At 39.8% G+C, this 53,075-nt stretch overlaps 6 protein-coding genes across 11 annotated transcripts in view; 2 read left to right on the forward strand and 4 right to left on the reverse strand.

Annotated features, from left to right (window-relative positions):
• Positions 1–1,223, forward strand: part of LOC115684195 (calmodulin-binding receptor-like cytoplasmic kinase 3) — a 4,206-nt gene extending 2,983 nt beyond the window's left edge. The window contains exons 4-7 of the mRNA XM_056306403.1: positions 1–74; positions 154–243; positions 469–767; positions 855–1,223. The exon at positions 1–74 is cut by the window's left edge and continues 92 nt beyond it. Of these exons, the coding sequence (XP_056162378.1) occupies positions 1–74; positions 154–243; positions 469–767; positions 855–1,064 (673 nt within the window). The 3' untranslated portion in view covers positions 1,065–1,223. The remainder of the gene's footprint in view (positions 75–153; positions 244–468; positions 768–854) is intronic.
• Positions 1,224–1,887: 664 nt separating this feature from the next.
• On the reverse strand, positions 1,888–6,591 carry LOC115684194 (putative chloride channel-like protein CLC-g). 3 transcript variants are annotated; one of them, XM_030608898.2, is made up of 7 exons: positions 6,208–6,591; positions 5,815–6,015; positions 5,196–5,373; positions 4,357–4,619; positions 3,872–4,141; positions 2,637–3,765; positions 1,888–2,207 (listed from the first exon to the last, which is right to left on the reverse strand). In XM_030608898.2, exons 1-7 carry the CDS (start codon positions 6,345–6,347, stop codon positions 2,073–2,075), a joined length of 2,316 nt encoding a protein of 771 aa, XP_030464758.1. In that variant the 5' UTR covers positions 6,348–6,591; the 3' UTR covers positions 1,888–2,072. The 3 variants fall into 3 exon arrangements, with proteins under 3 accessions (XP_030464758.1, XP_030464760.1, XP_056162377.1); XM_030608900.2 differs by having other exon boundaries at positions 5,815–6,029; positions 6,208–6,348; XM_056306402.1 differs by lacking the exon at positions 6,208–6,591 and adding an exon at positions 5,519–5,600 and having other exon boundaries at positions 5,815–5,932.
• A 12,403-nt stretch (positions 6,592–18,994) lies between these two features.
• LOC115684232 (synaptotagmin-5) lies at positions 18,995–26,139 on the forward strand. 2 transcript variants are annotated; one of them, XM_056306513.1, is made up of 13 exons: positions 18,995–19,505; positions 19,618–19,720; positions 19,837–19,889; positions 19,986–20,106; positions 20,799–20,923; positions 21,357–21,458; positions 21,935–22,009; positions 22,096–22,175; positions 22,976–23,126; positions 23,203–23,433; positions 23,952–24,248; positions 24,579–24,692; positions 25,617–26,139. In XM_056306513.1, the coding sequence occupies exons 1-13, from the start codon at positions 19,401–19,403 to the stop codon at positions 25,761–25,763; spliced, it is 1,704 nt and encodes a 567-aa protein (XP_056162488.1). In that variant the 5' UTR covers positions 18,995–19,400; the 3' UTR covers positions 25,764–26,139. The 2 variants fall into 2 exon arrangements, with proteins under 2 accessions (XP_056162488.1, XP_056162489.1); XM_056306514.1 differs by lacking the exon at positions 18,995–19,505 and adding an exon at positions 19,522–19,540.
• A 3,016-nt stretch (positions 26,140–29,155) lies between these two features.
• On the reverse strand, positions 29,156–33,713 carry LOC115684218 (uncharacterized). Its single transcript, XM_056306469.1, has 6 exons — positions 32,978–33,713; positions 32,369–32,440; positions 31,294–31,503; positions 31,104–31,180; positions 29,357–29,465; positions 29,156–29,247 (listed from the first exon to the last, which is right to left on the reverse strand). The coding sequence occupies exons 1-6, from the start codon at positions 33,711–33,713 to the stop codon at positions 29,156–29,158; spliced, it is 1,296 nt and encodes a 431-aa protein (XP_056162444.1).
• Positions 33,714–35,510: 1,797 nt separating this feature from the next.
• On the reverse strand, positions 35,511–38,295 carry LOC115684217 (proline-rich receptor-like protein kinase PERK12). The gene is made up of 4 exons (XM_056306540.1): positions 37,495–38,295; positions 36,914–36,985; positions 36,080–36,289; positions 35,511–35,917 (listed from the first exon to the last, which is right to left on the reverse strand). The coding sequence occupies exons 1-4, from the start codon at positions 38,216–38,218 to the stop codon at positions 35,826–35,828; spliced, it is 1,098 nt and encodes a 365-aa protein (XP_056162515.1). The 5' UTR covers positions 38,219–38,295; the 3' UTR covers positions 35,511–35,825.
• Positions 38,296–40,678: 2,383 nt separating this feature from the next.
• Positions 40,679–47,524, reverse strand: LOC115684253 (protein EMBRYONIC FLOWER 1-like). 3 transcript variants are annotated; one of them, XM_056306525.1, is made up of 8 exons: positions 47,261–47,524; positions 46,820–46,897; positions 46,216–46,357; positions 45,278–45,708; positions 45,080–45,202; positions 43,516–44,969; positions 41,220–42,967; positions 40,679–41,116 (listed from the first exon to the last, which is right to left on the reverse strand). In XM_056306525.1, the coding sequence occupies exons 3-7, from the start codon at positions 46,338–46,340 to the stop codon at positions 41,258–41,260; spliced, it is 3,843 nt and encodes a 1,280-aa protein (XP_056162500.1). In that variant the 5' UTR covers positions 46,341–46,357; positions 46,820–46,897; positions 47,261–47,524; the 3' UTR covers positions 40,679–41,116; positions 41,220–41,257. The 3 variants fall into 3 exon arrangements, with proteins under 3 accessions (XP_056162500.1, XP_056162501.1, XP_056162499.1); XM_056306526.1 differs by lacking the exon at positions 46,820–46,897 and having other exon boundaries at positions 45,080–45,190; XM_056306524.1 differs by lacking the exon at positions 46,820–46,897.
• Between the last annotated feature and the right edge of the window lie 5,551 nt (positions 47,525–53,075).

A 53,075-nucleotide genomic window follows, 5' to 3' on the forward strand; every position in this document is an offset into this window, starting at 1 on the left:
TATCGAGAAAGGAAATGAGCGTCTTATTATTACAGAGTATGTGCCAAATGGTACTCTTAGAGAACATTTGGATGGTGAGATTACTAACTGTGAAAGCCATCTCTTTCTCTGGGCAGAATAACATTGCGGGCATCTCACTTGACTTTCTTGCAGGTCTACACGGGAGAATCCTCGATTTTAATCAAAGGCTCGAAGTTGCAATTGATGTTGCTCATGGCCTGACTTATCTGCACTTATACTCAGGTGAAGAAATTTCCCCTTCTTGCACCAGTTGCTGAAACCCTCATCAGCAAATTACTCCATTTGTTTCATGAAGCATGTTGAATTAATACATCATGCTGTGAACAAAAACCTGTTTGTACCGTGTACTGATGCATCGTCCCGAAAGCTTCGCAGCGAGTTGAAAACTTCTTATACCCACATTTAACAGCCTTCCTTTTCCTCGTTTCCTTTTATCGTGCTCTGCAGAGAAGCAAATTATCCACCGAGACGTGAAGTCATCCAACATTCTTTTGACTGATAGCATGAGGGCTAAGGTGGCGGATTTTGGATTTGCAAGGCTAGGTGCCGGCGACACCGATAAAACTCACGTCTCCACCAAAGTGAAAGGCACAGTGGGTTATCTCGACCCAGAGTACATGAGAACCTATCAGCTCACCCCCAAAAGCGATGTGTACTCTTTTGGGATCCTGCTCATAGAGATCCTAACTGGACGTCGTCCTGTTGATGCAAAGAAGCCAGTCAATGAACGGGTGACACTTAGATGGGTAAGCTAAAACTTGCTCCTGTTGGTGGAAAATAAATTCATTCTCTCAAGATTTGGTCATTTAGCCAATGTTTCATTATGTGTACAGGCCTTCAGGAAGTTCAACGAAGGAAATGTCGTGGACCTCATGGACCCGATAATGGAGGAAAGAGTGGATAGAGATATTCTGATGAGGATTTTTAATTTGGCTTTTCAGTGTGCTGCGCCCGGACGATCGGATCGGCCCGATATGAATGTTGTGGGTGAAGAGTTGTGGGGGATAAGGGTGGACTATCTCAATAGTGTGAGGAGAGGGTAGTGAGAGTCAGTTCTCAAATATGTGCGTGTAGCAGAATGCGTTCAGATAAATTGTTCATTGTCTAGACACATGGAATGGTTATGCTTGTCTCTCCAGTTTGTTACCCCAAGAAAGCTTCATTTGGAGTTTAAGACTCATGACAAATTCATTTCTTCCTTAGCCTTGGGTATCACAGTTCTCTCTCTCTCTCTCTCTCTCTCTCTTCATACATCATATGCAGTTGTCTGTATGGTGGTATGTAAGTTTGGGGATCTTGTTCTATTGAAGTGTTCTGGCAGGATCTGTCGTTAGTAAAATACAGCTGACAGTTTTAGCAGTCTCATTAGTTTGTTCTTGTTTGCTCTACCTGATCTTCACAATAACTGGAATGGTCTTTCCTTCTCTTTTTATGTCACCAATCGGTTTTTATTTGTGAAGATCGATAGTGAAACTTCGGATAGAAGGCATTGGCCCTTCATTTATGGGAAGACTTTGGACTATAGCTCTTGGCACTTTAAGAATTGACAATTTTTATCTGTTTCTGTCTCTACTTGGTGTCATCCAAAGCATGAATCTTCCTAATCACTCTGTTTCACCAGCTAGTTCCAACATGAATTATGTTCTCAAATGCTATCTGCTCATTGAGACATCTGAGTGCCCCTTCTAATTTGTGATTATGCTCGTGAAATTACAAGGTTAAAACCGCACTCGAATGACAATGCTAGGCCTCGTCTTTTAGGCAACTAATGTGATAATTTGACCAGATAATGAGTAAGTGTAACAACTGAACTTACTGGTACAGCTTTCATCGCCTTTTAAGCGGCAATTTTTCCAGCAACACAAGTTAGAGGGATATCAAAATTTCATTATGGTGGTATGCAGTGAAACACTTTGTTCGGACATATCCAGTACAGCAGGACTCGGGCCAATTTTTATCTGCTTGAAGCTGAGTTGCATAAGCAACGTGATTAGTCCCCTCCTCAACGGGTGATCAAGTGATTTTCTATCTTCAAATGCAAGATTGTCGTACTAACATGGACTTAGCCAACGAGGAACCGTCAATCTCCATCTTTTCCATCCGCTCCTTGTCAATGCCGGGTGCAAGCTTATTATGTCTTCTGGCATGAAATCGTGTCTCGTCAATATCCCCACCACAGGTGATATCTGAAATACGACTTTAAATGAGTTCACGGATGCTATACGAGCAGCAAGAAAACCAGTTTCATTCATATTTTAATCCAACTAGAACAGGCACCGCGGAAACAGAATTTGACATTCAGAGAGAAATTTGGAGGAGGAAATGATAGAGGGTATTATTGTTCAGAGAAATTCTTAACAATGCAGATATAGTCGAAGAGCATTCCACCAGACTAGTCCACAAAAAGTACACAGAAAAAATTGTTCCAAACTAAAAGAAGATCTGTCTCAGAAGCTAGATAAGCTAACTCAGGAGGTCAATAATGAAAACATGGTCAAACGAGTTTCGAACTATGTGGTTGTATCATCGTATTCGAGTGAAAAGAGTTATGGAGTTATAAAGATAGTCCTAGTATTATGAGTGCTTAAAAAATTGTTAACGCATAAAGAACTTACCCTGTGGATCTTTGGAATCACTAGCAGGTGTCTCAAACCAACTTCACGGAAAAGTATGCGAGCTTTTGCTAATGACATCGTTTCCACGACTGTGTAAGGCGAAGTGTTAGTGAATGGATGCAAATCCAAGAACATGTTCTCCTCCTCTTCGGTAACAACTATGTCCTCTATTTGGTCGGCATTTCCCGATCCCTTCTTTGCAAAATCGACTACTGAAAACTGCTCGGAGACATCGATGCCTGTTGGCTCTGGAGAGGACAGGAAGGCCTTCTTCTTTAGTAGTTCTATGAGATGCGCTCGCAGTATCACACCATACAAAACGGGGGATTCTGAAAGCGGAGGCTCATCAATCACCGGGAACCCATTATTTATTGTAGTTCTGAGCACGTGTACAACATTTCCAACCTTCTCAACGCCGTGAAATAGCTGGAGCGGGCCTTTTACCACATCACCGACAGTTAGCTGTCTCATGAATGGTTCGGCATGAGCTTCGAGATATGGGAACCCTTTTGCCTTCATCATTAGGTCAAAGATGTTGCTATCAAAGGCATCTCCGACCGTCTTCGAAACTAGAAGAACCAGCATCATTAGTGGTAACAATAACAGGTTATCCGTCAATTCCAGGAGGATTACGCATGAAGAAACCGTCGTTCTCATTGTTCCACCGAGAAAGGAAGCAGCACCAAGCACGGCGAAAAGACCATGATCAAGAGTTGAGTGAGGACCGATTAACATTCCAATGAAACGTCCATAAGATGCGCCCGTCACAATTGCTGGTACAAAGAGGCCAGTGGGAGCCACGATGCCGTAGCTAAATATGCCGAGGAAAAAGCAGGCGCCAAAAAAAATGAGTATAGACGAATACTGGAATTCGTTATCGGTGCCTTTGCTAAAGAGATTTCTGATTGCATCGTCATTTGTGTTAAAGATGAGGCTGGCGAGATCGTTGTATTGCCCGGAAGGACATTGAAACTTCTTGTAGTTCCCAGACTGTCCGATTGTAGGACAGGTCTCCTCGGTATTGGCTGGACACGGTAGACAAGATGCAAGCCACGGTAATCCGAATAACAGACACGATGTGAAGATGGAAATGGAGCAAGCAAGTAAAATCTTGTACCGACTACATTTCCTGGAAAGAGAAATCATAAGAAAATAAAGTGAGCTCTTCGACTGTACTGTCTCCGATGAATTCCTTAAAAGGTTAACAGTGAAAAGCATCATTTGAAGGATCTTACCCATTGATGACATTGTAGACTCGGAGAACCTTATCCAGCAAGAAATTATGCAAGCTGCCGAATAAGCCCCCTAGAACACCAAGGAGGAGAACTGGGGGGACATCCCGGAGGTGAGACGAGATATTTGTCGAAGTGACATCGTACATTATTAACCCGCCCTTACCAAATGGCCCACATTTTCCACTGTTGCAGAACTCAATCAGCGCTCCTAGTACAATCGCTACTATAGCTGTCGTATAGAAGGCCCTCCACAGAAGGGCACTCCTCCACCTGCAAATTCACATTCATGGTTAGTACGAATGACCCACGCATATTCACGTTCACCAGTAAACTCAAATTATTAGACATTAATGGTTAGTAATGACGAAGCTATCAATGATTATATGATAGATTCCTTAGTTAATTATCAGGTAAATTGTTCGTCAAATCTCTAAAACGCTGTCTTAAGGAGGCATACTCAAGTACAGCGAGACGGATTAATATACCAAGATGCCATCTCTTCGAGGGCAAACAGCAACCCACCAACCGGGGCACGAAAAGCAGAGGCGATTCCAGCAGCTGATCCGCATGTGACGAGATCTCTTCTATCCCTGTCGTTTTTGAAAAACTGTAACCACGACCAAGTCAAGCCATATTTCATTGACCCGCCCTGACCAAGCAGCGAAGCAACACACGCACCGATATGCACCATAGGTCCAGCCTTTCCCACAAGAAGAGATGAGGACACAGCAGAGATGCTTCCAATTATCTGTCAGTTAGGACCAACATGTGATGAGACTATTGTTTACTTAAGAACTCCCATACAAAAATACTCTGTGCTTTGTGATGTTATAGATGAAGTTTAAAGTTCCAGACTGTCCAAACGGAGAAAAAGTACAGGCAAAGAACGGAAAACTGCTTTCCCCTATATGACCGTAGCTGGGGAATTAATTAACACTGAACATCACAAAATGGCAAACACGGCAAGTTAGATGGGCTAAACATTGGATGAAATCAGTCCAAACCATCACATTCCAACAATTTGAAGAAGGTTCATAGAGGCAAAAAAAACAAAAGCTAAAAGAAAAACACCAAAAATCACAATCTGAGTTGGAGGCAGAGCCGATGCAGCAACCACAGCTCAAAATCGCTCATGGCCTTCCTACAAAACCAGAATCAACAGCTTTACACAGTGCTAGTGCAATTATCGAGCACTGCAATTCATATATCACGTGAATGCTTGATGCATTGCAGACTTAAACAAGAAGATAGGACAAAAAGATAATCGAGTGATGAATGTGCAACTTTGCAATCACAGACACATAACTAAGTACCATTGTATCACCTTAACGAACAATGTCTTCAGTGAAAAAATTCCTGGCGCATCCACGCCATTCAGATAAGCCTTTACTTCTGGTATACCCGATCCGGCAGCTGCTGGCGATACAAAAGCCGTGATGAGCGCCGCAGACAAGGTGAGCATAAGGTTGGATACAGAAAAGACGACAAAAGCCATCACAAACCTGCAAAAGCCATTACACAGTTTCACCATAAGATTCTCCTTGCCGTCACAAGGTAGAAGAAAAATTTTCAACCCACTTAAATTACTCAGATCCCTTTCTTTCATTGGGTAGTTAGATTCTATAAAACCAAACAAAAAAACTGAACCTTTTTTCAATCATGTCTTCCAATTAATTAAAGAGCATCTCTGTTTGGCTTCTCGGAACTATTCCTAAAAGCTCCATTGTGCCTATATTAACCACAAAAACAATGTGATGATATAGTCGACCAAAGCTTCGCATAACCTTTATCTTATCAAGCCTCTCCAGCTAGGTACACCATTCGACTATACTAGAAACCAAGAATTGACATACTATTAGTCTGATTAACATTGATGTTGAGAAGGCTACCAGACTAGCATGCAATTGTGAATAGGCACAGAGCAGAATTGACAGAATCAATACCTCTGAGCCAACATCATATTCGAAGTGACCACGAACTTAATGCCTGCAACATTTTCTACTGCGAGATTGTTGCAAAACCCAACAAGGCTAACAATCCCACCAATCAAGAAACACAACAGCCACTTCATGAGCACATACTGAAATATCTGGACTGTACTTCTAGTCCTCCAATCTTGCTTAAAGAACTCATTCTCTGAGATCCTGCATTCAAAGCCCTTTTGCCAAATTCAGCATTAACCGCTTCAATCCCCTCAAATCTGATCACTCACTTTTCTTTTGGCAAAAAGAAAAAAAGAAAATGGCTACTTTTTCCCTCCTATTTTGCAAGAAAAGGGAATGGAAGCTTACTACTTTTTCCCTCCTATTTTGCAAGAAAAGGGAATGGAAGCTTACTCATAATCAAGACTCTCAATTGGGCACAAGTTGGCTCCAACAATGGCCACTTGGGACGCGGACTCTGCAAGGGATGGTATTCCCGAGGAAAGTAAAGGGTGAGTCGGGGATTCACCGTCTCCATTGGCATCAGTAGACATTTTCTCTTTCTCTAGGCTTCTCAACTTCAATCCTGTCGTGAAGAGTACGTCTTCAGGTTTTGGATAATGAAAGGTGGGGAAGATGTGTAAGTGCTCAGATGATTTTGTCTGTGACAGAGTACAGACGAGGACGAAGACGGCGATGTAGATTGAAGCGAAGAAACTGTGGTACTTGGAGAAACACTGGTTGTTTGACTTAGAGGGTAGAGAGAGAGAGCGAGACAGATTCTGTAGGACATCAAACAAGCGGTAGTTAGCCTGATAATTTCTTTTTTATGTTCGGTGCACTTAGTGAACTGTACATGTGCAAACAATTATTTGGACACCAGCTTCAGGCATACGTTGAAAAATAAATGTCCACTTCTTATTTTATTTACATTCAGATCTCTCGTTTTCAGAATCATGTCAGCAATATCTATGGGCTAAACCAAAGAAAAACGAACCCCATAAGAGAAAATCCAAAATAAGTGCTTCTTTCTTTGGCCAGAATCCTGAAGAAGTTGAATGGCTGGTTTATGAGTCGATTGGTTTCACATAGCTACGTCGCTAGAGACCTAGCGTTTCGTGGGGCTAGTAAATCTACGGAGTCGGATATAAATCGTTAGATTGGTCGAGTCCCGTCATGCGGGCTCTCTCGAATTCCCTCAAATTGGACGGTTCGAATTCAATCTGTACATACGAATCCTATTGTACTCACAGAATCGAACTTGTTGTGGCTAGCAGGTGTACTTTGGTGGGGAGATTGATGACACGGTACTTAAGGAAGCTCGGGACTGTAGTTCTAATTTGTTTGGGACTCTTTTGCATGAAAACCAGATAAAGTAAAGCGTCGGGACCTTCCCCAAGCTATGAGCCCCATGCACAGACGAAAAAACTTCACTTCGTTTCATCTGCAACGTGAGTCCTCTCTTTGTCGTAAAGACCAAAAAACTTCACCTCCTTTCATGCGAAGGTCATCCGTCATTGTCGTACGTTGCAGTGTACTTTTAGATACTCTTCAAGCAGCACATGATGCGCTATGGAACAATCACTGAGTATTAAATTTATGGGATAATGACACAAACAGTCCCTGAACTTTGGCTCAATGTGCAATTTGATCCCTGAACTTTTAATTTGTTCAATGTAGTCCCTGAACTTTAACCTAATGTTCAATGTGGTCCATGAACTTTCAATTTGTTCAACTTGGTCCCTGAACTTTTAGTAAATGTTCAATTTAATCCCTGAACTATATGAAAATATACAATATAGTCCTTGAACTTGAATTAATGTAAGGACTATATTGAACATTTTTATAAAATTCAGGGACTATATTGAACATGTACCAAAAGTTCAGGGATCACATTGAACCAATTGAAAGTTCAGGGACTATATTGAACATTGGGTAAAAGTTCAGGGACTACATTAAATAAATTAAAAGTTTAGGGACCAAATTGCACATTGAGTCAAAATTCAAGGATTATTTGTGTCATTTTCCCTAAATTTATCAGAACTTTTTCTTTGATCGTAGCACTCAATTTTCTAAGAAGATACTACTTTTGTGAATTTTCGAAGAACGCTCGACTTTCTCGTCACGATGGAACCTTCTTTACATTTTTCAATGATTTCTATTTTATTCATTTCACGTTATGCTTTATTGTCGTCCTTCAAATAAGCGAGGCCTAACAATTCTTCCCACTAGCCCCGACGAAATTAGAAATGTTTTGTTTAATTGCAATACCACGCGTTTCCATCCATCCAAATCAAAATGTCAAGTGATATGACTTTTATTTATATAGATATTATTGATATATATATTAGGTATATATAATTTCACGAGTTGTCGGATAAATGAGTTTTTGGATGATTTTAATATGAATAAACTTTACTTACAACTTTTGTTCATTACTTTCTTTTTAGCTTTGAGATTTTTTTTTGTTTAGTATCAATACCTTAAACGTTTTTTTTTTTTGGTCGAATACCTTAAACGTTTAAAAGTGCATGAATATCAGCATTGTGAATTTTTTTTAGTTTCCAAAATTTAAAATTCATTTTGATTCGAAAGCCATTAATTACATTTAACTCAACATCGAGATTACTTCATAATAAATAATTTTTAAATTAATTAAATGAGGTGTACTAACAAATCCATTTGAAATTCGAGGTCATTTTTTAAACTTTTCTGGAGTTGTATATTCCGTGCAAAATCAGGGGACTTTTTACAGTATCGTTTTGAAACTTACTAATTAAAGAGATTGCACCTTAATTTAATTTCCTCATCTTCAACTTTATTATCGTCTAATTAAAAATAGGGGTTATTGTTGTATAATGAAATGCGGAAGCGCTAATCGAATCTTGCAATCATGCGAGAGAGCCAGAGAAATAAATGAAGAATAATAAAGGATACCAAAGATTTAAGCGGTTTGGTCAGAGTATTGATACTTACATTTGCGGGAATAGCCGGTAGCAAATAATTCATTATAGTTGAATAATCAAAGTTACAATCACACATACGCTTGAGTGTTTCCCACGCCTAAATTATATCTAACCCCAAAGTCTTTACAAATAAACAACTCAAATTGGGATATAGAACTCACGGCACAAATTCACCGGGTGTTCAAAGTCTCATGCGGCCAAAACACCAAGAACGACCGGCGGCTACGGTGCACACTCGGGAACCCACGCCCTATTTCTTTTTCTTTTGTAGGAGTCAACAACTTTTCTTTTGACCTGGACTCATCCCAAGTGAAATAGATATATAAAATAAGTGTGCCTCTTCTTTAATCTTGTGGTGGATACATAGAAGTAACAAACAACCACACGTCCAAGTCCTTTGAACAATCCTATATATATGAGCCAATAATCGCGAGCCCCTTCGTCCGAAACCAGTCGAGGAGATTACTTCATCAGATGAATTTTAATCCGAATAGGAAAATGGATTCCTTGAGATTATTCACACGGGCTCAAATTCGAGACACAATTTAACAATTATAATATCTACCTGTCTAATGTTTACCTGATTAGGAAACTAAGTTCACCGAATACACTGAATTATATACCGGCGTTATTGCTTCTCTTTAGTGAGCTTTGATTATGGATTGATATTGAGATTATTGAGTTACTGCCAAGATTTGGCGTTTCTTCCAATTTCCTCTGTCGTTTCTCTTATTTTTCTTTCCTTTCTTGTTGTCCTATTTTTCTTCCAATTCTGTGATTTTCGTCGTTCTTTTGTTTCAACAGAATGTATCGATGAAATACCTTTCAAAATATTGATGGATGGATGCGTGAATCAGCAGGTTGCGAAGAGTCATTTGTTGACTTTGGACAGGAAAGTAAATGGCAAGGACTATAAAGGTACGAACATGCAATAGCGGCGGCCATTTAAAATTCAGGAAAGCAAAGATAAAAGTTAAATTACAGGAGCCATGAGTTCTTTGAATGATTGGGGATAATTTACAAAAAAGTACAATGTAGCTATTTATAACCCATAACCTATGGTTACAAATGTTTATAATTTGAAAAGATAACTTTCTAGTATTATCTTTTAAAAAAATAACAATCTAATCTTATTTGTGGTGATAAGAAGTGACGACAATACTTATCCACTTCAAACTCGCCCATCGGTGATTTAAGTGGGGGGTCGTGGCGGTGGAATGCTGCGCTAGCCCCCCAAGAGGACTAGTCGGACATCATCGCTAGTTTGAGCCCTAGCTCGCCGGCCGCGCGGACACCTCGATTATCAAAAAAAAAAACAATACTTATCCATAATAAGTTACAATAATCCTAAAATAGCGGTAATAAACATAATCGCCCATCAATTACGTTTTTGTATCTATTGCTTGCAAGTCATCGATGACTTTTGTTGTTCACCAAACTCTACTACTATCAATTAAGTCGGTCACTTGTCGATTATAATCAAAAGTTCATCATTTTTTGGTGTCAACATAGCCCCTTTTAAAAGAATGGAATTTATCACCAATTATTCGATTCTTTTAAATTAAATAATTAAGGATCAATCATATGCCCTTGGTTCAGGCTTTTCATCGAACACATGGCGAGCAAGGATAGAGGAGGAGGTGGTGGCCGATCTAAGAGCCAAACTCACACATAGACCCAACAGGAATCACCAAGAAATGTTCGACGTCAAATGGAAACGACTTAGTAGACACCAACAAGCATACGAACTAGAAATAGGAAGCCTTGGTCTCACGGTTCGGCCAAAACAGGACCGAAGCAACAGGGGTTCACGGCAATGAGTTTTGACCGCGAAAATCCCTACCCCCACTCGGAGACGGTGGCCAGAGGGCGAGTTCGAGACGAGTCGAACTATGGCCGACCGCATCACGATGTCTCCGAGTCGAGATCCTCGGGAAGAGGGACTCGAATCAAACGGTTAAATGGGCTCACTGGAAATGTCCGGATCCGGGAGTGAGAAGCCTTGAGATAACTTGGCCTTTCGTAAATTTTATCACAATCATCTTTTAATAGCGAATCGAAGATTTCGTCCAACTTATAAATGCAAACAAGTAAACTTAAGTGTCTTTAACCGTGGCCATTCTTTTTTCTGTATATTTCGGCAAGCTTTAAGGATCAACGAATGTAAGGCTTGTTGAGTATCACATATGCTGCATTTATTTCAATATTTTCGTTTGGATCAAATTCATATTTTGACTCATAATTTTTCATTAAAGTCTTGTTTTATATAAAGTTTTCAGGTTGCCCTTTAACTCTATGTTTAAAAAGTTGCTCATACTTTGACACTTTATTTGCCAATTGAAATAAATCGGCAAAATCTCGGCTTCCAAATTTTTCTATTAAATTGATTTTGAATTCACCAAAAGCCAAATTCTTGAACCCTTTTTCTAAGAGTAAGTAAATCATTTATTCCTAGTCTTCTAACACCGAGCAACAAACTAATTGATCGACTAATTATTGTATTGATAAAATCTATCCAAATCAACAATTGATATTTCGGATGTCGTTCGGTAAAATTGAGAAGAGAATTGTCTTTCTATCTCTGCCCAATTACACACCGTATTATGTGGTAAATTAGTGTACCGGGGGTAAAAGTAGTTTTTGACAAAGATAAAGAAACTAACCGAAGTCTTAAAAACTCATTTGTCCCTGCTTTCCCACTCTGGGCTTATCGAACAATGTGTTTGATGGTCGATTGTTCATCTTCGCCAATAAAAACGACAAATTCAGGCATTTTGAAACCTTTTGGAAAAGTCTGATTATCGACCCAATCAGTCTAATCCTTTACCCTCGCTAATCCCAATTGTTGTTGAACTTCTTCGACAAATTGTTCCGGGTTCAATTGTGGATTTGCTTGGCCATTTTGGCCCCCGGTGATACTGGTCTTGCCGAATTATCTACGTTAATCAGCATGTTAGGCCTAACACGAATATTCACATTGGACAATACCAATGGAGCCACTAGCCATACACTTTCAACATTTGGCAATTAATCGGTCTGTCGATCGATATGATTTGCCAAATTATTATTACTAATTTGGTTATTTTGACCAACAATAGTCTAAAAAAATGGAGAGGGATTAGGAATGTACCATGATATTGCTGTATTTGTTTGTAGTGGTTGGTCGAACGATCCTGGCCTCAATAGGGTATCATTCACAACATTGATGACGATTGGCTTAATCACGTCCGGCGTGTGACTTACAATATAGTCTACCATATCATTTCACCGCTCTTAAAATATTCTTCTCAATATAGTTGCACCATGTTGGGATTTGGTGCAATTTATGTCAATTGCTCTTTGGAAAGATGCCTTGAATGATCAACTTCTTCATGTTGATTTTCTTCTCCCGCTCTCCCAGCGGCTGAAGATTAAGAATGCGCAACAACCTCTTACCAGTTTGTGGCACAAGATCGTTGTTGCCAACGGTATTGTTGGATTCTTATTGATTTTTTGGTTCTTGCCAATCTCCTTAAATCAACAAAATGTGTCTTGCTAGGTTTGCGAAGATGTTTCACCGAAAAGTACCGTTGATATACATTTCAAATTATTGATGGATCGATAAGTGAATCGACAAAGGTTTCGAAGTGTCCTTTGTTGATTTTGGACAGGAAAGGAAATGACAAGAAATTTAAAGGTACGAACGCTGGAGGCATTGCGCCTGGCCATTTGCAGGAAAGTATTAATAAAAGATGAATTATGAGAACGTTGAGTTGTTTGATTGATTGGGGATAATTTACAAAGAGGACTGGCTATGTTTAGCCACAATCCACGATTACAAGTGGTTATTGAATTTGAAAAGGTAACTTTTTAATCCTATTTCAAAATAAATAACTAATTAATCCTATTTGCGGTTATAAGAAGTTACAACAACACTTATCCACAACAAAAAGTTACAAAATTCTAAAATAGCAGTAATAAATATAACCACCAAACGGTTACGTTTTTGTGTGGATTGTCCGCTGTCGATGACTTTCTTGGCAAGTTGTCGATACTCTTTAAATTGCTGACTGTTTTTTTCATCAATGACTTCTGTTGTTCACAAAAACTCTGCTATTATCAAATAAGTTCGTCACTTGTCGATTTAAACTAAAAGTTGGTCACTTTTTAATGTCAACACTTGCTCTGCACGCCTTCGTTCAAATTAGTTTGGTATGAGAGCAAAAGTCCTAAAGTTTGAGATTTCTCTCGGTGGTTAGAACTTTGCCAACGTTCAATTGCAAGGTGAAACCCATCCACACCGTCTGATTTAGAGCTTTGAAGAAAAAGGCTATCTAATCCGGGTAGTGAACGGCATACTCGATTCCAGTTAAACTCGGCGAAACTCATCGCTACCGGAGCAGGCGCAGCCGTCAATATGCCGGATTCGATTCCGAGCACCGCTAGCTATCGCTGTCCTTTCTCAAAGCAGCATTCATCACCGATCAAGCCTAGCTTTATTTTGCTCAGTTCCTCCTTTGCGTCAAAAGAAGAAAGTCTTAATTGCTTGAAGAAATCCAAACTAAGTACGGATCCAATACAATCCAAATTATGCATGGTAGAATAATTTCTTTAATTGTTGGACGGAAAGGTGGTTTTGTCTTTGGTAAGTCAAGTTACATGTTACCTGTCAAAATAATGTCAAAATGCTCATAAGTAGATGAAAAATGACTGAGGAAGAACTGTTGTTTCCATACTTTTGAAGTACCAATCGGACGTGTAAAATCTTCATTCAAAATGTTCGTCGTTCAAATCTCATTATAAGTTTGCTTATTATTTTTTTTTAAACTCGCTCCTCCAGAGTAGCATCCAAATCAAAATGAGATTTCATGTGATGGTAGTTACAGAATTATTTTCGAGAGGTGTCAAGTGCCCATTGAGTTGGAAAAATTGTCTAAAAAGTCTTAAACCTATTACACTTTTGCCAATTCAATCCTAAACTTTTTAATTATGCCAATTAATTTCTGAACCTTTTCACATTTTACCAATTGAGTCCATCCGACCAATTTTGGTCGAAAATCGCTAAAGTGAACGCCGGCTGTTCTACGTGGCATTGTTGACGTGGACAATTTTTGATAATATTTTAATTTTTATCGAATTTTTATTATTATTTTCTTTTCTTCTCTTTTCCTTCTTTACTTTTACTTTTTCTTTTTCCCTATTCTCTTCTTTTCTTTTTTCTTTCTTTGTTTGTCCTTTTTCCCTATCCCGGCCATCGCCAGGCCTTGTATACACCGGCCTCCTCTCACCTGAGGCTGGCGAGGGTGGCCCTCGCTAGGCTAGCGTAACCTTTGCCAAATTGGGCGGCCCTCGCCGAGGCGCGACAGAGGGAAAAAGAAAAAGGAAACAAGAAAAGAAAAAAAAAAGAAGAGAAAAGGAAAAAAAAATAAAAAAATTAATGAAGGAAAAGAGAAGAAAAGAAAAAAAATCAAAAAAAATATTAAAATATTATTAAAATTTATCTTCGTTAGCATCGTTTGTGTCATATATGATAGTTGGTATCCGTGTCAGTGATTTCTAGGCAAAATTGGCCGGATGAACTCAATTGACAAAATGTGAAAATGTTTAGTATTCAATTAGCACAATTAAAGGGTTTAAGACTGAATTAGCAAAAGTGCAGTAAGTTTAGGACTCAATTGACATAATTAAAAGGTTTAGTACTGAATTGGAAAAAGTGCAATAGGTTTAGAACTTTTTGGACAATTTTCCCCCATTGAGTTTGCTCATTATTCTGAATTTGTTTGGTGTGGCATTATTACTGATAAAAGGTGCTTATATTGCTCTTGGTCGACCATGGTTATATAATTAGGTAATAGTTCATTGCATGAGGATATACGTACATGTTGGGGAAATTGTCAAAAAAGTTCTAAACCTATTGTACAGTGGCCAATTTAGTCATAAACCTTTGAATGTGCCAATTTAATTCTAAACCTTTTGGCAATTTGCCAATTTAGTTTTAAATCTTTTACCAATTTATCGATGTAGTTATTCCAGCTAATTTTGATCGGAAATCATTGATATGGCAGTCCAGTTAGCGTTGGCCGTCCTACATGACGTGACCGACGTTAGCGTGGACAATAATTGCAAATTTTTTTTAATAAAAAACCTTTTGAATTTTTTATTGATTTTTTATTCTTTTCTTTTCTTTTCTTCTTTTTACACAGGGCTGGCAGCCCCTCTAGGCCTCAGCCCCTGTCAACCCTTTGTAAAACAAAGGGAAAATAAGAAAAAAATTCGTAAAGTTTTAAAAAATTACAAAAATCGTCCACTTTAGCCTCAGTCATGTCATGTAGGATGGCCGACATTGATTAAACTATCACGTTAACGATTTCCGGCCAAAATTAACCGGAAGCACTACATTGGTAATACGTTAAAAATGTTTAGAATTAAATTGGCAAATTGTCAAAAAGTTTAAGATGACATAATTGAATGGTTATTGACCGCCATATAATAAATTTAGGACTTTCTGGACAATCTTCCCCTAATATGTACCTATCCTTAAAAAGTTAGAATTCAATGAAATTGAAAATTCGGTTGTTAAAGTTTCTTTGTTGCTTGGTTTGTAAATTAGTCATGATCAATCACCTAATGAAAATTCTCCGGGTCAACTATCCTCTTGTGAATTGAGTCGCTTGACATACATTATGACAAAAATAAGTGTGCAATATTCAAAGTTGAGAAAGTTATACCTAAGGAAAAGTATACTGGAGGATTTTGTCCTTGGAATCGTTTTTCTCAGGAAATTCAAAGAAAGACAAATTCGCTTCCGAAGCTACATGAATTTTTTTAAGGGGATTTAGAAATATAAAAAAATTAATGCATAAAAGAAAGTTTAGAGAAGATATTACACAAATCTAAAAAAAATTTCAAAGGTCTCTCATGCCCTAATAACTTCATAAAGAGCTACTGATTAAAATTTTTTTTCCCTCTTGCCTAAAATAATGTGTTTGAAGCTTTTTTAGTCACCTGATTAATTTCCATTAAGAACAACAGTCCCTTACCCTTTATAGTTTATACATCGGGTAATTAATGAAGCTCACGTAGATTTGTGCTCTTGAAGGTGGTCTTAAGAGAATACACGAGGATGATGATTCGAACTCAAACCTTGAGTAAGGAAAACAAACAAATAATCACGTTCATCACTTGAATAATTCCTTGGGATGGAGCTACTCAGTCACTTTGAACAAGGGATAAGTATATTAGAAATTTTAAAACTTGTCACGAAAGTGTAATTGAGTTATAAAACTTTCAAAAAAGTGCAATTAAAACCTAAAATTGTTACAAAAGTGCAATCGAGTCCTAAAACTTTCAAAAAAATACAATCACGTCCTATAATTTGTTAGATCGATCTAATTAAATCATTTTGTTGATTACACTTTTTGAAAGTTTTAGGATTCGATTGTACTTTCGTGACAAGTTTTAATACTTGATAAAGAAAACTTCAAGCGCTAGGGCTCCGCCACTCAATTATATCTAAGAGAATTAGGACACAGAGCAATCAATGAGGAAAAACAAGACATCTTTCGGAATTCAAAAATCAAGAGCTAAGAAAAATCGGTTGTTAAAATCCAGAAACACACGCAAGACCCTTTTCCTTTTCACCAATCAATGGATTAACAAGCCTGCATACCCTCACAGGCATTGAAAGACCAGATTCGATTTGTGTTAACAAGCCACAAGCGTAACCTCACAGGCATAATCTAATTTCGGAGTGCATAACCTAATTTGGATGAACAAGCTTACAGGTATAATAACCTCGCAAGTAGAAAACAGACCGGATTCAATGCTAAAATATCCGAGATGCACAAAACGACTAGAATTAAAGGCCTGATCAGCAAACGGAACTAGGGCTCATGTTTCCACTACTCTTGAACACCAGATAGGGATGATCGATCACACAATTCCAATTGATGCGAAAAATTGATTACAATCAAAGGGAACAAGATCCAATCAACCATCCGCACAAGCACAACTAACGCATGCGAAATCTAAAAAGACAGAACCTACACAGAAAGAAATTTTGGTTATTACCTTGAGGCAAAGAGAGAAGAACCTCCAGAGGTCGAACGGAGAGCACCTAGGGTTTGAGTTTTTTTTGCAATCAGTATTTTTTGAAATTTTTAGGGCTCAATTGTACTTTCGCGATAAGTTTTACGACTTTCAATGCACTTATTCCTTTTGAACAATTATCGTTATCCACTTTACCTCCTTTTTTTTATCTGTCCTACTCTAACTCTCAACTCACTCTTAGACTTTTACCATACTTCTTTTCAGAGCATGGGAGTCGAAATTCACTTCTGAAACTAAATATCCCTACCTCAGTTCGCTGAGAAGGTGGGGAATCGAACTCTCTACTTATTCCTTCTCAAATAGAAAGAGTGGCCTTCTTGTTTAACCCTATTTGACGATGCATTTAAAGCTATTTATCCCAACATATATGGCACAAAGATAAAGAAGATTAAAGAAAACGACAATAGAATCTATGCTATTAACAAGAATTGACAACTTAGTTGCTTTAACTATTCTGCGGGACCCAGGATTTTTGTATTTTCAGCAATCGGACTCCTGACTATCTATCTGTTCACATTGGCCCTTTTGTCAAACACTTGGACGTACATGCCGACATGGCAAACTCTTTTACCTGAAAGCCATTCTTCAGTTTCAGTTTACTTTTTTGTGGAAAATATTTATAAGGGTTAAAGTACAGTTTTTGTCATCTAAAATTTAGCGTTTTTTCAATTTGATACTCTAACTTTTATTTTGTATAATTAAGTCCTCTAACTATCTGGATTGAAGCAATTTGGTCCTCTAACTTTTGTTTATGCAATTGAATCATCCAACTCTCTTGATTAGTTGGCAATTAACATCCATAGCAGCCGAAAAGTTTTTTTTCTCTTCCTCCGTCTTCTCTTTCCATCGACTTTTTCAAGCTTCAATCATGGGTTAGGGTTTGAGTTAGTCGCACCCCCCCTTCCGTTGATTTTGTTTGAATCTTTTTGTTCTTTTCTCTCGATCTAGATTTGGAAGCTCACTTTTCCTAATCTGATTCTAGATTTGAGAGTTTGAACTCTTCTGATTTAATTCTAGATCTGAGAGTTTAAAGCTTTTTTCTCCCGATTTAAATCCGGGAGTTTAACAATATTTTCAGGGATTCGATATTCCCATGCTCTATCTCCTATGAATGATCATCGTAGGAGTCTTAGCGTCTTGCCGAAATATAAAGATTTGATCTTCCAAAAGTTAGATCTATGTTTTTTTATCCCGTTTTGGTTGTCTCCATACGGCAATGGTGTAGAGGAAGCCGAACCTAGGAATGCACCTCAACTGGCAACACCGTAGTTATTGGAGAATGAATTTTCAGCATGTCCTCATCACTGATAATGATACAAGATCTAATGATCGGCCGCTGATTATTTTTCTTGACAGTTCCGTTTATATGAAACGAGTATGTGCTTAACCCTGCTAGTGCTATGTTGATCCTTCTTCTTTTGTTTTATTTGGTTTTGTTTTGTTGTATTCTAGCTTTACTCTACTTTGATTTGCTTTGCCACGAAAATCTATGTACTTTTCATGTATTCTTTTGAGCAATGAATACAATTTTTCTTTCGACAAAAAAAATACTCTCTCGATTAGTCCAATTAAATTCTTTAATTACCTAATGCAACTAATACCGTCAAATCAAGATTTCTTTTCATTTCTAGTTTTTCAGGTCCGTTTTCTGCTCGTCGGCTACCAAACTATCATCGCCTATTGCTATCTCTCACCGAATGATTTGATTGCAAGAACTAAAAAAGTCGGAGAACTCGTTGCACAAAATAAAACCTAGAGAATCGAATCGCACACATACGTACAGTTAGACAACCTGAGTGGATAAAACGAAAGTTAAACTGAAATCTGTACCTAATCCAATGTATACAATCTTCTTAGGTGATGATGTAAAACGAAATCTGAAAGGAAAAAAAAAGGAAACTTAAAACAGCTGCAAGCACAACGTTTATCCCTTTGAAGGCAGGCTTCGTAGATATCCACGCGTTGGGGTCCCCACACGCGAGCGAGAAATCTTACCTGGGACCTGGCAAGTGAAATCCCCACCTGTCGACTGTCGGCAACCTGGGTCCCACGTTCTGGTCCCAGGTTTATCAACGGTCAGCAGCTGGGTCCGGCACACCGTGCCTCTGGCCGACCTCAACGGCGAATCATCTGTGAATCTCGCAGGTCAAACTATTTCCCCTGGCGTCGGCAAGAGGAGACCGTGTTGCTCTCGCGTCGCTTCCAGTTGTTGGTCCCTCAGGGATTGCCGCAAACGACGAGTGTCTCCGCCCCCACACCCATCCCCATCTTCCCACATCTTCTTGATTTCAACGCCCCACCAAGAACCCAAAAGGAGTTCGAAACTTAAAACCCCACTGAGTCGTTCTGCAATCTTCTGCTGATCACGTGTTTAATGCCAGATTTGCCCAGACAACATCAATCCGACCCCAAAGCGAACTTTTTGGCAACAGTCCCTTTTTGGGTGTGGCCAACGGAGAAAGGAAGGGAGGTAAAGGGAAGTCTTTTCGCTTGGGAAGAGCCAAATCTGGGACAGTGAGGCCGTGCCTTGCTCGTTTTGGCGAATTTGGTTCAATGGGTTTCGTTCTTGGACTCGTGCTGGGGATCACTCTGGGGCTCGCTCTCATCATCGGGTTCGTGAAATCGGAGAATGCCCGATCCAAGCGTCGCTCCCAGCTCGTCAGTAGTTGCAGTTCTTTCCTGATCTGAGTGCCGTTGATTTCTTGCATATATCTTCTGATTTTTGAAGTGGGCTTGTACGTTACTTGGTTTTTTTTCTTTTTATTATCAGGCGACTGCGATTGCGGCTTTTTCCAGGATGACAGTGGAGGATACAAGGAAGATCTTGCCAGCTGAATTTTACCCTCCTTGGGTCGTCTTCTCTCAGAGGCAGAAGTTGAGTTTCTCCCTCTTAACTTTTCCTACATTTAGCTCCTTGATCATGCGCCCTTCGTATGGTCAGTGGTTTGCTTGAGTTAGGTTTACTGATTCGACCGTATCGTGCTTCTACAGTTGACCTGGCTCAATTCTCACCTGACCAAGATCTGGCCTTATGTTGATGAGGTAGCATTTCAAGGTCTCGCTGTTTATTCCCCTAAGATGTATATTTTCTTGGGCAACAGTTGTTTCTTATGAGGTGGTGGGGTTCTGCTGTTGTAGGCAGCATCTGAGCTGATAAAGGCTAGTGTTGAGCCCATTTTGGAACAATACACGCCTGTTATATTATCGTCCCTCAAGTTCTCCAAGTTTACTCTGGGTACCGTGGCTCCACAGTTTACAGGTGGGTTAATCCGACTTTCTCTTTAGAAATTGGCGTTGCATACTCTGTTTTAGTTGTGCCTTATTCGATCTGTGTGGCCTATTTACCTTTAATATGACATGCGATCAAGCAAGAATTTGTCTTATTTGAAATGAATGCTTCCGTCTTCCAGCAGCCAATTGCTCCTTATTTACAACTTTGGAACTTGCAATCCTATACTTTATCCGAAGGCATCATGCTTAACTTCGTCTTAGTCATCCAAAAACACCATAATCAAGAGTTACATATTTTTTTTCTTGATTCCTCAGCATCAAAATTCTTTTGGACAGTCTTAGAGTTGGACCATAATGTTACATACATTTGATTATGAGGCCTGACGATTTGATAGAGAAAGATGTCTTTTTGGGACAAGTTATGCATCCTATTCAATGCTCGAGATATGTTATTTTCACTTACATCTACATTGGCTTCTGCAATGATGGCGATATTGTTCCGCTTGTTGGTAATGCTATTCATAACAACGGACGAAAAACACTGTCTCATCCTCCCACTACTTATTCTCCAATAGGAAGGGGCTTCTTTGATGGTTTTTGTCTATAAGCAGATAAGATAAAGACCACTGGTGATGAGTGAAATGTAGACACAGAAATATATCTCAAATCTGTTGGTAAGAGTTGCGAATCACATATCTGATCATGGATGCTTACTTTCAGGAGTTTCAATTATTGAAGATGGGGGTGGTGGTGGTGTGACTATGGAGTTGGAGATGAATTGGGATGGAAATCCGAGCATTATACTGGACATAAACACTAGACTTGGAGTAGCACTACCTGTGCAGGTAATTTTCATGTGTTTGCTGGAAATTGTTTTTCAAGTGGTTCACTTTTAAATTTTTTTGCTGATCATGCATATTCGTAACATCCCCACCATCCTAAGAAATGTTAAGGCTTACCCTTTAGGTTCATTTCCTGAGAAATTTCCATTTGGCAGTGTTAGATCTTCTGCATTTAACAATTACAAGAAAATAGACAACTCATAACGAGTTGCTTCTTTACTATGACAAATGATTATACAGATGTTTCAATGTAAGATTTGGTTAATGATTTGGACTTCTTTTCTCATCACATCAAATATGACAAGATTATGCATATGACATGATTTATGAATGTCTAGAAGTTGCGAATTGTCTTTTTGGTGTCTTTTCGTTTGGGAGATTAAGATTCATGATTTGAGTGTTGTTGGAAAATGATCAAATTTTTTCTTTTGAGTAGGTAAAGAACATTGGATTTACTGGGGTTTTCAGGTTGATCTTTAAGCCGCTTGTGGATGAGTTTCCTTGCTTCGGAGCTGTCTGTTTTTCTCTCAGAGAAAAGGTGCAGCATCTTCCTTTTTATCCTTGTTTCTGCTGATGGTAGGATCATTGCAAGTTCACGGATCTTTTAAAACTTCATCCATCCATCTGCAGAGTTAGAGATTAAATTGGTTGAGATGAATTTTGCCAGACCAAGATAATCTAGTTTTCGTTATCCAGTAAGATAACCTGCTTCTTCTTTTTTTCTGGCCAAAATTATAATCTAGTCCAGTCTATAATCTAGTTCATCTGGACTTTGTGCTATTTTTGTCTTCTTTTGATGAGTGGTCGTGCATATTCTATTGAGTACTGCCTTGGATGTGTGCCAGTTAGTTACACAACTTCCTGCTACTAGTAAATCTCTCTCTCTCTCTCTCTCTCTCTCTCTCTCTCTCATATATGCAAGCACAAATTTAATTGTGCTATTCACATGTTGGACATTTTCCCATATGAAGGGTAATGTGCATGATCCCACTCATTCTAATCCTCAACTTGCAGAAGAAGCTGGATTTGACATTAAAAGTCGTGGGCGGAGACATATCTACAATTCCAGGAATCTCCTCTGCGATTGAGGTGAGTCAAATTGTCTCCTTTCTCATCTGTAAGTACCTCCTGAGCCATTGGGATTGGTAAAGTTATGATTGATGATGTTTTCCCAGGACACAATACGTGATGCTGTTGAAGATTCAATTACATGGCCTGTTAGGAAGGTTATTCCTATACTGCCAGGGGATTATAGGTATGTAAACACACAGAGAAGCACAGTTGAACATCTGATTAGACAAATTCTCTGCTGCCAGCACGTTGTGCTTATTTCACATTCATGTTGGAGAGAAATGCTGTGTGCAAGTAAAATGATGAGAAAAAATGGGTCATTTGCCACCTGTTATCATGCATGATGGACCAGATTAAGAAAGAGGTGAATATGGGAAATCCCAGTAAATGTGAAGCAAATTGAGATGTAGAAGAAATTTGCTGAACTACAAGTTTTGTTCATTGACTCATTTTTCTTCGTTAGAATGATGAACCTCATGAGGGCTTGCCAAGATATGAAGTGGATTTGGTGTAGGTAGAAGTGCGTTTAAATAGCAGGTAACAGAATAATCTCCTTATGAGAGGAATGGTTAGAATAGCAGTTGGGACATCGCTTACCAGCCATTGGTGATTGGATATGAGCCTCCTCATTCTTCTTTAGCTTTAATGAAGGATGGAAAAATGAAGAAGGTATTCTGGGATCAACATCGACATATCTAGGCCTAATGTCGGAAAGTCCTAATTATGATATCGCAGATGTGGATTGTACCATTTCTAGTGCTTCAAGTGGTATCTTCTTGTAGGGAGCTTGCACATGCGATCTAGGAGAAGATAGTGCTTGAAAGTGATTTGATTAAGAGGGATGCTGGATTACAACTTGTGTAGTATAGCTGTTATTGTAATTTTATTATCATCTTAATAGCATATTGGTTCTTTGGAAACGAGCTTGCAAATTCTCAATGTTTTGTCCTTATGCTAGGAGGGTTAATACTTTTTCTTGTTCAGTGACCTAGAGTTAAAGCCTGTTGGGATGTTGGAAGTGAAACTTGTTCAAGCAAAGGAGTTAACAAACAAGGACTTCGTTGGGAAATCAGATCCTTACGCTGTGTTGTATGTCAGGCCTCTTCGTGATAGAATGAAAAAGAGCAAAACAATTGTGAGTTCCTTAGCAGTTTCTTGGTCCCTGAACTCTTTAATTTTCAAAACTAACAATGGAAGAACTATTTTTTCAGAACAATGAGTTGAATCCAGTCTGGAATGAACACTTTGAATTTATAATTGAGGATGCATCCACTCAGCACTTGGTGGTAAAAATATATGATGACGAGGGATTTCAGGCGGCTGAGTTGATTGGGTGTGCTCAAGTAAAGCTAAATGACCTTGAACCAGGTAAAGTGAAGGATGTGTGGTTGAAGCTGGTCAAAGACTTGGAAATCCAAAGAGATAATAAATACAGGGGGGAGGTGAGAATACGGGTTTTTTGGTAAACTTTGCATAGTCCTTTCTATTTTCTGTAGTCTACTCTTCGAGCTTTATAGACCCACATCTAATTTTTGTCCCTTCTGCCTTTTCTACCCCCTGACCATAATATAAGGAGAAAATGGTATAGTGTAAATGAAGGAACTTCCTCTGTCTCTACAGAACCCAAATAGAATTGCATTTAGTTTGGCTGCCTGGCACACGTCTTGGTTTCTTCATTGTTGTCTCTCGAATCGGCCTGGCTGTTTTCTGAATTTCATAGTGCTGGAAAACTCGTATAGATGCCCATCCTCTCAAGCAATTTTCTAGATGTTGAAGAAATAGCAATTCCACTGGCTACAAAATCAATGTGACACTACTTGTGGGAAGTGCAGTCCATGTCATTATGACTAACTTTCATGTATTGCCATCATGACATTCCTCCTCTTTTCTATATCATGGGTTGAACATGTTTCTTGCAGAAATGAATTATATATCCCCTTCTGTTATGCTAAAAACTCAGGTGCATTTGGAGTTGCTGTACTGTCCCAACGGGATGGAGAGTGGTTTTACCAATCCGTTCAAGCGCGATGTTTCGATGACCTCTTTGGAGAGGGTTCTAAAAGGTGGAGCGAATGGTTTTGAAGTTACTGAAAATGGAAACGGTGTTATGCCGAAAAAGAGGGATGTTATTGTCAGAGGAGTACTTTCTATCACTGTGATATCCGCCGAAGATTTACCACCCACAGATCTGATGGGCAAAGCGGATCCGTATATCGTAGTGAGCATGAAAAAGTCCGGAATGAGAAATAAAACCAGGGTCAGACTTTCCTCATGCTTGCCTTTAATTGTATAAAATTCCTGTTTGTTTTTAACCTTCAATAAATACCTTTGGCTTGTCGCTTAAAAAAGTCATTTACTATTCTACTTGTATATGGAATCCCTTATTCTTTTGATGAATTGATAAGATCTGGTTCTGTGAAGAATTTATGCTTTAATCTTCATGTTCTGCCGTGTAAATACAAATAAACAGTATGACCTTCATCAAGTTAGAAAATCCAGGCCGATAGGGTAATTTCGGACATAAGATATTTTTCTTGTTTTTCTTTCTATTATTTTCAAGCTTTTAACGAGGACTCTTGCTTTTCAGGTTGTGAATGACAGTTTAAACCCTGTTTGGAATCAGACATTTGACTTTGTTGTAGAAGATGGCTTACATGATATGCTGATTATAGAAATCTGGGATCACGACACATTTGGGAAGGTAACACTGCTCTCTTTTATTGTTTTCTTTTTTATTATAAGGATCAAATTAGGGCAATTTTTTTATTTCGGAGCAACAACCAGAAAAGGAGAATTACCTGTTTAAGGACCAGCTTTCACGTGCGCTTTATTTGGTCAAAGCTTTGGATTTGCTAGCTCTTTGTCTTGTCATTTATCTAAATTTCCAGATTATATTTGACCAGGAGGAAGTACTTCACATAGATTTGATAGCGGAGGATTCTAGTTTTCAGCTTCGTATTTTCAAATTATGTTTAAAAATGGGCCATAGGGTAGATGGAGGCAATTGGAGATCTACGAATTGATACATATATATCTTCATTTGCTTCACTGTTAAACCAAACGTGATTTCTCAGTTTGTTTCATTGTTGGTGCCCCTTATCCCAAATCTGCACAGGTAATTGACGCCTTCCATTATAAGTTACTTCAAGAAGATGGGTATCCGTTCCCTTTGTCAACTTATACACGGCAAAACAATCTGCATGTGTGAAACTGTGAATTCCAAAACATTGCTGTAATAATTGGCAGATATCTTATGGCGTTTCTATTCTCCCTGCCTTGAAGAGTCTCAAAGCATTCTACCATGAAGGGAACCGAGTCATGTTTTCTGGTTTTTACGTGCTTTGGTTGGTAGATTCTTGCACGTATATGGATATTCTATATTTTGTGGACTATGTAGGTTCTATCGTTGAAAATTGATTCATATCTGGTTGTTTTCATGTTGCATTGTTCTGCTTGGGAGGTGATGTCAATTCGCTGACTGGCTGGTTCTGAGACTATGATATGCATTGTAGTTTTGATGGTGTTTGTCACTACCTAGTAGCTTTGTCAGAACAATTTCCGGTCTTAGTTCGTTGAGCGCACGGTTCGAGGCATTCACTGTTTCGTCTTCTTATCGATCTTGTAGGACTACATGGGAAGATGCATATTGACACTGACTCGAGTCATATTGGAAGGGGAATACAAAGACAGCTTCCCCCTGGACGGAGCCAAATCTGGAAAACTGAATTTGCACCTTAAGTGGATGGCACAGCCGATTTACCGGGACTCATGATAAATTTCTCCGTCCTGCCCAAGGGATCGAAAATTTTTGGCCTGTGAAGACTGGGACGATGAGCTTCCCAGATACGTTAAAGAAGAAAATAGCGGCAATCATTTAGTGGTAAGCTGATCAATAAAGGGTGTGGTTGGGGGGGCTGATGGAGCTAATGAACGGTATACTGGTGTAAATAATCTCTTTAGAAAGGACTGGTATGTTGTAGATTGCTGGGGTTTCATCGGAAATACATAGACAGTTCGGAGAAAAATAATGAGATTTTGAGACCCCATACCACGCCCGACCGTCTTTCATTTTTTTTTTTAATCTCCATTATAAGTTTGACATCGTATTGCTGTTTTATTCTGGTAACTATGCATGCCCTTTTGGGTCATTACTTTTGCCACACCTTTCATTGCAAGTTAGGAGATCCAAATCGTATACCAAAAGGTAAGAAGCTTGTGAGCCTGTGATACCATTTTCTTTCCCCTTTCCCACCAAACACTCGTGTACACACTTTTTCATTCTACTTTGAAAGTGTGTTGGATTGTGGTTCACAGGCTATGGACAATAGTCTCTTCATCATGCTGTTTTCGTCTTTCTAATGCAATTAGTATCCCGAAATTTCCCTCGTCTTGCTGTGCTGTCTCTTCCAAGAGAGCAGGGGAATAAGAGACGGGAATAATGAAACGCGACGCACCTAGCGTCTGCTGATTATTTTCGACATAAAACATTTGCTCGCTTCGGTATTTGATTGTGTCTGCGAAGTCGGTATAGACTAGCATCACAGAGAGTTCAGAAGCAGCTCTACCGGAACTCCTCGGCTCTGCAAGTAAATTCCGTATCCCCTCTCGTTAGGTAATAGTTGGCGGCCCCCTAAAGTAAAGTAGGAGGATTTATAACCCAACAAATTCCTTTCTCTTAGCAGTAGCTACCCAATTAGTACATCTCTACAGGTTATGATGTGCAAACAGATGCGCACTAATAGATGGCGCATCTTTTCGAATCTTGTACTCACGTGTCGTACATCTAGGACATCGGTATCTTTATATCGTATTACGTCACCATATGTCACATTATCGTCCATATTCATAGAGGTTGACATGGACAAGAATTGCATCTAATTCAAATTATGGGGTGTCATCTCATTCTTAGGGAAACTGTTGGTTTTTCTACGAAACATGCATAGTTAAAAATATAAACGCAACGGAAAGATATAACCACATATGTATCTCCAAAGGCGTTGTTCGTGCGTTTCAATAAAAAATCGAAAGATCATAGGGGGTTAAACGGATTACCTCTCGTAGCGTGCCCAAAACGATTTCGGTTAGGATGTTCTTTAGATCGAGCCCCACAACCGTCGGACCTCTAGTTCAGACACACCACCAATCGCACGATGAACGGAAGGAAGAACTTGTGGAGAATCACCAATAGAATTGTGCTAGCAATCTTGTGGCGATAATTCTTCGCACTCTCGATATTTCAGTCACGGCGTCGAAAGAGAGGAAACGTATTTTTCTTAACTCTCACGAACACATGACAATTGCATATGCATTTTTTTTTTCATTGTCTTGCAACTGTTGCTGATCGCGCCATTAATATGTGCGATTAGCAACAGTTGCTGATCGCGCCATTAATATGTGCGATCAGCAACAGTTGCTGATCGTGTGTGTCATGCACACGGTCAGCAACCGTTTGCTGACCGTGTGCCATGCACATTGCACACGATCAGCAACGGTTGCTGATCGTGTGTGTCATGCACACGGTCAGCAACCGTTTGTTGACCGTGTGCCATGCACATGGTCAGCACTTGCTGGCCATGTGCATGCGACAATTTATATATATATATAAATATAAACGTGTATATACAAATATAGAAGTGCATGATCAGCATATGTGTATTTTGTGAGCATCATATGCACACACGCCCATGACAAAAATTGAATTCAATTAAATCCCATTTAATTTAATTTCAGTCCAACTTAATTCGATTGCAAACATATTTGCAATATCGTCTCTTCCGTACAACGTCATCCAAAATTAGTTATGGTGTGTGACATCCATATGTTCATCACTGATCTAGTAGTAGGACTTGCACTAACACGTTAGTACTCCCAAGAGAATTGATTGTCCCGATCAACCTCTAGGTCCTACAAGCCATGATTGACATCTAGCAATATGTCATGGCTACCTAGACAGTGTGAATGTTTTAAGAACATAATGAACCTGTCAGCTTTGGTTACAGTATAATTCAATCCCTCTGCCTTACTATGTCCCGATCGAACAAAGACCATGGAATATTTGTCAAGTCACCAATTCGATCATATGCACAAATCTAATTGACATGCATTTTATACGAGACACGAACAGTTCATTCTCGGTTACAACCCCGGCCGAGGATTTTAATGCAATGTCAAGATTAGATTGCATAGGACATCATTATTGTACCTTGCGTACAACAAGGAGACAGATTCCATTTTGCGCACACGTGTAACTTCGTATGTGAACGAACTATGGCCATCAAGTACAGAGACGGATCAACGAACCAGCAATATGTGCACCTATGAACCATAGCCATTCAACACACAAGTCAACACTATGCCTCAGGTCTAAGGATTATTTACACAAGACCAGAGCATGAACGATTAGGCATTGATCACGCTAAAAGCTTCCATGTTGCTAATCGATATATGCGTGTCACGTTCAGTGAACTTGTCTGGTACAAGCACCTGTGTTCTAACTCGAGCATCACAATACCCAATGACTCGTGACTCGTCATTCTCTTAAATATCCAATACTTAACAGTGGAGCTAAGAACACACCGGTCTCAACAGGATTATTGATATCCACTCAATGATCCATCGACCGGGAACAATTTAAAGATTCAGTCTAACTGTGAACCTGTCACACATATTCTTAACGTCTCAAGAATAGGTCCAGTCACAACTGATCTTATGGAATCATTCATATATTTAAATAATTGGACAAATGAATGAATACGTCATTGTCATTAAATAAATAATGAAATTGAAAATACAACTTAAATCCCTAATATGTAACTATTACATGATGACTTTAGGGCATACATCTAACAGAAACATCATTAGAATCCTCTCACGATTCTCGATTGACATACAAGCTACATGAAGAACATAAAATGAGTGTTAGAAGAACCCTTGGATCAAGTGAATTTTACGTGAAATCAATCGGATCGGCTTAAGAATCCAACTATGGTAGCCTCACACCAACTGTGTTCATGTAAAAGAGCATATTCAGGGTATATGCATTCCACAACAGACACAAATAGCACTTGGACAATTACATAATCATCTAAAGTATATGGGGATTAGATACTACAGTTAATTTTTTTTTAACACAAGCCTCTCTGCCCCTCTCTCTCTCTCACATGATCATCTCATCATCACTTGGTTCGGGGGAGGGATGTTTCCCTCTCCTTGTTGCCTCTGCTCGTGTAGAATGCCTGCGATCACGCCTTGGTAACCTGCTCAAACACCAAACACACGCACACAATTAGTCATCGTTTGATCCTTTCTACGACCAAGATATTTTTTTTTCCTTACGGAGAAAAATGTTTGAGTTTTGGTACTAACCTAGAAAAGGGTCTAGGCCGCGGTATTTAAGCTCCCGGAACTCTTGGCAAAGTGAGCAAAGCGGGCACAGGATGTGAGCGAGCCGGTCGGTGACCAGCGTTTCTGATATCTGAAACACATTCCGAAGCCGTTTTCTGTACCGGACTCCAATGTATCAATGGCATATCACCAGGAACAAGAAGTACAGAAATGCACCCGTCAAGCAACATGTGTATACGTGCACACTGTGAAGGTCCTAAATGAGAACAATAAAATTTTTCTATGGCCCTACCTATCAGAAAAAAAAGAATAGTTTGGCATGAACTTAAGAGAGCATCATGAACTCATTGAGGGCCATGATGCATTGAACAAGAAAATGCTCTTAAGTCATAATATATGTAGCTATGAAATGACACAAAAGAAGGAAACTTTGTGGGCGTCATTGCATGATTTAAGTAGCGGATGGTGAAGCTTTTGGGCGACTTTGTGTGGAGGCACCTTTGCCATCCAAATATATATAGTTGGGACGATAAGCTTCCCAGATACGCCAATGAAGAAAACAGCGGCAATCATTTAGTGGTAAGCTGATCAATACGGAGCTAATGAATGGTATACTGGTGTACATATTCTCTTTAGAAAGGACTGGTATGTTGTAGTTTGCTGGGGTTTTGTCGGAAATACATAGACCATCTTCCATTTTTCATCCCTATCTTAAGTTGACATCATAATGTTGTTTTGTTCTGGTAACTATACCTTCCTTTGTGTCATTTTTTCTTTGCACACCCTTCATTTCAAGTTAGGAGATCCAGATTTTATACCAAAAGGTAAGAGGGTTGGGAGCCTGTGACACATTTTCTTTCCCCTTCCCACCAAAAACCCTGGGTACTTCAGTTTCATTCAACTTTGAGAGTTTGCTGGATTGTGTGGTTCACAGGCTATGGACATAGTCTCTTCTTCATTCTGTTTTCGTCCTCCCGATGCAATTAGTATCCGCGAATTTTCCCCCCTGCTTGCTCCGTCGTCTCTTCCGAAAGAGCAGGGGAAAAACGGAACCGGACGCACTGAGCACCTCCCAATTTCACCCAGCAAATTCCCTTGTCTTAGCAGTAGTTATGACGTGCAAACAGAGGCGCAGTAATTGATGGCGCATCTCTTCGAATCTTGCATTCACGTGTCGTATATCTGCGACACGATATCTTTACGTCGTATTGCGTCGGCACATGTCACCTCGTCGTCCATGTTCGTAGAGGTTTGAAACGGACAAGAATTAGATCCGACTCAAATCACGGGGCGTCATCTCATCTCCTAAGGGAACATCTTCGGAATCCTCTCATGACTCTCAATGGACATATACAAGGTATAAAGTAAAAGACAATTTCAATGCATGAGGAGCATAAATAATAGACGTTAGAAAGAACCTTCGGATCAAGTGAAAATTTCACGTGAAACCACCCGATCAATCTAAAGATCCAACTAACGATAGCCTCACACCATGCCATGTTCATATAAAAGAACGTATTCAAGGTATATGCATTCCATAAACAGACACGAACATCACTTGGACAATTAGAAAAAAATTGGTCAGATGGGGATTCTGTAATCATTCGACAACAATGGAGACCCGCTTCATGTCGCGCTCTACCACGAGAGGAACATACAACAGCTATTTTCTTTTGTTAAATTTGAAGTAGCGACGGGTCAAGAAGAAGCCCGACACAAGCCTCTCTCTCTCTCTCTCTCTCTCTCTCAAGGATCATCTCATCATCACTTGGTTCGGGGGAGGGATGTTTCCCTCTCCTTGTTGCCTCTGCTCGTGCAGAATGTCTGCGATCACGCCTTGGTAACCTGCTCAAACACCAAACACACGCACACAATTAGTCATCGTTTGATCCTTTCTACGATCAAGAAGTTTTTTCTTTTTTTCCTTGTGGAGAAAAATGATGAGTTTTGGCACTAACCTAGAAAAGGGTCTAGGCCGCGGTATTTAAGCTCCCGGAACTCCTGGCAAAGTGAGCAAAGTGGGCACAGAGTGTGGGCGATTCGGTCGGTGACCGGCGTGTCTGCTATCTGAAATGCGTCCCGAATCCTCTTCCTGTACCGGACTCCGACGTTCCAATGGCATAACACCAGGAACAAGAAGAAGTACAGAAATGCGCCCGTCAAGCAACCTGTGTATATGCACACGTTGTCAAGGTCATGAATGCGAACACCAAATTTTTTATATGGCCCCACCTATCACGAGAAGAAAAGAATAGCATGACATGAACTTTAAGAGAACATCATCAACTCATTGAAGGATATGATGCGATGATCAAGAAATTAACCTTATACGTAGCTGTGAAATGACATAAAGGAAAGAAACTTTGTTGGTGCATTGCATGATTTAAGTAGTGGAGAGACGGGAGAAGATACTGATGTACTCGGATTACGTATTAGACAAAAAAAAAATTAAACTGTTTCGAAATGTGGGAACAATATGTATAGAAGCATTAATACCACAAAAAATCTCAAATCAGTACACCGATGCTACATTTAACCCAAACTAATTTTCATGTCACAAAAAATCTCAAATTGATACACTCTTGTCACATTTATCTCAAACTAATTTTCGCATTACAAAAAAACCTAAACAAGTATATCCGTGCCACATTTATCCCAAATCAATTTCCAGATTTGTCATGAGTGTACCGATTTAAGGTAAATATTATACCAGTTTGAGATTTTTTGTGACACAAATTATTTGGGCTAAATATGACATGATATACCAGTTGCAATATATCTTAACATCTGTAATGACTTAAATAAAAAGCTATTGATGTTAGTGACAATCAATTACCATTGAACAAGTTTGAAGTATCTAAATATATCGAACCACGCATTTACCAGACACTTTGAATTTTTATAATAGTAGGTATTGAAAACCACAAAATTTCACGAATGGCTGAATAATTTCTTAATATATATTATTACAATATGTATTACATACATCATAGGTCCATCTAAATATACAACATAGGAAGAGAAACAACTTACTGGTGCTGCCGTTGTCCAATATCTCAGCAATTTGGCCGAATGTCACACATGGTGCTACTGTTGTCATTATTGCTGCAAAAGTACATGTATTCGTTTTTATGTTATTAGGCACATAATCGGAGAGTGAGAAAATATATTAAATGCTTTTGTAAGTGAATTATCGTGCAAAAATAATGTGGAAATACTTTACTAATCTAAATGCAATATGCACATAACTTTCCTAGGTGACTGTGGACAAATATTGGCATTGCTTTTTCTTTGTATTTGATCCACCTTTGCATTTTCCTGTATTTATTTGTCCGACATTGTTGTCTGACGCAAGTATAAAGTCTATGAACGAAATAGCCATTTAATTAATTTAATTAAAGTATAGTCAATTCATTTCTAGGATTTCCCTTTCCCTAGTTCTCCTATAAACTTTAAATGGATAAATGAAATTGTACACTCGGTGAGCATCACACATTATAAATCCAAGTGATCTATCTAATTGGACAATCAACGAGAGTTCTTCTTGAACAACACTATTTGAAAGAAGAGTGTCAATCTTAACTTTATCATAATTTCCGCTAAGTGAGAATGTCATCCAAAAAGTAAGAAGAGAGAATTTACCATTAGTGGGGTGTTGACAGCAATCAAAGATCCCACTCTTCCATGGAACCCCAACGAACGGAACCAGAATCACCGTCGGTCCTTCCGGCTGAAGCCTACTCGACCTAGCCACCAGAGCCAGCGGTGCAGCTGCTGCCGGCACATTATCGTTGTTATTGACTTCTGGGGCCGGCCGGAATGCCGCCTTATTATCCGCCTCGTGCGGCGGAAACATGACCCCCGGCCATGACGCCGCCTCGTGGCTATTAACTTGGGCCCCGGGCGCTCCATGTGGCCTGGTAGCTGCCGGACCAAGCCCAAACCCAGGCCCGTGTTGGCCCGTTTCTTGTTTGTTGCTAAAATTTTCAGGAGGCACGTAAGGCACAATCTCGTTGCCCGGGGCGGTTGCCACTGCCACCAGGGGCGCCGGAGGGAAAAACACCGCTTGCATGGACTCTATGTCGTCCGGGTGGTGCAGCGTCATTGGCGGCAGCGGCATTGATGGCTCCGGCTTGGCCTGGGAAGGGAGAGGAGGAGGAGGAGGAATAGTGGGTTTTGGTGATGGTAGTGGAGAAGTGGAGGTTTTCTCGTCATCGTTGCTGTTGGCGTCGCGATTTTGCGGCTGGTGGGTGGGGAGAGAATCCGGCAGCGGGGGATCGTTAGTTGCATTGGCGGGCGGTGGAGAAGAGGGATCGGCGTCCCATGAGGGCGCAGGTTCGAGTTTGGCGTTGGATGAGGTTGGTTGCAGCTTTCCCATAATGTATCGCCCTACTCACAAGAAGGAACTAGTGATTTTGCATGCACCGTTGGTGAGTAACGTTCTTGTTCGTGCTGATGTATATATTTGCGTTTCGGCAAACTCATCGATGTCCCAATTTACCAGTTAGCTAGTCTGTATTATAAAAATTTTCGTATGAAGTAGGACCCATCCAATGTTCTAGGTAACCTAGATCGATAATTACAGTGCGCTTTTTAATATTTTATTTTCCCAAAAAAAAATTGTAGTTAATCAAATTTAACTCTATCACAGGAAAGGAGACGGTGGAACTTGAGAAGAAAGATGAAAAAGAATGAAAATGGTGGAATCATGCCAGCACGAGAGCATCGATTGCAATGCATTGCATCGTGTGGAGATGTTCACAAAGAGGTACAATCACCAGAAACTTATATAATATGATTTCATGTGATGGTTTGTACCAGCTGAGGCGGTCAAGCCAAAGACGGTATCGAAAGTGTGTATCAAATGCTTGTTCGAACTTCTCAATGAAATGTATAATCATCTCATTCCAAGCCAAAGACTGTTTCTATGTTTTCAATGATCAAACCTCGGCCAAAAAAACATGTAGAACGTCTCAAAGTTGATGGAATTAACGGAGGGATTTAATTGCATCAGTTATACAAGTTTTAGGAATTGATTGCATTTTTTAAAAATTTTACTACTCAATTGTACTTGACAAATTTTATTAACTTTCGGTATACTTATCCCCATGAATATGCAGGTCATTGTAATGACAAAATATTTCTAAAAATTCTTTCATATGTTTGTAATCTTATTTATCCAGTCAATATTTCTAATCCTTGTGCAAGGAGGGTTTTGAAGGAGGAGGATTAATGTTAGGGGCACGGAGCAGAAATATGATACCTTCACTTGAGGAGATCACCAAGAGGAAGCTCAAGTCTTAGCCCGTCAACATATTCATTTAGACCCACTTTCACTCAAAAGCTTAAGTCCGTGTGCTATCGGCCAACTTGGATATATTAACTACTTTACACCATACCACTTATCTAATGTGGGACTTTCTTAACACAACTCACACGTGCACGCTTCAACAATTTCCTCCTCACATGTGAGCTAGGTGTTAGGTCTGTATCCCCTTAATTCAGATATCATTTTGTATTAACATATCTCAACTTGAATTTCCAAGTCATTTCAATGCACCCACAATTATGCTCAACAACTATCATCAACTACTAACTTGGGATTGCATCACCCATGGTCTCTATCTTGAGCCACCAGACCAACTATCCATGGTCACTTCTTGCCAGACCAACCGAGATGACAATTTCCACCCGAAACAAGCGTGGATCATAAGATTTCTTTGTTGAGATATTTACTAAACACCGGAATAGATTGAAAGCCCACCAATCTCACCATCGACTCTGATACCATTTGTTGGGAGCAAGCAGCCGAAATCTAATACCTTCACCTGACGAGATCACCAAGAGGGAGCTCAAGTTTCACTCAAAAGCTTAAGTCTGTGAGTTATGGGCCAACTTGGATATGTTAACTACTCCACACCACTCCACTTATCCAATATGGAACTTTACTAACACAACTCACAAGTGCACATTTCAACAATTAGTCACCCAACAAGTTTTTCTCTCTTAGCAGTAGCCACCCAATTAGCATATCAGTCTACATGTGATGTGAAAACAAAATTAACAATTAACTGATGGTGCATCCCTTGAAATCTTGCACTCACAGTATCATACATATTTTTTTGGTCGGAACAGTATCGCACATTATGACGTGATATCTTTACACCGTGTTAAGTCAGCGTATGTCATGTTGTCGTCCATTTTCATAGAGGTCGAAATGAACAAGAATTACATCTAATTCAAATGATGCGGTGCCATCTAATCTCGTAGGGAAACATCTTCAGAAACTCCTCACGACTCTCAATTGACATATTGAAGTTATAGATGTTAGAAGAACCCTCCCATCAAGTGAATTTTACGTGAAAGTCAACAAGATCGATCTAAAGATCCAACTTGTCACTCGGGACAATTATGTAAAGTCAATCATCTAAGATAGAGACGGGTCGAGAAGAAGCTCAACACAATCCTCTCTTTCTTTCTCACACACAGATCATCTCATCATCGCTTGGCTCGTAGGAGGGATGATTGCCGCTCCTTGTTGCCTCTGCTCGTGTAGAATACCTGCGATCACGCCTTGGTAACCTGCTCAAACACCACACAGGCACACAAACACAATTAGTCGTCCTTTGATCCTTTTTACGACCAAGAACCCAGTTTTTTCTTAGTTCATGTAGACGGAGAACTTCTCTTTTTTTGTTTGTTTTCGGACGAAATATGGGGAAGATGATGAGTTCTGATACTAACCTTGAAAAGGGTCTAGGCCACGGTATTTGAGCTCCCGGAACTCCTGGCAGAGTGAGCAAAGTGGGCACAGAACGTGGGCGAGTTGGTCGGTGACTGGCGTCTCTGCTATCTGAAACGCGTTCCGGAGCCTCCTTCTATACCGGACTCCGATGTTCCAATGGCATATCACCAGGAACAGGAAGAAGTACAGAAGTGCACCCGTCAAGCAACCTATGTATATATCCACACATAGTAAAGTTCGTTAATGCGAACACCAAATTTCTATATGGCCCCACCTATCACGAGACAAAAGGAAAAGTAGGGCATGAACTTGAGGGAGCATCATCAACTCATTGAAGACCAAGATGCATCGGTTAAGGATATATTGTAAGCCATTGTATACGTAGCTATGAAACGACACAAAACAAAACAAACTTCGGTGGATGCCATTGCATGATTGAAGTAGTGGCGAGACGGCTGAAGATACTGATGATCTCTAATAACATGTTAGACAAAGCAATCTTACCAAAAATCTAAGCTGTTTGGTAACGCATCAACAATATATTTATGGCATATTTCTTAACATCCAAAAACACACAATTAAAAAGCCACTGTCACGGCGTTTCCCACATTTCACCTATGTATGTACTATTTTCCTTTGATGTTACTAACAACCACTTACCACAGAACAAGCTCAAGTTCTAATGTATACCGCACCATGCATTCAGCTGACAGTTTGACAATTGTAGGTAGTGAAAAACATGAATCTTACTAATACCATATTGTTTCTTAATATACATATGCACACATCATAGTTGCATCCAAATATACGGCATAGAAAAAGCAACAACTTACTGGTGCTTCCATTATCCAATATCTCAGCAATCTGGCCGAATGTTACGCATGGTGCTACTGTTGTTATTATTGCTGCAAGAAATACATGTAATATTTTTTTGTGTGTTATTAGACACAAAATAGGAGTGTGGAAAAATATTTTATGTGCTTTCGTATGTAGATTATTGTGTGAAAAATAATGTCCAAATACTTTACGAATCTAAATGCAATATGCACATAAACTTTCCCAGGTCAGAGTGTGGACAAAGATTTACCATTACTTTTTCTTTGTATGGGATCCACCTTTGCACATTTTCTTGCCTCTGGTAGTCCCTCTTATACATAGAATGAAAAGTGAAGTCTTCTTGAGGGCACAAAGAAGTAAGTATAGTGTCTATTAACGAAATGATCATTTAGTTAATTAAATTAAACTATAGTCACTTTATCACTAGGATTTCTCTTTTCTAAGTGATCTATCTAATTGGACGATCAACGAGAATGCTTCTTGAACTACACCAGTCAAAAGAAGAATGTTCGTTTTGACTTTATAATAATTTCCCGCTAAGTGAAATTATTCACCAAAACATCAAAAAAGAATTTACCATTGGTGGGATGTTGATAGCAATCAAAGAGCCCACTCCTCCACGGAACCCCAACGAACGGAACCAGAATCACCTGCGGCCCTTCTGGCTGCAGCCTACTCGACCCACCCACTGGACCCACCGATGCTGCCGCCGCCGGTGCAAAATTGTTGTCATGCACCGGAACCGATCCGTTGTTTGCTGATGGTAGCGGCACCTGATGATCCACCTTCTGCGGCGGAAACATGACCGCCGGCCGTGCGGCGGCCGTGTGGCTATTGACATGGGCTCCCGGCGCTCCATATGGCCCGGTAGCTGCATTATTAGGCCCAAAGTTTCGGCCCGTTTCTTGTTTGTTGCTATTATTTTGAAGAGGCACGTAAGGCACAATCTGGTTGTCCGAGACGGTTGCAGCCACCAACGGGGGTGCTGGTGGGAAAACCACCGCTTGCATGGACTCTATGTTGTCGGGGTGGCACAGAGGCGGCGCTGATGGCTCTAGGTCGACCTGGGAAGTGAGAGAAAGTGGAGGAATTGTGGGTTTTGGCGATGGTAGTGGTGAAGTTGAGGTTTTCTCGTGGTCATCGCTGTTGGTGTTGCGAGTTTGCGGCGGGTCGGTGGTGAGAGAGTCCGGTGGCGGGGGGTCAGTAGTTGCAGAGGCGGGCGGCGGAGAAGTAGGGTCGGCGTCCCATAAGGGTGAGGGTTCGAGGTTGGTGTTGGATGCGGTTGGTTGCAGCTTTCCCATAATGTATCGCCTGTTCTTGCTTTTCACAAGAGAGGACTAATGATTTTGCATGCAACGTGGGTGAGTAATGTTCTTGCTTGTGCTGGTGTTTATATATGCAAATGTTCACAAAGAGGTGGAATCACCAGAGATTTATATATTATGATTTCATGCAGTGGTCTGTACCACGCGAGGCCGTCAAGCCAAAGACAATATCAAACGTCTGCATCAAATTCTTGTTTGAACTTCTCAAGGTGATGTATGATAATCTTATTCCAAAGCCAGGTTAAAGCTTGACTACAAGGTCTAATGAAGACAACATCAATTATCGTCGGAAACAACCTGAGAATCGATGGGCATTAGACTGTTTTTATGTTTTCAATGATCAAACCCCAGCCAAATTAAAAAAAAGCAGATCAAATTCTCTTATTTTATAGAGCACTTTGATTAGGTTTGCAGATGTTCTTATTCTTTTTCTGTCCCTTTAATTTGTCATTGATGTTTGTGTTGTTATCGGGTGACAATTTCCTAGTAATTAGAAGCATTTGTCATCATTGCTTGATTAGGTGTGAATGGTTGTGCGGATTTCACACGGAGGATGGTGAAGCTTTTGCTCAAATTTGTGTGGAGGCACCTTTGCCATCTCTTTCTAAGCCAACAATGTGTAATAGTCGAGGAGACATATTTGCGTGGTCCCGGTGAAGCGAGACCGACCGCACGGCGACCACCCTTAGATCCGGTGAGGACCACTCGAGCAGGAGAAATAAACCTCTAAAGAATACCAATTCATTTATAGTTTTCTTTAGCTAACAAGCAGAGATCTAGTATTCCAAGAAGTCCTTGTTATGCCCTCATTGCATTGCTTTTCAAACAAGTATCTAGTTTGGTTATGTTTCCATCATTTATAGATGGCCTCATGGAAAACATGGTAAACCAGACTATCATTAAGAGAATTTAGCTGCTAGATACAACCTAATTTACTATTAGCCGAAAACAAACTTTAAAGTATAAGAAAGATTGGATTACTTATTGATGTAACAACGATCACTACTATCGGTCAATGAGAAACATGAGTAGTTAAGTAGGGCTAGACCTATCTAACTTTGTGTATACCCTCGACGTAGTTATTAACAAATCATTTTCCTTTGGCAACAGTCCACGTCCAAAACACCCGAATCTCTCTCTATTTTCCAATCTTATTTTGTTTCATCCACCACAGGGCTTCGCTTGCAAGCAAACGATGGCGGGCGACCGCGAGCTCCTTCAGCATCGAGCAATGGCGATGAAAAACCAAAGCTGCTGTAACTCAAATCTCTTGAGCAGCCCATGCCACTCAGACCGATGCCACGGGCGATGGCGTGCTGCTTGGGTGGGGAGAGAGCAAAGGGTCGTCATTTCAATGCGTTCAACACCAATTGAAATTCGCACATGGCTCAAATTTAGTGGAAGGTCTAACTAAAATTGAGTAAGCTTAGACCTACACAACTTTTTGCCACTGATAAAGTGAGATTCGATTCTAGATCCAACCTTACGAGCTTCACATGCCAACAAATCGACAATAACTGTCACGGAAGGCCATTTCGTATTGCCAATGGAAACTTTTTCCATGAATAATTAAAATCATGTTAGTTGCAAGTAAATGTAATTTTTTTTTAATGTATTCGAAAAGATAAATCAAGACTTAGTAATATCAATGCAATTCCAAATTACCCAGCTTCTTGGGTTTAAGCTTTTCTCTTTATTTGTTTTTCTTTTGGGAAAAAACCCATGTTTTATTTTTCATATGTTTAAATCCTTGTCTATGTTTGGATATACTTTTTTTTTGGTCGAATGAGACAAGAAGAAGAGACAAGGAAGATACGAAGGGAGGAAATGATACGAGTTTGAGACAAGAAGAAGAGACAAACAACTTAAATCTGAAGAACTTATTCGCGCAGTGTCTTGTTTGCAGTTTTAAAACTGAGGCTCACCTTGACACATCATGGTGTCTTCTTCATAGCTGTCTCTGTTCGTTTTATAATTGTGTTGAAACCATCGAAACTTTGTCCAAATTAAAGAAAATGTAAGTCACATATCGGTTGAATGTGACTGAAAGTAACAAGAAAAGAAAAATCATAGAAAATGAATGTCTGTTGTACGTTGATGTTCTGTCACACACGATGGATGCTGCAAGGGAAGATAATAGGAAGAACGACGACTGTGATAAGTCTATAGTCTCTACTCATCCAATGGATGAAGAAAAGGCCCCAAAAGGGGTAAAAGAAGAGTCCTAGCCAGGGGAGATTGTGAAGTATTGATCATGGGATTAAAGCCACAAAACATTTAAGGAACGTCGTCCAGAAATTGGAATCACGCCGCATTGACATTGATACATTGATTGACGTGAATCGGCCACCGTAGTTGTAATCTAAATGCAAACAGTCTTTCATTCACGATGCGTTCATTGCTTTGATGTTATCGCGATAGTAAAATCACACCAACTTGATATTGAGAGAGCTTTTCATTCCAGAAAATATATAGTAGCATCGCTATTTTGCCATTCATCTACAGATCAAGCAATGCCATGTTGTCAGTCTATTCCCCAGACGAAACACACACTCTACCTACACTGTCCATGTATCCACAAAACACCAACTTGTTTGTCACCATTTGGGGTCTTCACTATCTGTTTTTTGATTGCTATACTTACTAATGCTTAACTCTCTTTGCTAAACATATTCGCCATACACGGCGGTAACAAGTCCTTCCGCAGAACAATATTACACTATAAATGAACCCTTTGAATGACCTTAGACGATGCGCGAATGTTAATCCAGCCTCCCAACTTCAGATCGCCTACACTGTTGACATGCCAGACTAAAATTTCACTATGATTCTCTCTTAGCCACGGCAATGCACTGGAATTTATGATACCATCACCTGCGAAAAAAAAAATTGACATAGCAAAATCAATGTCACCTTAGAGTAATTTGACATGTAGGTATCCAGCATCGAGAAACCAGTGGGCGGATTATAATTCTACCTCATCAGTATCGGAAGGAATGATCATGGACCCAAAGCTCAGCACCAACTTGATCCAGCGAGCTTTTGCTTCCTCTGGTGATTGCGGTCAAAATTCATCTCGACCGTTGAATTCCGAAAGGGATGTGTCTTTTCAAATTTTAGGTCGCTCCGTCCGATCATGTACCTATTTCCTGCTTCTGGCATGGTGAAATCAGCCGGATTTTTGTTAACTGTACATACTTGAACCTCAGAGTCCTTCTGTGAAGGATGCAGGGTTCCATATCCATCTTGCCTCGCCAAATTGTCTTTCCCTGGACTTTCTGCATTCAAGTGCAGAGGGAAGGCCACGTTATTTGGAGTATCCAGGAAGTTTCTAAGCCCGTCAAGGGTTGGACTCGATCCATGATTTGCGACCAAATTACCACCGGGGAATATGCATTTTTGTGATCTGTAATTGTATGCTTCATTTGATATGGCTACTTCAGAGCACTTTTTCTTCCCTTTCTTGTGCATCTTTAATGATTCCTGAGCTGCAACCTCAGCGGCCCTCATGAATCTTCTATCAGGCTGAGATAAAGGAGCGGGCTCATCAACGGTTGGAACCGCAGAAACATGCTCACTAAGGATACCTTTAGCCCAATAATCAGATGATGGATGCATCCGGTTAGAAGGCTGCTTGTATGACTGAAAGTCCAACTCGGCAATCTCCTTAGAGTGATACTTATGAGAAATGGATGGTCGGTGATGCAGTTCAGGATTTCCATCCAAATTGACCATGTGTGTTCCCGCATCCATGAGGCTGAGTAAATGCATCGCCGAAATCGTCTCGGTGGAACACTGCGCCGTAGATCCTGACAGATTTTGGAGGTCCATCCCGCCCTGTCTAGTGTGCTGTGTTTGTTCTGCATTTATGTTGGAAGAATTATTCCTATGATTGTCAAAGCCAATAGCTTTCACTCTCAAATACCTCGGGCTGTGATCCCCCTTAACATCTAAAACGTGCAGTGTCCTAGAACCATGCAGAAACTCATCTGACCTAGTAGGCAAAGCCAACTTCTTCGGTGGAATGTCATATGAAAAGGGAATGCAATTTGGTGTTGCGGTTGATAGATGTGCCACTCCTCGGTTGTGCTGGGGAACAGAATCACAAACTCCATCAACTGAGACTGAAAATTCGTCAACCCCAGACACAAGGCCCACACCCACCATCTGCTTGTTTCTTTTGCAGTAAGGACTGCTAATATGCCTGCCGGAACCGGATAAAGAAAATGCAACCCCACTTGATGGCTTCTCAGCAAACTGAAGGATTCCACGAAGCCCAGTAGGTGGGCAATTTTTCTCCATTTGATTCACATTGGAACACATCGTATTGGGCAGAGAAGAACCATCGACAGATGTCTGCTTGGCAGGTATATAATCCTTGCCCATGTTATGCCTGCGATTTCTAGCCTTTTTTGGGTGAGGTTGCTGTTTATGATTGCCTTGGTTCAACAATAAACTCCAGTCCCTCTTCCGTTTGGTAATATTTACACTTTGAGAACCACCTGATCCAGCGGTCGTTTCTACTGGTTGTTCAGCATTTTCAGCATCAGGAAGGAACCTCTCGTACTGATTCTTTGCCATGAGCTCAACAATTTCCATCGGTATGTCATCAAAAGTTCCTTGTTCAGATGATTTCTCAGCTCCACTATCAAAGTGTTGGTTTGTCAATGTGCACTGCGTCTGAGGACACAAGGTCTTCCTGCTGTTGCTTGTACCTGAAATATCCTGCACACAGAGAAGAATAAGCAATCATTTTCATGAGGATAGTGCAGAAAGAACTTGCATCATGCCAATCTCAACCTTGGAGATGAATGGGAAAGCAGAAGGACAATTAGAGGTCAACAAATTTCATCACCTTTCGGCATAGAAGCCATACACTACTTGTACTGCATGACTCGATATTTGGGAATTGGGAAAACTTCCTTGTACGAGCTCAAGCAAGAGCAAAGAGAAAAAGAAAATGGAGCTGAACACCACCTTATAAAAACTAATATTGGTCATGAGGTGGTTGATACAAGTTCCCCCATTTAGAGAATGTAAGTTGCACAGTAATTTTTCAATCTCTGCTTTAGAAAGGATTGAAGGACCCTATGGATAAGTGGAAGAAAACTATACTAAACAACGTATGAGATAATACTTCATGTACGCAGAAAAGTTGTCAACAACAACTAACTAATTTCCTCCCTCCTCACTTAAGGCATCAATTCCTTCAACTGTCAACGAACAAGAACTCAATGAGAACTTTATTTATTGCAGTAGAGTAAAGCCCATACCATTCGCGGCATTTGGCGGCAAGTGCTGCTATCAAGATTTAACTTGTTCTTTTGCTTGTCATCAAGAAGAGGCATCCTGTTTGTAGCTTTTTTGCTGTTGTGATCAGTAAGTATTCCCTTTGCAACATCTACTTCACAAGTAGAAGTAACATTTGACTCCACGTATCTGGAATTTAGATTTTCCCTCACAATGTGGCCCTCTTTAGGAGTCGCCTCCTTAGAAAATGAAGAAGCTTGCCCGAACACAACCTTGAGAGGATGATTCCTCTTGACATCAGGCACAACCGAATGGCTGTTGAGAGATAGAGCTAACCCATCTTCTACACAAGCATCTTCAGCTGGTCGTAATTGTACAGCAGGAAGACAAAGGCTTGTTGTTCCGGCATCTGTCCTAGTAATTGGACCTTGTCTATTTGAGCTATTACTCGAACCAATCAGAGAGGGCTTTTCGTTGTTTTCTTTCTTATTCTTCATACACATGCTTGAACTCGTATCTCTGGAGGGCGCTTGGGTAAAATAATTTGTTTCCACTAGTAGGTCAGAAGAAGGAATGGAGTCGAACCTGGCGGTGATGGGCGTATAACAGCCCAATTTGAGACATAAGTTGCGAGCAGAACTGGCCGTACCTGCTTCGGTTTTGTCCAGAACACTTTTTGATACATTTTCCTTAGAGGGCGCTTGGGACAAATCTTCGATCACTAGGTTCCTCTTCATTTTCTTCTCAGGAAACTTCAAACTTCCATACTTATTATTAGTCTGATTCTTGATAGCAATCCCGGGAACCATCTTAGCATTTGCTCTGTACTTTGATTCAGATTGCAAAAGCACATTGGCATCTTCAACACCTCCACTGCAATTTAGTGAATCACTGTTTTCCCTACTTGCAGTCATTAGTTCTGTGGCTTTTCCTTCTTCATCTGAAATCAACTTCCTTTTTCTCTTTTGATCCCGAAATCTACTTTTCACAAGTTCTGTGAAAACTGCCTGACCTTGCACAACAGTGTTTGTCTTATCCAAAGGTTCAGATACTGCATTCCTAGGAGGATAATCTGTTCCAATGTGATCAGTGGTTGTACTTTTGCTTTCTCTCAGTAATTCGGTGATCAGGCGTGTCTTTCTGGTTTTTCTACGAAATAGACCACGACTTTTATCCCGATTATGATTGTGAGAACTCTCTCCGAGCCCTACATCTTCACTTTCAGATAATGAGTCGTCACACTCATCCAATCCCAGGGAGGGATTGCCGCTTTCACAGGCTGTGAGATAATGAGGCATCTGATCAGCCACACTAACCGTTCTTAATGTCTCTTCATGGTCCTCAGTCACCCTTCCGTCCTGACCATTGCCAGAAGCTTGTTTTCCTGGTTGAAGGTTTTCCGAAGTATTTCGAGCTTCTTGACTTCTGCCTTGCTGACATGAATCAGGAGAGCCTTTGCATTTCGTATAGTTGTAAACTATTTCAGTAACCAAAAGAGTCACTATGTCAGTAAAAGGTTAAACTTTTAACAACACCGAAATTGATTTTGTCCTGCAAATTAAGACAATTATCAGTCGTTTCATTTACCTTGGACATCTTTTACACTTTCCTGGCCCTGACATTGATCAACTTCTGGTGCGGCAGCTCTTAGTCTGGTAAATTCTACACATTCCAGACTTTTGTTATCTTCAAAACCATCTTCTTCATGTCCTAGAGGTAGAAAATCTTAGTTCATCTCTTGGAATGAATTATCAGGAGCTAGACACAACAGTTTCATAAACATACCTTTTCTGAAAGTGTCACTTTCATTGTCTGTTTTGCCATTTTTGTCAGCAACTAATGAAGCACAACAGTCACTCTTAGTCAGGACAGCAGAAGTATCAGGAATAGCCTCTCTTTTCTCAGTAACTTCCAGCTTCAAGGTTTCCTGAAAATCCAATGCAGGCTTTGATGGTTCAAAGCTGCTCCACATCTGGGAACAAGGGCCATCAAAGATGCATCTTTTACTACAGCATTTAACAACGGTGCCAGTTTCCTTTCTACCAGCTTTAACATTGATCTGCTCGAGACAATTCAGGCATCGCCACAATCGAGAATTTTGAAGAGGTAGTGGAGGAAGCTTGCAAGCTTGCTCCTTTATGGCATTAATGTTACCATCTGATGTAAATGGCCAGCAAATCCTCTCGTCTTTTCTGCTCATTTCAGATACATATTCACTGTACAAGCAAAGGCACAAATTAGTTATGGTAGATAGAAAAATGATATTTTATCGGACAAATATACTTATGTATAAATGTTTACTGTACTTCCACATTGATGGAATTGACCTTTCAACAATTATTACGACTCTGCTAGGTGGAACTTCAGCGTGAGAAAGTAAGTGTCTTTTATCTATGTGATGGGCAAATAATACAGTGCTTCTATAGGCTATAGCAGAAGAAAGATTAGTAGGTCCATATTATTCTTCTAGAGCAAGGAGAAGCAACTAAGTCAGCGTAAAAGACAGTGAAGACAGTAAATAGCTAACGCATGCTGATGGTTTAGTAAAGAAAGAATGAATCGCTAACACATGAAATCTTAATCAGTTAGCTGCTGAATGCATCCACAAGCACAATTCGAGAAGAATGGGACCTTACATGATCCGAGATGAATGAAGAGAATTATCCAATTAGCTACAGCATCTACGTAAGTTACAAGCGAGTCTAAGAAGAAAGTAATCTTACCGTATAGAGAAGCGCTCGCACATTCCAATATAATTGCTATCAATGGCACTGGAAAGATCTATACATATAGACTCAATCGGGATAAACGATCTCCTCGGTTGAGAGGCTTCTAAACTCTTCTCCATCTTAAATAAATTCGCGCCTAAGCATGCAGATATAAGCTTACTTAGGAAGCTAAATAAACATGATTAAATATATACAGAAAACAATCTTGAAACAAAATGAACTCTTATATCACATAACTGGAAAGCATGTATACCATTTGGACTAGGTCTTATAGACACTGACAACACGGAAATAGGTTATGGCAATTGTCAAGTTTAAAATACAAGGAGAAAGGAGACGAAAGAACTCTCTACGCCTACACACGTGATATCAACTTATGCACGATAGAATGTTGCAATAGCTCTTCAAAGGTTAACAAAACTCAAAACCCTAGTCGGCCATTAAAGATTAACTTTAGATAGGTTATGGTATTGCTCTCATAGCCACAAAACACACTAAAGCATACAAGATCAGCTCTCATTTATGTTGCAAATAGATAAACAAAACACCCATAAGACAAATAAAGATTAGGGTTTTGCTTTGGAATGAAAATCCCAACCTCACAAAGAGGACAGTCATCGACAGCGAGTTAAAACTCAAGATCCATGACTGCAACCAGAAACTCCAGCTCAAACATCTATAAAAACATCGAAACGCATCCGAAAACCAAGAGTATAAATCAACACTTGAGATTCGAATTAGGGTTTACTGAATAACCACCAGCAACATAAAAAAAGAGCTACCTCACAAGAATCACTCAAACAGCAAAACGGCACATAAAATAATGGAAAAGAGAGAAGTTAGATAAGCGATGAAGCAATACCCAGATTCAGAAATTCAAAGTAAAGCTCATATTTGTGCCAAGCAAACAGCGAACTATTCAATATATGCCTAAAATTAAGCAACCTCTCGAGCTAATTCAACATGGGTTTATCAAGAAAGTACAAACCCATCGGAGAACGAGTACAAAACAGAAGGAAACATTTCAATTCAGAGAGACCTCAAATCTGTCCGAGCACCAAATCGGCCGATGCCGCGTCCAGTTCACATAGGCTCTTCACGGCTTGTGGACAAGATGGTATCGAACGAAAGAGAACCTGCAGGCGATGACGGAAACGACAGCTCTAGAGAGAGATCTGAAGCTGGTGTTGCAGAATTTGAGTGCGCAAGGCGGAGAAACCCTAGCTTGCAAGGCGAGAGAGGTTTTCGATTCTTGAGGGTGAGGTAGAGGGAGAGAGGGAGAGAGAGAGGGGAGAGAGAGCGAGAGAGAGAGAGAGAGAGAGAGCTCTTGCTGCTTTTTGTTGTGTTTTCCCTGAAATGAGGTTGTCGTTGTATTAAAATTTTGAAGTAACCTGACTTGACCATAGCAAAAGGGTTAGGGGGGGCAAAAACAAAAGGAAAAGAAGCAGCAGCTAGGCCACATATGAAATATACCCATACATATGGATCACACAACAAATACAAGTGCATGCATTTGATGCTTTTCTTTTCTATTTGGAGATACTTTTCAAATCACTTCAATTGCTCAAACTTGCTTGATGAAGTTATGCAAAAAAAAAATCGAAACCCCGCAACAGAAAAATCTAATTTTTTTCCCCATTCTCTTTTCTCTACTTCGCCCATCAACTGTCGGCCGTTCTTACCTCGATGATATTGTGCCCCTCGCCGTGTCATCCTCATCATGCACACTTGCTATGGATCGCGGTCTCTCTCTCCTCGAGCTAGGTAGCACGGCTCACGGCAACGGTAGATGGTGTTGTGGGCCTCGGGCGACATTAAATCTGGGGTCACATAGCATGTATATCTCATACTTTCTTTTAGCATATATGAAACGTTTCTTTATTTGTATACAACTTTTGAAAAATAACTAGTTCCTCCAAACACATACATGTGTAACAATATTCTCTTGTATGTATCTAAGGATATCATCGCTTAGGATGTTTCACGGTTCAACAGTAGAACAAGGTAAGGTAGAACTACTTGTCTCCAATTTAAAGCTATGTATATATTGTTTGCTAAATCTAAGCCCGTCCCACGTAACCCCCTAGCTAGACCAATTTTGTCCTTAAAAGACTATATATTATTATCCTCAAATTTGGAATTTATGTGGTGCCTAAGATATGCATGTTAGTTATCCTTATGTCTGGGGTGGTCTTGTATTTCTTATGGTTCATCAATCTGTGTCCCATAAATAGAACAATAACTTGTAAAATCATAACAACATATCGAATATACATTTAAGAAGATAAGTCTCGAGATATCTTATGTATGCTTGGACACAGATTGACACACACATTAAGGGATAGGAGATTTGCTTCCCTTGTACCATGGAGGAAAGCGTTTTTGTTCGGCTGTCAAGTGTTGCATCACGCATATTGAAGATATAGAGTTGTAAGAATGTATATCCAAGACACAGATTGTCACAGACATTTCAGAATGCGCCTTCTTTTGCTATTTTGGTGCTATGATATATATGTTGTCATTTTATGGATATCGACAACAGGTCATCTATCTTCTACGAGGTCACGAATTTGACTCACATTGTGCGTGAAGTTTTGAACGGTTCATGCCTCATTGCCTAGCAGCGGCATATCTCATGTAGAAACATTTCGTAGCTGCTAGCATCTTGGTGAAGCCGTGGCAATAGAGTTGCCAACCTCGGACCTTGATATCGCGGCCGGTGAGGAGTAACTATGACTCTCATCAAACATTCCATAGTGGGTTTGTGACACTTATGGTAACGCACAAAGGGGGTCGCTAGCACTGGTCGCTCCTCCTTTTCTCTTTAACAGAAGCGTTTTAACCACAACTTAGTTTTAAATTTGATTTCTTCAACTTTTAAGGTACTCCAAGCAGTCTAGAGCTGCTACAACTTCTTAAAAGTAGAACTTGTTCTCTAATAACGCCTCCAGATCACACAACTTTTTTTAGGGATAAGAGGTGGGGAAGGGCAACAAAGCAGCTATCCTCTCTATGCGTAATTGTGAAGCTTTCACACCCAGTACAAAAAAATTGGTGTCGAGCATAAAATTGTAGCCCCACCGATGTGCCAGAAATCAAGAAGTCTCTCCATATTTGACGGTGAATGCTCAACACGCAAGATGGCTAGAGATTCGCTCACAATATAGCTTGAACTTGTGATTCTGAAAAGAGAATGTGACCCTTTTACAACGGAATTATCACGCTCTATGGTTGAATCACATACCTTATTCTAAAGAAAATTTGTATAGACCAATCAAGTACCTAGAGATACAAGCATGTTGGAAGAGACCCAATAACAAGTTCTCTAAGGGTGGTAGGAGTCGCCGTCCCCTTGGGACCTCTCGGCCACTTTCGATGCTCATCAAAATACTTTAGCAAATACATGTTATAAATTACGAAATTCATATGAAACTTTTACATGTGGCCACTTGAGTTAGAGCATTGCAAATATTTATTTTTTATATCTCCCCTAACTTAATTTTCTGCATATTAGTCAAAAAATATCTACATTTTTTTGTCATCCACCTCGCAGAGAACCATATCGTAAACGACCCATGACAACTCGAACGATGTAATCTACTCATTTTATGGGATGATCCGATCTAACAAATTAGTCGATGGAAAAGAAAAATCCGTTAAATCGTGTTCTTTTCTCGTGTAAATTTTTTCTAGATCTCTCGTTTCCTTATCAACAAAGACTCAAACTTAGAACTATTATTCTTTGATAAGTAGCTGTACAGCCTTTTTTATGCAGATCATGCCTTAGTTTATATGAATATTTAAGTCCATATATGGATAAAATCATATCTCGAACGTACATTACACTGTCCAAAATCTCGCGAGCATCATGCACGCGCTATTTGGACCGTTATGGAGCGGTCCCTTCCGTCGCGCGACACGTGTCGACGATCGGTTGGCTGGTCCAAAGATGCCTCCGCATGTAAACGGCTCGTGATTGGAGCGTGGGTTACACCTCCCTGAGGAGAAGGTGGGGGACGGTTGTTAACCTTAAAGGGGACATCAAAGGTTTCTTCTGGTTTCTGGCCACTAAAAACATTAAAGTGGGGGCGTGTCGCGCTAGCACCCATTTGCCTCTGTTGCCCACTAAAAAGTTGCTAGGGTTTCTTCTGGTTTCTAGTTCTGGCCACGTCACGATAAAGGCAAAGAATTATGCAAAAAAAGTAAACGAAAAATGAAAAAAGGAAGAAGAGATATTCACCTAAGAGAGATGGCTAGGGAGGCGTAGCAGCCCCGCATCACCGGGGAGGGCCGACGATCCTCACCCAAGGGTCGACAAAGGGCCGACAACCGTCACCTAGTCATTGGCGACGGCGGCAAGCCTTGGTATGGCAGTGCCAAGCGATGGCGCCGTCATCGCCTGAGGGCCTGCAAACCATTATCAATGAAGACGGGATGGTGCCATCACTCCAAAATGTCTGCCCTCTCCGGCGTTCCCGCTCTTTGTAATATTTTTGGTTTCAATTTCGCTTTCCTCCTCTTGATCGTTTTTGGCTTCTTTAAAGAGAAAATTTAACTTTTCTTAACGAGGCACTGCATCAAAGTTATGTCTCTATGTTCAAATTTATTTTACAAGGCCACATTTACTTTTTGGACTAGCGTTGTCATAAAAATTGGCAACGGTGTCGCCACAATTACAACATGATACCGAGTACAAAATGTTTAAGAGAGTTGATTGCATTTTGTCCTAAACATCTAGGATTTTTCATGTAGTTTTACCTTTGGAGAAAGATCTCATTGATAATAATTGAAAGATTCTCTAGCTTCTTTTGAAAAGAATAATGATGGGGGAGGAATAGTACAAAGAAGTGGGAATTAGAAAAAAAAAAAAAAAGGAGTTACACATTGAGCATCTAGACAGCAGGAAAATGCCTAATGTCCTACCAAACAAGGTCGTTCGGGTACTATAAATGAATATAGGTTATGGTCCTTTTATAGAATATAGGTCACTAGTGTAAGAAAAATAATTTCACAATCGGCTTCATCCATCATAGGTTTAGTGATTATAGCTATTCACTCTTTTATCAATCTTCCAACTAATGATGAATGAAATCGCTTGTGAACTTTATGTTTAAATCAGCAATGTATGCTCGAATAATCCATATGTTATGTTTTGCATTTGCACGGCTATATCTAAAGTTCAAACTTGAATGTAATTACTACTATGAATTGACTCTTCTAACATGAAATGTCATCTTCTTTTCATGAGTCGAAAACAGATAATACACACGTATACATTCGTACATAGATAAATACATAGGATGACTTCTTCTTCAAAATTAGGAGGATCTCAAGCTAATAACTCAAGCTAATACACCAAGGGAAAGGTATACTAGATATAGTGCTCTCTAGTTTATTGTGGATTCAACTCTCAAAGAAGTATCATTAAGCCCTGGGGGGACTTTATGTTTCTTTACAAAAGTACCTTTAGTCTCAGGAGTTGGTATAGAATGAGGTAGCTATAATGACAAGATATCTGTACATGTCATGACATCGATGTTGTTTCTCTATTGATGGTGGATCTAAATAATAATTGATAGTTTTAAAATTTCTATCAGATGTGTAAAGCTGGCTACCTAAACTCATGCATGATGCATCACCTATAGTTTTCTCCTCTTCTGGCCCCCCAAAGATGATTATGCATGTGCTTCTAAATAGGCAGTCAATGGCCAATTAATAATAAATTTGCGTCAATATGAAATGTACAATCCTATAAGTTCATGAGATACAAATGTATGTCACGAGATATTGGTACTATGTAGCTAAGCTCGGCTTATGCGACCATGACCAACTTGAAAAAAATAGCTAAGAATTAGGTATTCGGTACCCTTTGAATATCTAACTAATCTTATTGGATGTGACGGTCAATCTCCATGACCAACTCTGTATCAAAAACATCCTTTGTTCTTAAACCCAATAGCACACATTTCTTATCTTATAGTTTTCTATAAAATCATGAACACTTTATCCACAAAGGACTTACTTTATCTTGTGAATGAATGACTTAGGGTTCAGAAGTTTCTCTTTTGTCTTGAGCTAAATCTTGTTGAAGGGAAAATCATCGGCAATACTATGTAAATTAGTCACTGGAATGAACGAAATGTCGTCTGTGTATATACCCTAATAAAAGAGGAACAATTTCTTTGACCATCTCTACATTATAATGCAAATCTACGATTGGTTTCAATTTCAAACTTTCATCAATGAGGTTCATGAAAACCCATTTATTATGTTTCTTAAACGAATCGTAATCATGCAAATCTTCAAACATTAATTTTTTTCCCAATGATGCATTTATCTTTTCAGATTCTTTCCTTGTGAAAGCGCGTGATGAAGGGAAGTTATGGATTTATATTGTGTACACAATGCGTATAACTTTTTTCTGCACGTTCCACGATTTTCCCCATTGAGATAAGCGATTAGTCACTTGCTACAAGTAAAACTACCCGTATATCTACGGTGTTAGATGTGAAATGTGTAGAAAAAAGGGTACACAGCATGTGTACTTCATGTATATATAATATATCCATAAAATCATTATTGAACGTTGGCAGGATTCATTATAGTGGGGACAATAGGCCCCAATAAGCTGAAAAAATATTATCACTACTTACTATAATTACAAATAAAATCAAAGAGAGATTCAATGAAATTTTGACTTGAAAATCTGAAGCTGCTTTTGGGGATGCCCACTACCAATTACCCCTATTTATGCCACTGCATGCTGAAATTTGAAAATGGCCAATTAGTTTTTTTTTGCCTTGCACTAGAAAAGAATTTGTATTTCATGCTTCAAATGAAAGATATCTGCAGAA

The sequence above is a fragment of the Syzygium oleosum genome, unplaced genomic scaffold (genome assembly GCF_021117445.2).
Source record: "Syzygium oleosum isolate NSW1041296 unplaced genomic scaffold, Sole_v2.1 Sole_v2.44, whole genome shotgun sequence".
Taxonomy (NCBI): domain Eukaryota; kingdom Viridiplantae; phylum Streptophyta; class Magnoliopsida; order Myrtales; family Myrtaceae; genus Syzygium; species Syzygium oleosum.

What these genes read in the sequence shown, in the direction of transcription:
- LOC115684232 (XM_056306513.1), top strand. Translation starts at nt 19,401, where the DNA reads ATGGGTTTCGTTCTTGGACTCGTGCTGGGGATCACTCTGGGGCTCGCT. An exon ending in CCAAGCGTCGCTCCCAGCTC is followed by an intron (nt 19,506 to 19,617) that starts GTCAGTAGTTGC and finishes TTTTATTATCAG; the next exon opens with GCGACTGCGATTGCGGCTTT. An exon ending in ATCACGACACATTTGGGAAG is followed by an intron (nt 24,693 to 25,616) that starts GTAACACTGCTC and finishes TCGATCTTGTAG; the next exon opens with GACTACATGGGAAGATGCAT.
- LOC115684253 (XM_056306524.1), bottom strand. Translation starts at nt 46,340, where the DNA reads ATGGAGAAGAGTTTAGAAGCCTCTCAACCGAGGAGATCGTTTATCCCG. An exon ending in AAGTGACACTTTCAGAAAAG is followed by an intron (nt 45,203 to 45,277) that starts GTATGTTTATGA and finishes TTCTACCTCTAG; the next exon opens with GACATGAAGAAGATGGTTTT. An exon ending in AAGTGTAAAAGATGTCCAAG is followed by an intron (nt 44,970 to 45,079) that starts GTAAATGAAACG and finishes TTACTGAAATAG; the next exon opens with TTTACAACTATACGAAATGC.
- LOC115684218 (XM_056306469.1), bottom strand. Translation starts at nt 33,713, where the DNA reads ATGGGAAAGCTGCAACCAACCTCATCCAACGCCAAACTCGAACCTGCG. An exon ending in CGGCCTAGACCCTTTTCTAG is followed by an intron (nt 31,181 to 31,293) that starts GTTAGTGCCAAA and finishes GTGTTTGAGCAG; the next exon opens with GTTACCAAGGCGTGATCGCA. An exon ending in CGGCCTAGACCCTTTTCTAG is followed by an intron (nt 29,248 to 29,356) that starts GTTAGTACCAAA and finishes GTGTTTGAGCAG; the next exon opens with GTTACCAAGGCGTGATCGCA.
- LOC115684217 (XM_056306540.1), bottom strand. Translation starts at nt 38,218, where the DNA reads ATGGGAAAGCTGCAACCAACCGCATCCAACACCAACCTCGAACCCTCA. An exon ending in CTATCAACATCCCACCAATG is followed by an intron (nt 36,986 to 37,494) that starts GTAAATTCTTTT and finishes TATTTCTTGCAG; the next exon opens with CAATAATAACAACAGTAGCA. An exon ending in ATTGGATAATGGAAGCACCA is followed by an intron (nt 36,290 to 36,913) that starts GTAAGTTGTTGC and finishes ATATATACATAG; the next exon opens with GTTGCTTGACGGGTGCACTT.
- LOC115684194 (XM_030608898.2), bottom strand. Translation starts at nt 6,347, where the DNA reads ATGTCTACTGATGCCAATGGAGACGGTGAATCCCCGACTCACCCTTTA. An exon ending in TGAAGACATTGTTCGTTAAG is followed by an intron (nt 4,620 to 5,195) that starts GTGATACAATGG and finishes CCTAACTGACAG; the next exon opens with ATAATTGGAAGCATCTCTGC. An exon ending in GTCTACAATGTCATCAATGG is followed by an intron (nt 3,766 to 3,871) that starts GTAAGATCCTTC and finishes TTCTCTTTCCAG; the next exon opens with GAAATGTAGTCGGTACAAGA.